This window comes from Mytilus edulis, chromosome 7 (genome assembly GCF_963676685.1).
Source record: "Mytilus edulis chromosome 7, xbMytEdul2.2, whole genome shotgun sequence".
NCBI lineage: Eukaryota > Metazoa > Mollusca > Bivalvia > Mytilida > Mytilidae > Mytilus > Mytilus edulis.
In genome coordinates this window covers 65,695,786-65,767,874 of record NC_092350.1, presented here as the reverse complement: position 1 = coordinate 65,767,874, position 72,089 = coordinate 65,695,786, and the positions used below count along the sequence as shown (strand labels likewise).

Here is a 72,089-nt window from a genome sequence, read left to right as displayed (position 1 = left end):
TTGAAGAGCATGGATGATCCAAAATTCCAAAAAGTTGTGCCAAATACGGCTAAGGAAATCTATGCCTGGAATAAGAAAATCCTTAGTTTTTCGATAAATTTAAACTTTTTTTTACAGGAAATTTATAAAAAGAAAATGACCACATTATTGATATTCATGTCAACACCGAAGTGTTGACTACTGGGCTGGTGATACCCTCGGGGACGAAACGTCCACCAGCAGTGGCATCGACCCAGTGGTGTAAATAGTTATCAAAGGTACCAGGATTATAATTTAGTACGCCAGACGCGTGTTTCGTCTACATAAGACTCATCAGTGACGCTCATATCAAAATATTTATAAAGCCAAACAATTACAAAGTTGAAGAGCATTGAGGATCCAAAATTCCAAAAAGTTGTGCCAAATACGGCTAAGGAAATCTATGCCTGGAATAAGAAAATCCTTAGTTTTTCGATAAATTTAAACTTTTGTTTACAGGAAATTTATAAAAAGAAAATGACCACATTATTGATATTCATGTCAACACCGAAGTGTTGACTACTGGGCTGGTAATACCCTCGGGGACGAAACGTCCACCAGCAGTGGCATCGACCAAGTGGTGTTAATAGTTATCAAAGGTACCAGGATTATAATTTAGTACGCCAGACGCGCGTTTCGTCTACATAAGACTCATCAGTGACGCTCATATCAAAATATTTATAAAGCCAAACAATTACAAAGTTGAAGAGCATGGAGGATCCGAAATTCCAAAAAGTTGTGCAAAATACGGCTATGGAAATCTATGCCTGGAATAAGAAAATCCTTAGTTTTTCGATAAATTTAAACTTTTGTTTACAGGAAATTTATAAAAAGAAAATGACCACATTATTGATATTCATGTCAACACCGAAGTGTTGACTACTGGGCTGGTGATACCCTCGGGGACGAAACGTCCACCAGCAGTGGCATCGACCCAGTGGTGTAAATAGTTATCAAAGGTACCAGGATTATAATTTAGTACGCCAGACGCGCGTTTCGTCTACATAAGACTCATCAGTGACGCTCATATCAAAATATTTATAAAGCCAAACAATTACAAAGTTGAAGAGCATTGAGGATCCAAAATTCAAAAAAGTTGTGCCAAATACGGCTAAGGAAATCTATGCCTGGAATAAGAAAATCCTTAGTTTTTCGATAAATTTAAACTTTTGTTTACAGGAAATTTATAAAAAGAAAATGACCACATTATTGATATTCATGTCAACACCGAAGTGTTGAATACTGGGCTGGTGATACCCTCGGGGACGAAACGTCCACCAGCAGTGGCATCGACCCAGTGGTGTAAATAGTTATCAAAGGTACCAGGATTATAATTTAGTACGCCAGACGCGCGTTTCGTCTACATAAGACTCATCAGTGACGCTCATATCAAAATATTTATAAAGCCAAACAATTACAAAGTTGAAGAGCATTGAGGATCCAAAATTCAAAAAAGTTGTGCCAAATACGGCTAAGGAAATCTATGCCTGGAATAAGAAAATCCTTAGTTTTTCGATAAAGTTAAACTTTTGTTTACAGGAAATTTATAAAAAGAAAATGACCTCATAAGTGATATTCATGTCAACACCGAAGTGTTGACTACTGGGCTGGTGATACCCTCGGGGACGAAACGTCCACCAGCAGTGGCATCGATCAAGTGGTGTTAATAGTTATCAAAGGTACCAGGATTATAATTTAGTACGCCAGACGCGCGTTTCGTTTACATAAGACTCATCAGTGACGCTCATATCAAAATATTTATAAAGCCAAACAATTACAAAGTTGAAGAGCATTGAGGATCCAAAATTCAAAAAAGTTGTGCCAAATACGGCTAAGGAAATCTATGCCTGGAATAAGAAAATCCTTAGTTTTTCGATAAAGTTAAACTTTTGTTTACAGGAAATTTATAAAAAGAAAATGACCACATTATTGATATTCATGTCAACACCGAAGTGTTGACTACTGGGCTGGTGATACCCTCGGGGACGAAACGTCCACCAGCAGTGGCATCGACCCAGTGGTGTAAATAGTTATCAAAGGTACCAGGATTATAATTTAGTACGCCAGACGCGCGTTTCGTCTACATAAGACTCATCAGTGACGCTCATATCAAAATATTTATAAAGCCAAACAATTACAAAGTTGAAAAGCATTGAGGATCCAAAATTCCAAAAAGTTGTGCCAAATACGGCTAAGGAAATCTATGCCTGGAATAAGAAAATCCTTAGTTTTTCGATAAATTTAAACTTTTGTTTACAGGAAATAGTGTTTATAATTCATCTACGTATCATTTATGTGTGTATCAAATAAAACTATTTTGTTTAAGTGGAGTTACCTATCTATATGACAATAATTGATACCTGCGTAAGAAAAATAATTATTGATAAAAGAAACCTAATTGAATGAATAAATCACCATGAATGTCAGGTCCTTTTTTTAAATCTTCAAAATCTTTAACTTTCATCCAATTTAGTTGAAGTTTGTTTCCTAATAAGCCATTGATATAATCTGGGAGCAATATCTTCTTAGCTTCAAAATGTTTTTCTTGTACCTGAAATGAATAAATGCATGAATTGGAATAATGAATATAATGCAGGTTATTCTGTTTGTTGTTTTTTTTTTTATTTCAAATCATAAAATTAAATTTCTTTTTAAGTTTTTAACATAAGATATGTATTTGAAATCAAGAATAAAGCAAACAAAATATACAGTTAATATTGGAAAAATTATTTGAAAGATAAATTGAAATGGAAATGCAACAGCATGCCTACATGTATGCAGGTATGGAAGGTATTATGTTTGTTTGCAGTTTGCACTGGAGACGAAATAAAGTTAAACTACTTCAAACATATTTATTTACATATACATTGCTTTTTATCTAATAAACTAGTAAAATAGGCTCTTACATAAGTCAGAATAAAGGAATAACATGTATTTCATGTTTCAGTAATATCAAATATTATCTCATTTCATCACATACACCATAGTGGGTCAGTCTTCACACATTTCTATGGATACTGTATTTTTGCAGATGTCCTTGTAACTGTCATATAATCTTTACAACAGCTTGCTCATAACTTCACCATACCTGAATTAAAAAAAGTAACATGCAAATGATACATTGTATAAGAAAAAAAACATGCTTTTACTCAGACTGTTACATGAACCTTACATGTCATGACACTATTCAAACAAGAAAACTATCAAAACGATTAATTGATGGCCAAAAAATACAAATTTTCAACTATTTGGTTTTCTGACACTGGCCAAAGCTTGAAATCCAACACCTTCTCACTCTATATCATTGTTCATACTAAAATAAGATTCTGTAGGGAATGGTTGGTCATCCAAATGACACACATTTGTCTAACATGTGTACTTGCACTAAAACTAGTAGAATACTAGCAACTACCATCCATATTTAAAACAAATGTATATGTAAATTTCATCATTTTGAAATGGAATACCATATCATCATGATCATTGATAAGATTTTATTTATCTAAACAATTAAAAAAATACAAACTACATGTACATGTATGTAGTCATTATTTAACTATGAGTTGCAATGGTTCTCTGCACCACAATGGCCATGCAGAAGTCGAGTGGTTTACTGCTAAAGTATTACGCTATCTTGTTGAGAGTTACACAGAAGTTTTTTGGTAGTAATCATGGTAATGCTGAAGTTTGATGACTACAATAGTAACATAAACTTTTTGTATATATTTTTTTCATTTTGACATAGAAATAGATTTCAAATTGTTTGTACATGTATATATCTTGATATTGTATGGTGACATGTCAGACTATCCTTTTTTTCTCAGTTTGTATACGTCACACGTGTAAAAATCAGAAAAGCGTCTTCAATGTTTAAGAGTATAACATCACCCTGTTAATGTAAAACATGCATGTCCATGATAAATAGTAATTGAATTTCCGTTTAGGCTGTATAAACAGGTACATGTATAATTCATATCAATAGGCTTATGCATGTATATATATATGTATAACCTATACGCTCATATCTATTATAAGGCATGAATGAATACAATATATATAGTATTGCCGATAGCCCAGCAAGCATAGTGGACAACGGAATTTATTAATTTATTTACATACATGTATCTTAATAAATATATATATATATATATAAACATCTGAAAACAACAATAACCACAAAGACTTCTAATAACAAAAACCTTGAAATATCCTGTTAGGTACAACTTAGCTAGAAAAAGTAAACCTTGTACCAACGAGAGCTAAAATATAGCCGACATGAATGTAAACATGTAACTAAATACATACATAAATAACTCGATCATTAACGACCTCGCCAGCCAGGAACAACCAAACAAAACCCATTAATGGGATAAACTGGAAACCTGGGTCCGATCTCATGCGACAAGTCGTCTCACGAGACATACTCAGACGAATATATTGTTTTGAAAAATATATGTAAATGCATGTATCAAATTATATACATAATTTTATTGGAACTTGAATGTTGCCCTGTCTGCGGCGGGCTAGAAAGTGATAATATCAGGGAAAAAATTTCCCGCTATAAAATAAGTCACGTGTCTTATACCTAGTGACTTAAACTTATAAAATTACTACGCTAGTACCGTATATACAATAATTTCTCCCTATACTACGAAACGTGAGAAATTATACGTATAACCTATACGCTCATATCTATTATAAGGCATGAATGAATACAATATATATAGTATTGCCGATAGCCCAGCAAGCATAGAAATACCAAAGAAAGGGTTGGAGTGTAGTAAAAATAATAAATATATATATATTTATATATCAAAGACCCAATTTTTGTGAGACTGAAATTCTCTTTTCTAAAGTATCTTCGATATAACCATCTTTGGAAAAATCTGTCTTCCACCTCCCATGTCGCTTTATGCATCTTTCATTTACATTAGACTTAGCAGCAGTTGCACCACCCGATCGTAAAGAATGAAGACCAAGATTTAGACTTGGGGCTACCAGCTTAAGTCTCTTTACAATGTTTTCTTTAGCTGCAGTGTAGCTAATAGGTTTATTCTAAAATATAAGTTTGGCTACGCCTTTGGATCTAAATATAGGTTTAAATATGAATTGTTCGGATTGTGCGTCTAAACCAGCTAAAGACAAATATCTTAAATACATGTCAACTGGACAAGCGATAGTAATACCTTTAGAAATAAGAATTTCATTCCCTTGTCTGTATTGATCCGTTTTGCTATGAGAAATAAAAGTTTTAAATGATCTTCGAAAATACTAACATCTTTGCATCTTAATTTACTAATCTCATCGAACCTAAGAAAACCCGAATAAGACAACAAAATCATAGTGAGATCCCTAACTATAAGTAAATCTGAACAATCTGTGTACATAGAACATAAATCAATCAACATGTCATTGTTAACTGGATCCTTTTTGTTTACAGGCCTTCCATTACGTCTTTTGGCGGATTCTAAAAGATATTTTACAAATGAATTTTCTGTCGGATCATTAAAACCGTTAATATCATGGGCCCATTTGATTGAATATACAGCTGAATTTACAACACTTGGAGAACATTGTTCATCTATCAATTTTGTAATGTAAAGTGCTATATGAACAGGCTCGGCAGGCAATTCATTTAAACTGTTTTCGATTGCGAATTTCTTCCATCTATTAAAACTTGAATAGTACTTTTTACAGGTATTCTCACTTCTCGAATCAACAAGGAATGTAGTCATCTTTCCAGCTAAGTTGTAAATGTTACAGTCGTCTGAAACGCCACTCTCTACTAAAGCAGCTTCAACGTTTCGTCTAAGGTTCACACCTGCAAATAACAATTGTATTATTAAAAATCTATTTTCAAAGCTAGCATTCTAAATTTCATTGGCAATTTTACGAATACTCCGTTTTTGCCTGCTCCTTTTACTATCACCCTTTTTCCAGACAAATATTCTATGTCTTGTATATAATGTGCTATACCTTTTGATGTGAAAATCAGCGGCCAAAAAGGGGCCGATTTCCATTCAGGAATAACTAAGGTACATGCAGCCTTGTCATGCTGAATTTTTTGTAAAACCATAGGAACAAGAGATGGTGGTGGAACTAACCAGTTTGTGTCTTTACCCCAATTTTGAGAGAATGCGTCTATGCCTTCTGAACCTGGACACCAATGCTTTGAGTTGAAACGTGTGCAGTGTGTATTATAATGAGTAGCGAACCTGTCAATGTTATATGGTCCCCATGTGCCATTGAAATAATTAAACAATTCGCCATGAATACCCCAATCATCGTTATCAGTGTTTCTGCTCAATTTGTCTGCATATTGATTGTCTGCCCTTGGTAGCCATTTAGAATTTAAAGTAATGTTCTTTTCTGAACAAATATTGTGAATATCTACTGCTATGTTTTGAAGTATGCTTTTCTTACTGCCGACCTTAAGTATATGTGGAACGTTTTTATTGTCCGAATTAATGCTAACCGACTTGTTATCTAAGCTAAATTTACTTTCATAAGTACATAATACTCGTCTTGCGCATTTTAATTCGCGCCACGTTGAACTTTCTAACTTTTCATCACTTGTCCAATTACCTGACATTTCACTGTTGTCAACACAAGTAACAACGCTAAACTGAGTGGATAAATAACCACCGAAGCCTACATCTGAGGCGTCACAAAAAATGTCAAAATCTGACACAAAATCATGATCAACTCTGCAAATGTCAACACCCTGCTCATTTAATTTTCTGAGCGAGCTTTCCCAGAATAAAATTTCTGTAAGAGCATCTGGGTTCATCTTTACAGGAGCAACCCAACTTGCTCGTCCCATGATACAATCATACAAGTATCTGGTGTGCAATCTCACCTTGTCACCAATAACGATCATCATGGAAATGATTTGACCCAAAATACTGGCTAAAAATCTAGCACTGAATAACAATCTACCGTTTGTAGCTTCTCTGCATAATTTGTGAATACTATTTTCGGCTTTCTCAATTCTTTCTTCCTTAATAAAAACTCTACCTATTTTGGTATCCCATGTGTAACCTAACCAATCCATACTCTGACTAGGTAACAAATGACATTTTTCATGAGCTATTAAAAATCCTAATCTTTCGAGTGTATTTTTAACTTCAAAACTACTATTCATACAATTTTCAAAATCATTGTCCCCTCCGAGACCGTCATCTAAAAACATCATGACACGTTTACCTTCTGCCCTCATGTGTTTGACAACTTCTCTTAGCACTTTGGTAAATATATACCCAGCTGTTGCAATACCAAATGGCAATACGTTAAACACAAAATAACGCATTATACCGTCAAAAACAAATGCAAAACCAAGAAAAGACCTGTGTATTTCTGTGATCTCAATATGGTGATATGCCGATTTCAAATCATAGCTAAATAGAAAATCACCCTTTTTAAAAAGGTCTCGTGCGTTTTCTGTATCTTCGTACTTAAATCTAAATTTAAATAGATGAGGGTTCAAATGCCGACAATCTAAAACCAGCCTAGGTTTGTTCTTATTGTAAGCAACTGTAAGAGGGTTTACAACAAAAGGTCTTTCTTTTACTTCTGAAATACATTTTTTCTCGATTAATTTTCTTATGTCATCTTTAACAAATTTTGGATTATCAAGTGAAGATCTCACTGCATGAAAAAATATCTTTTGAGATATCCAAAAGATGACTAAAAGGCCCAATTTTGACTACATTTTGATGACTTTTTAATACATTTTTAAAAAATCCAAAAGATCTAAAAGATCATCTTTTTGTATACCTTTTTTACTTCAAAAGATAGTCGAAATGGCCCACTTTTGTTTTCACAAAAGGTGTTTAAAAGTCGATCTTTAAATAGCTAAAATGTGTTTGAAAGGTGGATGACAAAATATAACCTTTTGTATGTAAAATATAATCTTTTTTTTTCAAAAGATAACAAAAGTTCATTTACCAGAAGAAAAAAAGATGACAAAAGGTTTGATACAGATGATATTTCATAGAATAAAAGGCCATAGTCATATGATATTTTGATCCGAAAAGGTCTTCTTTTGTGTAAATATATAGTGACAAAAGATATAGGACAGATTACTTGGTGTGATCCAAAATATTGTAAAAAAAAAGATACAACAAGTCCATTTTAGGAATGTAGAACATTATCAATAATGTTTAGATTGTGTGTATCTTATCTGCCAAACTGTACTTATGCATTTTGACTAACCAGAAGGCTTGTGAGGTTTTTGTAATTCATTCCATGTCAGTTTCGTTTTGTTTATATAGATTAGACCGTTGGTTTTCCCGTTTGAATGGTTTTACACTAATAATTTTGGGGCCCTTTATAGCTTGTTGTTTGGTGTGAGCTAAGTCTCCGTGTTGAAGGCCGTACTTTGACCTATAATGGTTTACTTTTTAAATTGTTATTTGGATGGAGAGTTGTCTCATTGGCACTCACACCACATCTTCCTATATCTAGTTATATATATATACGTTTTAGTAATAGTAATCATTTGCAGAGGTCATTGTCTCTTTTACTGTCATTTGCTCAACATTGCCGATATAATAACACCTGAATAGGAAACCAGGAATTATAGCGTAGATAATTTATTCTTCAACAATTCTGATTGTGGTTCTGTCTTGAAAGGTATCATATATCCGTTTTCGATAACATCCAAAATATGTGTATTGCTTGTAATTGATTTCCATTCAGGTAATTTAGATTTTAACTGACCAACAGGTGAGAAAATACCTGATGGCTGATCAACCGTGACATTTAACGGCGATTTAAAACTGACCTTATTATTGCAATAAACTGTCATGTGACCATCAGTTTTATTGAACTATGTTCAGTATCATTTAAATTTGAACAAATACTATTAGTCAAGATTGGCAAATTAAATAAAGTTTTAAAAGTACTTATCTTCTTCTTATCCGGACAATTGTCCGTCCAATGGCCTCTCAATCCACAGTTGAATCACCTGCCAGGTTTCCAAGAAGAGTTGGCATTCTCTGCCTTCTCTCTTGTGTATGGTGCTTTTCTTGTGACAATTTTTTAGATTTCTCTGCTTTCTGTTTTCTTTCTGCTCTGTTTTGTGCCCTGATTATTTTCTTCCCAGTTCCGAGGAATCTGCCATTTTAATCAGTTTCTGTCTTTCTCTCACTAATTCCATACCTTCTACAATCTTGGCTTTAGCTGTTTGTACGGAATCGACGCTCAAATCTGGCCCTTCTAAGTTCACGTCTGCTTCTTTCAGCTTGGAAAGTACCCTGGATTCATGTTTGAACTGGTTCTCATTGCCTTTTCTCTTGAATGAGAAATTGTCAGTAACGGTCTGCTCGATTTTGTAAATTTGAGACTGTGAAATGTCCTGTTGAGATTGTCTTATGTTGGATTGGAAAGACGATAATCTGGAATCCATGATAGTAGAAATGTTATTCAATATGTCTTGTTGAAGGTTAGAAACGGCATTCTTCACTTCAAGCGAAATGGCGTCTTTAATTGAACTAGATATTCCGGTGTCCATACTTGAATGTTGCCCTGTCTGCGGCGGGCTAGAAAGTGATAATATCAGGGAAAAAATTTTCCGCTATAAAATGAGTCACGTGTCTTATACCTAGTGACTTAAACTTATAAAATTACTACGCTAGTACCGTATATACAATAATTTCTCCCTATACTACGAAACGTGAGAAATTATACGTATACATGATATATACGAGTCTAAATTGAAAACTACATTCAAACCTATATATATGTTACAGGCATTTTCTAAATTTAGGCATTTTGTAAAATGACTGAATTTTCAGGCAATTTACAAAATGCCTAATCTTGACAGGCATTATACAAAATGACTAAAATTACCTAGTCATTTTGTAAAATGACTGAAATTTTAAAACAAAATTCAACAAATTGCCTGTCCAGTTTTAGGCAATTTGTAGAAAAAAGATATCATTGAGATGCAATAAAAAAAAGGACAAAAATACAACATCTCGGGAATAAAATGATAACTAATGATTCGAGAATTAATTCATTTTGCAAAAAACAGATTGGAAGGTTTGTATGTCATATGATATGTCCTTTTAGTGAAACTAAGTTAAGTATGTCCTCACTCTGTATTAAGTAACTGATGAGTCTTGTGTAGACGAAACGCGCGTCTGGCGTACTAAATTTAATTCTGGTACTTTTGATAACTATTTACTAGTAGTAAAAGAGGGACGAAAGATACCAAAGGGACAGTCAAACTCATAAAGTAAATTTATCATTATGTTGTCAAAACGACAGAAGGACAAATTGTTCTTTCAATAGAATAACATTTACAACGAATTTTTAGAACATCTAGATTTAAAATAGTGAATTGAAACATATGAAGCAGAGAAGACGTTTGATTATATTTGACTGATTGGTGTTTGTTTGTTTCAGTGGCAAATATTTCATGCATTTTTAAAGACGAGAACCGTTTGGTTATAATTCATCTTGGTTATTTCTGCAGTTGATTGACATGGGTAAAGAACATGAAATCTAACTGCCACTTGCTTTTGAAATAACGGTGTTTTGGATAGGGACAAAAAAATCCAATAGAAAAACGGTCATAGGGTTCTCAATGTGCTGCAATTTACTGAAATGCGGCAATATATTTAATGTTCCCTTTCAGAAAGAATGAGAATTTATACATCCACAACCAAACTTATTCACCTCTTTAGCATGGGTTTTGCCATTCAAGGTCCTTTTTTTTGGTTGTGATTCAAATATAAGTATATGAGTTTCAATAAAAAGAACATATTATTTGTCAGACTTACTGCCGCAAGGAAATTCGTGGGTCTTTGCAATCTGATAAATTAACAAAACAGTAGTTAACTGTGGTAAAAATCTTAAAATTCGCCAAAAAACCCCAGATTTTACGCCAAACAATGTATTTGCAAAAAATCAGGGCAAATATTGTGTAACAGTTCAGTTCTGTTATCCAAACATTTTTGAAATAACAAACACTGGCTCAGATGTTCTTATAAATATAATTATTTTCCGTGACTGCATCTTACATTGTAAGATCCTTTATTATAGATAATTTAGCTGATCTGTAAGAATAACATCTTCATGCCTTATATATCATGTACTGTAGTACGACGCTAGATTCAAACTGACGTGGAAAGGTAACACCCAGCCACTGAAAGCTTCATTTTTTATGAAGCCAAGGTGGTCGTGTGGTCTAGCGCACCGGTTACAGTGCAGGGGATTTGGTGTCACAATATCTCAGTAGCATGGGTTCGAAGCATAATGTACAAACAGAGAGATATAAGTACTCAAATAAAAATATTTTGAAACCTTTTCAACAGAATAAAGAATGCATTAAACAAGGAGGAAAACTCATTCCATATAGTCTTCTTTACAAGGTACAATAATGACAAAAAATAATACCCTTCCGACGCGTCTGATTTCACCCAGTCGATTTATCACAGAGATATGATAGGTATCATATGGTGCAGCATTTGTCTACCCTTCTGGAGAACCTGGTATCAACCAAGGGGTTTGGTTATTGTTCCTCGGTCTTTAGCTGTTTCTATGTTGTTTTTTTTGTGTACTGTTGAATGTCTTCTGGTCTTTTTATGTTTTATGTCATGGCATTGACAGTTTATTTTCGACTTGTTAGTTTGAATTACCCTTTGACATCCTTCTCTTTGTTTCATAGTATAACTATCAAGGAAAAACATAAAATGAGACAGCAACACTCGACAACAACTGATGTATTTATTACTGTGTGTGCTGACTGTTACGAAACATGGTGCGCTATAATTGATATCAATACGTTAGTAATTTCTTAAAAAAAATTTCGATACTTGTTATACATATATATATGTAAGTATATCTGGATACATTAGGACAAACAATTCTATTGTTGTAATTTGCAATTGTTAAAACTCTTTTTTGGTGGATGTTTGCGTAACATTTTGTCCTATCCCCCTTTATTCGAATCCAAACTTATTCACAAACATTTGGACATTTCTAGCGTAGATAATTTATTGTCAATATAATTTATTTCATAAATGAGGCCCCTCATGGGGGGGGGGGGGGGGGTCCTAGTAATCACATAATCACCATTTTTTTGCCAATATAATCACATAATCATTAAATATTTGCTTATCTTTAGTAATCAAATAATCATAAACTAAAAATACAGTCCTAGGTAATCAAATAATCATGAAATATTTGGCTTAATAATCAAATAATCATTAAAGAAACGGCCAAGTAATCACATAATCAAAAACCCCATGAGGGCCCTCATAAATCTATTAAATACTTATAAGATTGATGATTACGATCATTGACATTTTCTTGATGGGTTTTTGCTATCGTTCCTTAACAAATTTGTTTGTTAGGAAAAGAAGACTGTACAACTTCTATTGATTTTGATTTGATTTTGTAGTTTTATAATTAACGCGCTTCTGGCGTAATTAATTATAATCCTGATACCTTTGATAACTATATAGTTAAAACGATGTGGTTTGATTGCCAATGTTACAACCCTTTTACAGAGCAAAAATGACATAGAAGTTTGTTTGTTTACCTGTTTCTGTTTGTAAACGTCCTATTCGACAAAACTAATATATGTATATACATGAGTTTTTCAAAAAAAAATAACGTTCATGGTTTGTGGTATTGTTGGGGCATCTACATTTGTACCAGCAGTATTTAGCTTGGGAGTTTTGGCGCAGTTTTCGTAAGTATCATCCTATTATTTTGTTTTGGTTTTGTGTTTTTATGTGTGCGCGCACACTCATCAAAGTTCTTTTTTTCTTTTTTTATGAATTCGCTTTCTCGAGCGACGATGTATAATGTAAAGTATATTTTTCAAATGTCGGTATCTTTACTGAGTTGTTTTGGGAAAGTTTTGAAAATAAATATAACTAGAATTTTGATTATTTAATTAAGGTGAGATGGGGTATTGTGGAGTCATTTATTTTCGTGGTTACCGATTTGGTGGATTAAGGAAAACTAACATATTCGTGGATTTCTAATTTCGTGGTTTTGTCTAAGTTTGCATACAAGCCTAAGAAAATTTGTCATTCGTTAATCATTTAATTTCGAGATTAACCTGTACCAACAACATCCACGAATACAACGAATAATAAAAAATCAAGGGTATTTGCCAATGAGACAGTTACTGAACACACCAAATAGATAAATACGAGTCATTAATTGTAAACCTGTATCTTTTCGTTTTATTTGACTCTTAATAGCTGTCAAAGAAATAACCATAAATGTTTGCAAGATGTAAACATTACAATATCGTAATTATATCCAGACTAAACCTCGTATAAAGCAGTTAAGAAAACAAGAAAAATCAATAATGCATAACAACTGAAGTGCGCAATCATGAAAATATTAAGAACTTATTAAAACGTAAATTGCAAGATGAAAATGTAAGATAAAAAAGACGACTTTAAAGAGCAAATAGGGAAGCAAAAAAGGGGAACGAAATATACTAGAGGGACATTCAAACTCATAAATTGAAACTGAACTGACAACGCCATGACTTAAAAAAGAAAACGACAAACAAAAAAGCAAATTTGAAGACATTAAAGTACATCTATCTGATCAATAAAACGCAAAAGCTCGTCGAATATAGGAACAAACACACGCCTTATATCAAAGGTTTAAAGGGAGATAAAGAAGAAATGTTAATCAGATACCAATACAACGACACCAATAAGGTCATGAAGTATTGGAAAGTAAATACTTTGCTTACGACATTTCCATAAAATAACGTGGACAAAAAGGAGATACAAAACGACAATATCAAGCTAAGATTTTGTAAAAGTTTGACTCAATTCTAATGAGGCGTTTTTTCAACATGTATAAGGAGTCGTGGAAACGAAATTAGTAAAGAAAGATAAATCAATGGCTACTTGTCTCATTGACTAAGGAAAGCAAACAGATGACACAAATTGGCATTATATGATCAAGCTTTTTAGAAATCATGTATTTATTCATGTTGAAAGTAGAAGCGGATAAGAATGTATGATGTATCTGGACAGATCTGATGAATTGCATGTCATGTTAAAACAAAAGCCAGAAATAATTGTTATGGATAAATGAAACATGAGTTTACATTACGCAAAAGATTAAAATTGTTGAATTATTTGCAAAAAGGTCATGTTTTTTGTTTATGACGTCTTTCCACTAAATCCATTGGATGTTGGATTTGTACGGATTGATAGTTTAGTCTTAGAAAAAAAGTAAAATCACAAAAATACTGAACTTAGAAGAAGATCAATTGGGAAAGTCCATAATTACATGGCAAAATCAAATAACAAAACACATCAAAAACGAATGGACAAAAACTGTCATATTCCTGACTTGGTACAGGCATTTTCAAATGTAGAAAATGGTGGATTAAACCTGGTTCTATAGCGCTAACCCTCTCACTTTAATGACAGTCTCATCAATTTCCGATATTTTTACATTGATGCGTTAAATAAACAGACACAATAAATATAATAGTCAAAATATGGGTACATCAGTCATCATCGTTTAACAATTTTAAAAGGAACAATTTAACAAGAACACAAAAACATCTACTATCTACGAACACATTTATTGATTTGAGTGTCTGACGTCAGATGCATGATTTTTTAATAGTTGTTAGTGGCTTTGAACTAGCTGTAATATAACTGCGAGTACTCTCAGATCTGTTCATTGCGTCTTTTTGTGTCGGAATGTATAAGTACCCGGCCACGTCTACTTGTATTTTTGTCCATCTGATGAGTGAAGCCTTTTTCAACTGATTTTTATAGTTCGTTCTTATGTTGTACTGTTATACCACTGTCCCAGGTTAGGGGGAGAGTTGGGATCCTGCTAACATGTTTAACCCCGGCTTATTATTTATGTATGTGCCTGTCCCAAGTCAGGAGCCTGTTATTCAGTGGTTGTCGTTTGTTTATGTGTTACATATTTGATTTTCGTTAATTTTTTTACATAAATAAGCCCGTTAGTTTTCTCGTTTGAATTGTTTTACATTGTTTTATCGGGGCCTCAGTTGAGAGTTATTATTTTCTATAATAGTCCAGATATTTATAAAATAAATAATTCTGTAATTCTTTCTACAGCGAGCAGAATATAAAAGTGGTGCTGCGGTGTTGTCGTCTATCATTGCACTGTTGGGTTTTGTTGAAGTGGTCATAGCAATAGTTACATCGTCCTTCTGCTGTTCGTTTTGAATTCGCGATGTCTCGGTCGTGTTCTCTGTACGTTTTGTTTGATACATTAAATCATTTGGAAATATTTGCGGTCCGTTAATTTTCGAGTTTCAACTCTTACCGCGAAAGCAATTTGCCGCGGGAATTTCCCGGTTAAGAGTAACTCCTCATATGAGACCATCTCGGGCGGGATTTTCACACTGGGTTACAGTTTCATTGTTGGCTGTTGTATGTTTCTTTTTACTCTTTGCATTGAAGACCCATTGGTGGCCCTCTACTGTTGTCTGCTCTGTGGTTGGGTTGTTGTTTCTTTGACATATTCCCCATTTCCATCCTCAATGTTATCCTTGATTTTAATGAATTTATAGCCTGTGTTTTAGCAGGTGCTACCTTAAAATCATTACAATATTTTTTTATGGACATAAAGTAGAACAATTGAGTACTGTTTTATTTTCATCCCTCAGTTTAACTCAGTTTTCAAGGTATCAATACGGTACACTGTATCAGCTAAATATCCAAAAGAAAATGCTAAACCCAATGTATTGCTTTTTAAGATATAAGCAAAGTTTTTTCTTATATAAAGGCAGCAGTAGTATACCGCTGTTCGAAATTCGTAAATTGAATGAGAAAAAAAAAAAATCCGAGTTACAAACTAAATTTAAACTTAGGGAAACACATCAAATATAAGAGGATAACTACGACACAACAAAAACACAACATTAAAATGTAACACACACACAAACGAACTATTATATAACAATGGCCATTTTCCTGACTTGGTACAGGACATTTTTATTGAACACAATGGTGGGTTAAACTGGTTTTGTGGCATATAAAACCTCCCGCTTAATGGCAATATTAACTATAACATTTAGATGACAACATAACATGATAGGACTACAATACAAATAAATGGGAGAATATATATGACAATGAAACACACGAATAGTAGCTATTAACAGGTGCCAGGTTTAGAATTTAAAAAGATGCACGTTTTGTCCACACAAAACTAACCAGAGACGTTCTGATGAATAAAGTTCGAAAGCCCCAAAATGGTACAAAGTTGAAGAGCATTGGGGACCATAAGTTCCAAAAAGTTGTGCCTAGTGGGCTAGGATTTTCTGCCTAGGATAAGAACATGTTTATTTTTAAGAATAATTCATACTTTTGCAAACAGTAAATTTTTATAAAATGACTATATGATAGATACAAATGATAAAACCCGTAACTTACTACAATATGTGTCAATATAATGAAAATTGTTTATACTATAGTTAAACTGATGTCTGCTGTTTCTGTTTACAGAGAACATTAGTGTACATCACTGCCGGACCGCAAACAAATGTACTTGGAATGCCAAATATCCAAATTATTCAGACTGTACCCGGACAGAACGTGTCTGCAATGCATACATGTGTTTACCGACCAGGAACCTTGACGCAACAATATCCGGTTTCTACACCTCAGTTTGCAGCTGCTGCTCCAGGTCAACAGACTAACTTTCAATCGCCACTACCATACAAGATCTAAACGTATTGGATATTTATTCAGCGTTTTCTTTGTTGAACTCTCATCAATGTTTATGTTTTCCTTCTAGTTTGAGTTGACCAGAAAATGAATTGTGTACAATACTTTTTGAACTTTTAATTTATGAATTAAAACAACTTTACGCCATATGCTTTAAGTTCCTGTCCCAAGTCTTGAGCTTGTAATTCAGTGATTGTCATTTGTTGCTGTGTTGCAGATTTGTTTTCGTTCACCAAATGGTACATACATTGGGCCGTTAGTTTTCTCGTTTGAATTGTTTTCATGTGTCATTTCGGGGACTTTTATATCAGACTATATAGTATGGACTTTGCCCATTGTTGAAGTTCATACGAAGACCTATAGTTATTTATTTCTGTGTCATTTGGTCACTTGTGGAGAGTTGTCTCATTGGCAATCATACCAAATCTTCTTTTTTTCTTAAGTGAGAAAGAAAGCATACCAGTATACCCCCCATTATGTAAATAAGTTACACTATAGGAATGTGTTCCTCAGAGCTCGGTATTTTTGTTGTTTTACTTTTTGACATATTTTTTGTTGTTGATTGATTTCAGACATATTTTATATGACCTAATAATAGACCTATCCCGCCAACAATAACAAATGAATATTATTTCAAAACCCCTTCCGACAAAATGGTTCTCGCATGGCCAATGTTCCAATAACAACAAACACTTTCGATGTTTGAATGAGTGGAAACTGTTATACACCTTCGATGAATTTCTTATTAAAAGAAGATTCTAGCATCCTTAACTAATTTGAATGTTTGAACAATAGATTTGTAACCTTGTGTTACAAATTGCTAGAATGGTTTGTGAAAATATGACAACAACATTCAAATTTGAAATGGCAGCTGTAAAGTGTAAAATCTAATCTGTGGTCTTTGCAAGTGGATACTTCTCTTGGACTGGTCCCATCAAACGTCACTTTCGTCCACCATTTATAACATAACAATTGCTGAGCTCTAATTGGTATATGTATCGAAAAAAGTAAAATAAAAAAATACTCAACTCCGAAGTAAATATAAAACGGAAAGTCCCTAATCAAATGGCAAAATCAAAAACTCAAATACATCAAACGAGTTGATAACAAGTGTCATATCCCTGACTTAGTACAGACATTTTCTTATGTAGAAAAGGGTCGATTAAACCTGGCTAGCTAACCATCTCACTTGTATGACATTCGCATCAAATTTCATTGCATTGACAACGATATGTGAAGAAAACAAACAGACATAATAGGTAAAAATGTCAAAAATAGGGGTACAGCAGTCAACATTGTGTTATAATCTAAATCACTATAAAAACAAACAAATATGAAACAAAGAAGCACAAAAAAATACAAAAGCACAATCACACAATGATGGAATGTATAAGTACAGAGCCACGTATTAAGTGTCAAAGAAACACAAAAAGGCACACGGACAAAGTACACCATCAAAAATGAAAGACAAGAATACAAAAATAATCATAGAATAATAACACAATGACGGGATGTATAAGTGGGATGGAAAGATGACTTTCCGACAGCTTAGATGCCATACAGTATTCTCTCTTCATTCTTAAGACAGGTGTGTCAGCACATTTTGCAAGTACCGTTAAAAAAATGCAATTATAAATGCTCGTCAAAATCTAAAAAACAAAAAATAATAATTAACAAATTGCTTCCAAATAAAATCTGATGTTTAAAGACCTGCTGCGTAGCATTTCAGTCAATTCTATTCAACCACTCATTCATAAAATGTGACAAAGATTCCAAATTCTACATAAAACTCATCAAAACAACTCATATAAAAAATTGAGTATTAAGAGCGTTAACATTAGATAACGTTGTAAAAGTTGTGTCAAATACGGCTAAAGCAATCCATATCGGGATCTAGAAAAACCTAAGAGTTAATAATAAATAAACATGAAATTTTCAGTATATGATCAATGATATTTCATGTCAACATAAAAAAAAATGCTGATTATTTAGGTGCTGATAACCGCGGGGTTGAAACTTCAACAAGCAGTGAAATCACCCCAGTGGTCGTATCAAGAGTTTTACAGATATTGTCGGGTAAAGCTACTGTATTCTGGTTAAACCATATGGTATACACGTAATTCATATATCTAACAGGAGGCCTGAACCTTGATGTGAATAAAATGTGTCAATGTTTCTAGGTAATTTCTTTATCGTTCAGAATGCCATTTAACAAGAGGAAATAAAAAGTGCAATAATCTAAACTGTTTAGCAATGCGTCTATAGTCGATAAAATCAATATTATTATCAACAAGTGTGTTCTTTAACTTTAATATCTGTAATGTTATTTGGTACACTCACGTATTTGTTGATTAAGTAATTTTGTTATCATTTTTCAACAGGTAAAATGTTATACGTCTCTTAGATATAATTGCTTTTTATAAAAAAGGGGTGAAATTTGGGGAAATCTTTATTTTTTAATTAATAGCTTACAGTCAAACTTTGGAGAACTCTGCAATATGTTTGTTATGTTTTTCCAATATACCTATTATGTCTGTTTGTGTTGTCAACATAATGAAATTGTATGCGACTGTCATACAAGTGAGAGGTTTGGCTAGTTATATAACAATCATTTTGTACATAAGGACATGCCTGTAACAAGTCAGAAATATGACAGGTTTTTTTCTATTCGTTAAATGTGTTTAAGCTTTTGATTTTACCATCGGATAAGGAACTTTCAATTTTGTATTTTCCTTGGAGTTCGTTATTTTTATTATTTCACTTTTTTATATTGTAAACAAGGTAATTTTTTTTCATATTGTATTATACTTGTCGATCTAAATGTTCTTTCATATAACATAATTGTATTAATTGTTATTTATTCCTATATGTACTGCAACTGTGCTGTTTGAGCCGTCAAATTACATTGACCGTATATCAAAATGTGATATGCAGTCACTAACCGTATATTAAAATGTGATATACAGTCACTAACCGTATATTAAAATGTGATATACAGTCACTAACCGTATATTAAAATGTGATATACAGTCACTAACCGTATATTCAAATGTTATATACATATTCACAGTCATTAACACTATATCGTCTTGTTAAAGACGTTAAAAATGCGTTTCCGTAGAAATTTACTTATGACGTTACTAAAGAATACTGGTAAGCGGAATATTTACGTCGTCCGTTACAGATTCAAAAATGAAAGTTATTGTCCATATCATTTCATTTCCAAAGTTTTCTAAAATTAAGATGAATTAATTACAAAATACAATTTGTCGAACAGTCGAACGTCTGGTCAAATACCGATATTGTCTTAGTTGAAAGCGTATGTGTTACTTGTATTTCAAGTTTTCTGTTATTCTTATAATAATCATATTTAGTTTTCGGATTTTTGTTTCCCAAACTATAAACTTTGGTCTATTTTTTCTTAAATTAAAAGACCAACCGACAAAAATAATAAAAAATCCGTTTCATTTTGCTCAAATATTTAATGTATTTTGATAAAAATGTGTTTAGCAAACGAATAGTGATTTCAATGAATTTTGAGTATTACTACAAATTAAGTCATTTTGTTTATTCATGTCAATAGTACAGTCAATATGTTTTAATTGATTAAATGAGCCACGATAGAAATGCAACAGCTTAATTGTTCTCGTGTAATGTAAAGTTAAACCAACAAATACTAAAAATGTAAGGGTAAGAAGATGTGATTTGAATGCCAATGAAATACACATCCATGAGAGATACAACTGACGTTTATATAAGCAACTATAGGTCACAGTTTTGCCTTCACCATTACGCAAAATCCATACATCATAGCAAGCTATAAAAGGCCCCGATATGAAAAAAAATCATACGAGTCAACCATCGCATTGATTTATGTACAAAACAATTTTCGAAAAACATATATGATATACAGCAACATACAAAAACAACTAAATTACAGGCTCATTACTTAAAGGTGATCAACATGTTTGCGGTCGCCAATTCGTAACCCTCAACATAGGCCATTGTTTTACGGAGCTTTCTACAAATTCAAAATGTGTAACCACAAAACTGAAACTTACATTTTCAGTGGCAATGTCAAACATATTAAATTTTTATAGCAATTGATCTAGTTTTAAAATTGCCTTTTGTAAATTTGTGAATTCTGCTCCAATCGCCAGGCCATAGTTTGACTTACCGGAATATTCAGGACTGATAAAAAGCAAATGCATGCTTGAAAATACAAAAACGTAAAATCATCAAATTAAAAGGGACACAAGAGTATTTGAACAGATGTGTTGCGTTTCGTTTGGAACTTAGTATATAGTCAAACAACATTTATCCTAGATTTAGTGTTTCGTAAATAAAGTAATGTTGTGTTTTGCATTGATTTGCCGCTTTCAATGTGTACATTGATTTATGGTTGCAGGCTATTTCATCAACTTATACCTATATTTTCGATTATTCATATCAATACTTCATGTCTTTTCAACTGAGTGTAAATGTGGAATGCAAACATCAGGTATTTTAAACAAACGTTAAGTGGAAGAAACAAGACCAACAGTTTTCAAAACCGATCTGACAGTTTGTCCATAGTAGTGCTAGAACAGCATTACCTTATAATTATTCTACTATATAACTGTCTGAACCGGTTTTCGAGTAACATAATCTGTTCTAGGGTAGTACTGTCAAAAACGGTTACAAGATAAAACTGTCAAAACACTTTTAGGCTTCAACTGTTAAAATATGTTCTATGATAGAACTGTCAGAGTGTGTCATAGTAGACAAGTTCTAAATAACGTAACGTAAAGTAGCTCTCTGATCTTTTTTAAGACGGGTTCAGTTAGCCTAGATTTTCTGTGTTAGTAACATTTTATGTTGAAAAAGTAAGTAGTAACAATCTTCAAATAAAAGATTAAATACCATACTTTGTATTTTTATGAGACACTAACATGACTAATTTCTCAAATCACATTGTTAAATTTCCGATATCAAATATTTCAATCAGGACAAACGGCTTTCAAAAGATTACAACACTCTGTTCTATATAGTCAGTTTTGTTCTCATTACTATTACTTTAACACTAACATGTCTGTTTTGACATGTTTAAAGCTGTGCTACTTGTAAACATTGCCTGCCCAAAATGCAGAAAATAACAGTTCATCTGAGTACTTAAAACAACAGCTGAAATTAATATACCGTCAGAAAGAAATTCTTAGTCTCCCGTTCCAGAATATCAAATCGACGTTTAATAATGAAAACGTACTCAATTTACATGTCTCCCAATATTTTAATTGAACAAGGATGTAGAAATTTATCAAACAAATCCTTTGGATACATGCATTGCACTAGAAAAACCCGGTTACGTAGCGATGTGCACAAATGATATTTAAAAATGCAATCGATCAACCTTCCTCAGATAGTTAGAAAATCTGTCTTGTTCAGGTAAGACATGTTTTATATACTTTTATCCTGCCAAATTAAGTGATATTTCGATTGGAGTTAACATAATTCCGATTGATGTGTCATACCATATTAATCTATTTTAAACAGAGGCTCATCAACAAATGATCGCTACATAAATAGTGTAATTAAAGATTGCAGTTCTAAATGCGCTTCAAAATAAATATAAGTAACATACAAATCGCTTTCAAAATTCAATCTTATGATAAAAGACCTGCTCCGTAGTATTTCAGACAACATTGCAAAAACACTCCATGTGTATTTTTAAAGATTTATACAATGGTGTAGCTTAAAGGTTTATAACACATTAATATTTTATAAACATGAAATTTTCAGAAAATGAACATATCTATGATATGTCATTTCAGCACAAATAGTGATGACTACTGGTCATTTACTCGAGGATGAAACGGTTATAAAAAGAGCAACAATATATATTGTCAGATATAGGTACTTTTTTCTGGTCTTTCGTGTACCATACACATGTGTTGCTATATATAGTATACAAGTCACACGTGTACCTAGGAATATATTTTATTCGTTCTGTTTACAGTCCTGAACCTTAATGTGAAAAAAAAATGTCACAATATTTCTAAATAATAAGTTCAACATTCAGAATATTTTTCATAGGAGTAAATAAAACGTTCACTTATTTTAAATGCTTTATAACACGTATATTGTCAGTAAAACAAATATTATTAATAACTTGTGTGTTCTTCAATTTTTATCTCTTGTAATGATTTGGTACATTAACGTATTTGTTGATACAATTATTCTATTATAAGATTTTCAAAATGAGAAAACATTACGCCTTTTTTATCATTAGCTCTATATCAAAATGGTTTGAAATCAATAGTTTTATATCAAAATGGTTTGAAAAGACTTGAACATTTTCTTTTTTTACAAAATTTCATACAGTTTATTGTGGGGCACTTTGTAAATGCTGGAATTATTTTTGTGTGAATAGTATTCAAAGTAAATAAACGAGATATGTTTTTCATATTTTATGACATCTCTCAATCTTTAATTTCTTTCGTATTTAGAACTAATTATGTCTATGTTGCAACATCCTAGGAGCGCCTGCACATGGACAATATAATCCTCCTGTTGAAACGTGATTCCAGTGCTCGTATTTCCTAACATTCTTTACTTGAAAGAGGATTATGCTCACTTGGACGTTTTCATATTACCTCCGGTTTTCGGTTGAGTTACTCTTGTCCAGTCTTTAATGATATGTGCATTAACTTGTTGTTGTCGTTTTGTTGAAGTGTTGCCATGGTATTGTCTGGTGTTTGTTTTTTATGGGCTTATAATTTTTAATTATCCCATTTGTATCGATGCATCTTTTTCAAATATCACATATTCAATATAAAACAGCTAGGATGAAAAACGTGCTACAGATAACAACTCTAAACATGCTAAAGATTTACACGTTTCAACTGATCAATTTCATATACTTTTTCAACAGTTTTTCGTCATGTGGTTTGAGGGGGAAAACATTGAATACATTGTTATCAGCAAAAAAAATTGCATAAAAAAACAATAACAAATTACTAACGTTATTTAAACTAACATGTCCTTTTAAAAGAAAATGTATATAATGTTGGGCGTGTTCTCAGCAAAACGATGGTGATAATATTAACGTCACAAAACAATGTCCTGATAAATGATGAAGATAAAGAAGAATACAATTAAAACAGATTAATTATACACTATCACTTTCCTCTAAATTAAACAAAAGAAGAGACCAGCAGGTTTTGTTGAAAATTGATTTTAATTTTGGTATTCAAACTAATTATAAACGTATCAACATAATTGATTTTTAAACTTATGCTAGATAAGAGATGGGATCAAGCCTTTGTACTCGTGACTGATATCGATGGCGTCATGTCATAAGGATTAGCGGTTTAAAAAAGCCTTCACAACCATGAATGATATCGATTGTCATTGATTGTATTAATCATACAGTAAATGTTTGAACCTGTCCTAAGTCAGGAATCTGATGTACAGTAGTTGTCGTTTGTTTATGTAATTTATACGTGTTTCTCGTCTCTCTTTTGTTTATATAGATTAGACCGTTGGTTTTCCTGTTTGAATGGTTTTACACTAGTAATTTTGGGGCCCCTTATAGCTTGTTGTTCGGTGTGAGCAAAGACTCTGTGTTGAAGGCCGTACATTGATCTATTATGGTTTACTTTTATAAATTATTTTTTGGATGAAGAGTTGAATCATTGGCACTCACTGACTCACACCACATCTTCCTATATCTATTTTAAGTACATAATAGATAAAAATTATGTCACAGGAGTATACTAGTACTTACAGCACGATACCTGTTCCCCCATATAATAATTACCAAAAAAAGTATTCTCAATAGTTTTTATTACATTATTAGTCTTTACCCAACTTTGATAACACAATTGTATAAATATTAAACAATGTATCACGAATTCATGTTATAATAACATTATATACTATTCAGCTTTAACGCTCTCCTCAGATAACTCAGAATGTCTTTCACTATCTTTTGGTGAACATCCAATAACCACTCAAATCATACATAATATCACAGCAAAATATGTGTAAGTTTAGTTTCTAACAATATAGTTTATTCTTCAACAGGTTACAAACTATATTAATGCCAGACGAAGAATACCCGAATCTGCGATTTTGTACAGTTGGCACATTTTGAGTAATTATCAGTAAAGATGATATCGGTAATCGAAAGCAAAAGTATTTTCAAGCTAAGCTATGTATTGTCTTTCGTATAAAAATTAATTCATGTTCAGCGATGTCCTTCAGTGCAAAATATGTTAAAAACATGTAAAATTAGCAATTTTTGTAATAAAATGCCTTTAACAGTAACAAGTGGCCCTAATAACTTTTTGATTTTATGAAAACTTATAAAATTGTAAAACAGAATTTAATGATAGTGATTTTCTAACATACAGTTTCCAGTAGGTTCAGACAACTTTTCAAATTTGACCCATATACAAGGGGGAAAAAATCCCTACTCCTTTATAGTTTGCAAACATTTTAGCGCCAGTTCATTGTTGAAAGCTGTATGAATATATACTATAATAATTAATGAACCATCCTCCAATCAAACTCGTTTTGCTATTTGAGATAATCTTTAGTGCGCAAAAATTAAAAACAAATGTAATATTGGGACGAAGTCCCCAATTACGGTAGAAAAATCAATAAATAAAAAAAAAAAATCGGGAAAATTTCCTGAATTTTTCATTGTACTGATGAACTCAAAATCGTTCAATTTTTTTTTGTCGTGTTTTTTAATTTCCGGATCTGCGCAGAACACACAACTCTACTTCCTTCTTCCGGTCTTGTTGTCGTGAGACTTTGATTAGTCTAGTAAAATATAGGAACTCAAGGAACACAATACCAATATTTCATTTTTAATCATTCTTTGTCTTTGGTATGAATAAACGTTAGGCCTACCTGATGCGTTGCATTTCTTTGTTTACATTGGACATGACGTCATAACTTAAATAACGTCACAAGTAAAATTCCTAACAACAGAACCAAAATCGGAAACGTTACGGTATTTCCGTATTTTTTTTTAACAAATATTTAAAATACAAAAAAAATAATTTAAACAAACTTCGTAATGGTAATGCCTGCCTCATATTAGAATTTAGATCCCTGTTGTTAAAATCGACCCTGAACATTTTATCTCTCTACAATAAACTTTTCTTTATTTAAATGATATCTAAAATATGCCATTTTTGTATTGACCACTTTCCAAGGTTTTCAAGCATCTATCATTGTTTCAGTTGCATATCAATCATTTTTTTCTTTCTCTTGGTGTAATGGATTTTAAAATACGTACATACAATATTGAAATTAAGGAAGGAGGTCCCCTTCTCAGTTTCAAAATAACAACCTTTCAAGACACTAGTATATATTGATAGGGAATTATTAAAGAAACAAAAGGAGCAAACAAAAAATATAGGCCAATGTGCTTGTTTTCGAGATATTAGTCATTGACATATTGACGGGAAAATGTTCTCTCTTGATTTTTCATAGCTTTATCATTGACAAGTCAAAAACTATTAAAAAATAACAAGGATGTTATTAGAATTTTACAGATGGCTTATAATGATACATGTAAGAGATCCATAAAAAGAAAAATGGGGGTCAATGGGCAAAATTTTTGAAAGGATTCAAATGAATAAAACAAGAGGATACCGAAAATCTGGCAAAAATTCCAAAACATGACTAACGAACATACATAATATTGAATAAGGAATATTTTATGAAATTATTCTATCAAGAGGAAGTGCAAGTCTTTTTTCAGTACTACGGCGAACTATCCGAGTTTATTGTTTGCACGTCATTTTATTATTTGTATTTCAAGTTTCCAAAGTGAAGGACTCTGAATATTATTTCTATGCAATTCATTATAGACCGACACATGTTTCCTTTACACTGTATATTCAAACTTTCCCAGATTCAAATTGTTATATTGGCGAGGCAAATATATACTCTTTTAATATATACATATGTTTTATTCTAATCTAAACTATATACATTGTACATGTTTACTTGTCAAGTATAAAGCACGCAAGTGATGCTGATCTAGAAACAGTTCTCATATATAAAAGTGGTGAACAGTTAGGATCTGATACGAACTTACATATAGTAAACAGATGTTGTGACCCTGGTGTTTCTCAGACTATAGTATTACATATAGGTCATTGACTTAATATTACATCTCCCCTTTTCAGCTTTTTTCAGATGAGAAAGTATAGTGCTAATAAATGTTATCATGAAAGGAACAGCTGATCTTTGTTTACAAATCTAATTTATCTGGTGGTTTTGATATTCTCCCTGACCTTGTTACATAGAAATCAGATTTATCAGATTGATCTGTTTGGTTATCTTTCATCTCATTATTATAGATTGGTATTTCATCGGGGATTGTTTCAAAAGTATTTTGAGAAATTTTAGTATTAGGCTTTTCAGGCAAATTTGAAAAGTGTCGCCGATTTCTACGAATTTCGCCACTGTCAGTTTCAATTATATAAGATCGCGGTTCATTAGATTCCGCTTTAATAATTTCCTGTTTCTTTTGATCTTTAACCCAAACGCGATCGTTTGTTTCTACCTTAGAATATGGTCGCGCTCGGTGTCGTCTGTCATAGTATTGTTTTTGTTTAAATTTACATTCATCTTCCTTTTTCAGCAACTTAATAGTGATAGGTAATTTTGGAACAAGAGTTTTCGGAGCGACTGGAAGCAACGTTCGTAGTTTACGCCCCATCAATAGTTCTGCCGGGCTATAACCATTCGCAAGCGGTGTTGTTCTATATGACAGTAATAAATTATACTGGTCTTCTGATTTTTTTAGCATATTTTTAATGGTTTGAACGCTACGTTCAGCTAATCCATTTGACTGAGCAAATCGTGGACTACTCATTATGTGTCGAAACCCATACGACTGCGCAAATTGCTTGAACGTTAATGAGATGTATTGAGGTCCACCGTCCGAAATAAAAGTTTCCGGTATTCCGTGTCTCGCAAAAATTGACTTTAAATGATTCACGACGGACTGAGAACTTGTGCTAGACAATTTTGCTATCTCGATGTATCTCGAAAAATAATCAACAGCTAATCAAGTACGTTTGCCCTTTTAGTTCAAACAAGTCGGACGCTAGTTTCTGCCATGGTCGTTTAGGAAACTCCGGCTGCAATAGCGGTTCTGCATGATCATTAGCATTTTCGATACATTTTTGACATCTTTTAACCATGTTTTCTATCATTGTACTTAAACCAAGCGATCTCACCGAGGACTTGGCACGCTCTCGACATTTAACTATGCATTGGTGATCATCATACAGTCCTTCTAGTATTTCGTCTTGTAACGACCGCGGAATAACTAACCTATCGGCTTTTAATAACATATTTCCGATGATAGTGAACTCTCCCTGTAGACTCCAATACGGTTTCAAGCTGTCGCTTAAGCCACCCTTCTTTGCAATATAAGCTTAGGGTTTTGCATATTTCATCTTTTACGCACTCGTCCTTAATGTTTTGAAGTCTCATATCTGATGCCGGGAAATTCTTAACGATACTGTCCAAGTACGCTTTTGTCTCGGTCTCGAATTCATTGGACTCGGACAAGTCCACCGGCGCTCTTGATAATGCATCTGCGTGCTCAATCGTGAAATCAAACCTTAAAAGGCGCATTCGGATTCTTTGAATACGCGGCGGAAGTTCTGCAATACCTTTACTACTGAGTAACGGTACGAACGGCTTGTGGTCAGTTTCGAGATTGAACATCTTACCTATTAAATAATTGCTGAACTTCTCACACGCCCAGGTCAAAGCTAACGCTTCTTTTTCTATTTGCGCGTAGCGCTGCTCTGTATCTGTCATAGAGCGCGAAGCATACGCAACAGGCTTCAATATTTCTCCATGCTTTTGCCTAATGACTTCGCCTAAACCAAACGACGACGCGTCAGCTGACACTACAGTGTCCTTATTTGGATCATAATGTCCAAGCGTTCCGGACGAAGCTAGCTCATTCTTTATCTCGATAAACGCAGTTTCTTGAGCTATACCCCAATGCCAAGCATTGTGAGTCTTTAATAGTTCACGTAATGGCTTCGTTAGCTTTGTCACCTTGCATGAAAATTTATTTAGTTGATTCACCATTTCCAAAAAACGTCTTACTCTTGATATATCAGTTGGCTTGGTCATTTCGGCAATAGCCTTAACTTTGTGTGGGTCTACCCTACAACCCGACGCGTCAACGATTTGACCCAGAAATTTAACTGACGGTTTTGAATATTCACACTTTTCATTCAATGTGAGACCGGCTTTTCCGATCGCTTCTAAAATTTTCTCTAGGCGCTCGTCGTGCTCCTCCTGTGATGAACCGAACACAAGAACATCGTCCATATGACACAATACGACTGGTTAACCTTCCACTTTCTCGTTTTTGAAAGAAGTCACTGGCAGAGTTTATTCCGAAAGGTAATCGATTACAACAATACCTACCGAAAGGAGTAATAAACGTTGTTAGCGGACGTGACTCTTCAGCTAGGTTCGTTTGCCAAAACGAAGAATTTGCATCTAATTTTGTAAACATTCTTGCATGTGCAAGCTTTGCAAGCGATTCTTCTACTGCTGGAAGCGGATAATTTTCATGCTTTACCGATTCGTTCAATTTTGTAAAATCGATACAATTGCGCACGTCACCGTTAGATTTCGGCACAACAACAATGCCAGTGCACCACTCGGTCAGTTCATCGACTTTTGAAATGACCCCTAATTTTTCCATTCTTGTCAACTCAGCCAAACCTTATCCGTTAAAGATAACGGTACCCTGCGCGGTGTTGATTATGTAAACGGTTTCGCGTCTTGACCTAGCGCGATTGTATATGTCCATTTCATTTTTCCTAGACCGTTAAATATTTTAGGATATTTACCACGATAGTAGTTATTCGCTTCGCTACTCGCGTTGACAGACGAAACGTTAACCTTCTCAATAATACCTAAAGCCTGAATAGCTGGCCAACTAATAATGGTTTGCTTAATCCCTTAACAACATTTATATCCTGAACACTGAATTTGTCTTTTGTTTCAAGCATGCATTGAAATTTTCCTACAACATTTAAGTTTGTGTTTCCTGGTCCACTGACTCTTTTGTTCGCTTTAATAAGTTCAATATTATTTATTCCTTTTAAATCACTGTCAGAAATTACTGTAACATCAGCACCAGTGTCGATTTTGAAATCTATATCCTTTTTGCGAATGAAAAGTTTTGTAGTCCAAGGGCGATCACCGACATTGTTTATTGTTCCAAGAAATCCTTCAGAGTCCGAATTAACATTCACCGATTTGACTGTTTTCCCGGTTCTGCAAGATTTTGCGAAGTGTCCGATATTTGAGCACTTGTAACATTTTGCTCCTTTAGCTGGGCATTTGTCTCTAGGATGAAATTGTCGATTTCCACATCTTTGGCATCCGGCCTTTTGTTGTGAATGAAAAGGCTTTTTCTGTTTTTTCACAAATTTTGTTTTGTTGAATTTCGATTTAACTGCATCAACATTAGAGTTCGGATTGTCACATCTCATTATAGCCTGCTGTTTCTTCACACTCTCCGATTGGCGGGCCATGTCGGTTGCTTTCTTAAGAGTAAGCTCCGGATCAAGCTGCATTTTCAATGATAAGTTGGAATCCTTGATACCGACAACTATTCTGTCTCTTATCATTTCTTGTCTTAGATCGTTGTATCCATGTTCAGTTAATGTGTATAAAGATGTAACAAAATTTTCTACGCCTGCATCGTCGTCTTGTTTTCTCTTATTGAACTTTGCACGTTCAAAAATAACATTCCATCTAACTATGAAGTACTTGTCAAATTGCTCTTTCACTTTCGCATATTTCTTTTTGTTCTCCTCAGAAATATCAAATGATGCAAAAATATCATCTGTTTCCGGACCCATCGTGTATATTAAGGAGTTAACCTGTGTAGCTCCTGCTCTTTCCTTCAGCCCGAATCTGATCTGAATCTATCAAATCGTTGGATCCATTTGGTCCACGTTTCTGGCTTGCAAAAGTCATTTTTTTCTGGAGCTGCGACTTGAAATGTTGCCATAATTTTAGTCAATGTATTGCACTACAGTAACTACAGGATTAATCAAAGAATTGTCCGGTTAACTAAAATGTTTTAAACCGCTGCCACCATGTTATATTGGCGAGGCAAATATATACTCTTTTAATATATACATATATTTTTTCTAATCTAAACTATATACATTGTACATGTTTACTTGTCAAGTATAAAGCACGCAAGTGATGCTGATATAGAAACAGTTCTCATATATAAAAGTGATGAACAGTTAGGATCTGATAAGAACTTACATATAGTAAACATATGTTGTGACCCTGGTGTTTCCCAGACTATAGTATTACATATAGGTCATTGACTTAATATTACACAAATGATGTAAAAAGATCACGTAAGGGTCAGCAGGACACATTGACAAATAAGTAATTTAAACAATGTTATTCTATTTTAATAAACAGTTGAAATAGTTCTTATTTTATTTTGATAAAACATCGATCGAGAAATATTAATATAATGCATATACGATTATGGTTGTGTTTTGTTGTTAATTTTGTCTATAACAATAAACAAATCTATGAATACTGTTATTCTAATAATTGTGTGTTGTTTATCTTTTGCAATAACTCTAAAAAAATAATTAAATTTTCATTTAAGTGTTGTAACATGTAGCAATGACGTAGTATATGTAACTAAAAATCGACAAATTTCAATCCATATTTGAAGCAAGAAGATCAAATGAATTTGTTTTTAAGTTATACATCACAACAAACGTCTATCTTTCATCTTGTTTTATGGTAGAAACACCTCAGGTATTTTATCAGTGAAAGTTTAAAAAGAAAAACTCCTCTTCCAAAGAATGACATTCCATTATTATAAGATAACTGCAAGAAGTTCAAAATTTGTTTTAAAATCGTTATATCATTTTAAAAAAGACACATTAGGGATTGTGGTGATATCAGTACCTTAGTTAATCATCGAGAAAAAAATTGAAAATGAAATATTTAAATTTATTTTCCATATAACTTCTTAATAACGATTTTATCCATGTACGATATCTGAATTAACGCATGAGCAATACTTCTGATTATTGATGATGATATCAAGAAAAGAGTTTGTAAGCAGGTGAGAGCAGTCACGAGTGCAAATGAAAATGTTCCTAATTCGAAAAGAAGCATTTAAGAAAAAAACCGTGTAGAATGTAAAATTAAAATGAAAAAAAAAAAAAAATGATGAATTAAACTTGGTTTATAGCTAGTTAACCAATGACAGACTTCCTTAACAAACAATTGGTAAACTTACATTGTTTGATATAAAAAAAAAAGTGGTATGATTGCCAATGAGACAACCGTCCACAAGAGCTCAAAATGACACAGACATTAACAACTATAGGTCACCGTACGGCCTTCAACAATGAGCATAGCCAATACCGCATAGTCAGCTATAAAAGGCCCCGACATGACAATGTAAATAATAGTTTGTTATTGCTTTATTTTGGGTCTATTTTTGTTTTTTTGTTGTTCATGTTTTGTTTAACTTTTTGTGTTCACGTTTTTCATGTTTTTTTAAGGGTTATTTTTGTTGTAGTTTGGGATGGGAGTATGGGTTAAAGATGGTTTAGTACTATATAAATATATGAATATTGGTTTATTTGTTTATATACACATATATGTATATATATATATGTATATATGGAGGTATGTTATGATTGCCAATGAGACAACTATAAATCAAGGAACAAAGGATAAGGCGGTAAACAACTGCAGTTTATTTGGGAATGAACAAAAGTAAACCGGATAGTTAGCAAAAAAGGATTGTAAGATGATATTCGACAGATAAAGCAATAAAAGAAAAACAGTTTTAACAAGCAGTAACCGACTACAGCAATCTCGTGGGGTTGACGAAGCAAAATTTCGTGGTTTTGACGAAGCAAATATATAGAGTGTTATGCATATAAAGACATAGCGGAGTTAAACATGCTTGTGATCACTCAGACTCCACCCCATTTGTTTTGTTTTGTTTTGTTTTGTTTTTTTATGTTGTTTTTTTTTTCTCAGGTTTTTTTTTGCTTGTTTTGATAACTGATAACTTGAAGTTTGTTGTTGTTTTTTTAATCGTTTTACAGGTACATATAACTTAATTTCAGTAACTAAAACATAAATGAACTGATAATGACTGTACAGAATACAGAAAACGAAGCCTACAGAGAATATCGAGTGAATAGATTGAGGGTTTTTGGTGGAATACACATAGGCATTGGTGTATTATCTGCAATACTTGGTATTACTGCAATAATCATTGACATTATAACTATGAATAAAGATTGCTACATTTATGAAAATGGCACTGAGTATTACGACAAAATATGTAATTATTATTCGTTGGAGACACACTCATTCATATTTGTTGACATCTTGTGTTTCCTGTTTTCTGGATGGGTAAGAAGAACTTACATCCATTTTTCAAGTTAAATTTTGTTATAGCAATATCAAATAAATCCTATACAATTAGAAATATTCTTCAATGATAGAATTCAAATGAAATATAGTCAAGCAACAGAATTCACCTACCTCAAATCTCTAATAAACATCTCTAACCAAAAACATCAACACACAAAGAATTAAAAACAACATTCAAAGTTCTATTTGTAGAGAAATATTAAAACACTTCAACTGTAAACTCAGAAAAGCGTATATATATACCTCCTCAATTTTGCCAGTGAAATTAAAGAAACATGTGACCGGGTCCCGCTGTACAGTCTCCCAAATAAACAAAACAATTAAAAAAAAATACAGCTCCGTTCCCACAATTTGTATTTATATATGTTGAAAACTGTATGTTGGCATTTTTATGTCTTTGTGTTGTTTGTGCCGTTGGGTGATCTCTTTAAAGTAGACTGGCTCACAATCACACAAGAATATTTTGAAAGATTTGAGAATATATTCATATAGTATCGTTAAACAAATATATCGCTCATACGATATCTAATAGTCAGTATTTCTGTTGTGACAAACATTATCATTTAATATATGGTCATAATTATGAATTAACTTTGAATTTTTCGAAATAATAAGGATTGTCTACCTTAGTTGTATGTGAAAACACTTTTCAAACTTTTGGGTCCTCAACCTTTCAACTTCGTATTTGTTTTGGTCTTTTTAACCTCTTTTATTCCTCCAACCTCATTGATATATGTTTTGTGGACGAAACTCCCGTCAGGCGTATACAATTTTGATCCTGGTATCCATGATAAGTTTAATTAGTACTAATGACTTTACGATACGATATTGGTATTTCTTATTACAACATATACATTTAAATACTATTCAGTAACTTCAAATGAATTTACTGGCCATGGCTATACAGAATAACGGGACCTCGTTGGCCGTGTTGTCTAAGTAGTCCAACTAGCCTGTCACCCTTGAGGTTGTGAGTTCGAACCTGCACGTGGCAGGTGCATTTGACTTTAATCTTAATTGACCAGGATTGTCAGTTTTCCTACCGAAGTTCGGTGATTTTCTATTGGCTCTCAGGCTTCTTCAGCCATTAAAATCTGACCGCAGCGAAATATCTTATAGTGTCGAAATTTGCGTTAAACACCTACACATCAATGTCCAAAATAAAGATACAGGACCAATGAAAAATATTGAATTGGGACACTGAGGGCGTTTGGCGGAGTACATTTAGTGTATTATATGTTATTCTAATTATTGTCGGAATTCCACAGAGCGACACGATGAACCGACCTTTTTAAGTTGTTTATTTACTGGGAAACACCTCGTAGAACCTTATCTGAGCAAAATTTTGTGACACTGAACCGACTGTTATTCTCTTCTAGATGCCACGTGCTTAGTAGAAAACCAGCAAATACCAATTTTCGACAAAACCCACGCCAACTCGCGATTAAAACTAGCACGTTGCTACGTAATTATTGGTCAAGTTTGATATACAGCGTATTAATGACTCGGAGACAAATTAATCTGGTTAATATGTCTTTCTTCGAAAAGCTTGTGATCTAAAAAAAAAACTCAATTTGGTGTGTCAGTCTAGTACAACACAGGATTTATAATATAATATATGCAATTAAGCGTTTGAACATGTGTTTAACATTTGCCAATGGACGCTACAAGTTATACACACGAGTGTCGTTTGATTTTAAATAATTAAAAAATTACACGATTAATTAACCAATAAATCGATCAAACAGATATTGATATGTTTAAATTGTTTTTTTTTTTTTTAATCGTGATATTTACTTTTCTCTCTTTCGTTAACAGTTTATATTGACTGGATGCTTTCCATTTTGCATGACCCAAAGAAATCAAAGTACTTGGAGGTGTTTGGTAAGCAATATTATATATCATTACATAAAATTCCACCAAATTGTTGATTAAAAAAAAAAAAAAAAGATGTGGTATGATTGCCAATGAGACAACTCTCCAACAAAACTGAATGACGTAGCAGTAACACTATTTATTCCGGATTTTGTACTTCGCTTGACCATCTATTGATTTCATTCAAAACTTCTCGTCATTTTTCTATGGTCAAAGAACTTTTAATGATTTCACTACTTATTTGTTTTATTTGTTACTGTTTGTTTATATCTCATTTATTTTCCACCCCACCCCTAAAATAAAATAATGAAAAAGACATTTCAATTTACTCACATTCAAATCGTTTGACATTTGAGAATATATCCATTCTGACAAATTACGTTTTTCTTTTTCAAATGTCAGATTGACTTTAAAGAATCGTTTCAAAACAAAAGATCCTTAGTATCAAATGTTAACGGAATAGTTCACTTTTCGAATTGGTCATTTCTTTTTATTCTTTTTATATGCTATATTAGTTTTCTACATAATCATAGCAACATACATAAAGTTAACTTTTTCATTTCAGAAAATAAAGTTTATGGTGTTTAGTATTGTCGGAGCATCTACATTTGTACCAACCGTATTTAGTTTTGGAGTGATGGGAGCTTCAGTAAGTTTCTTGATGTTAAGTGTCTCGTTATCAGCTACCAAACTAAATGGAACTCAGTATTGAGGGGTACTCAACTCAATAACTAAAATATATTTGGTTCTTTAATTAATTTTCATAAAATTTTGACAAAAAACTTACCTTGACATATTGACCAACATATACAAAGTTCAAGTAAGTTGAATCACACAATTTACAGGAATAACTTCATTGTATATATAAGCAGTTTGACAAACATTAATTTTCAATATTGAGAATCCCAATTTGTCTTTACTAATACATGTAATAGTAAGTGAAAAAAACGTTCAGCTGTCTTTAATAATTATCAAGGAAATGATAACATTTAATAAACACAGGGCTTCCTAATTTAATAGGCAAACTATTTGTACTTTGTCTTGCTTTTTGAAGGAAGTTCATCTTTTTTTTTATCTTTTTTTTATCTTTTTTTTTATTTATCTCTCAAATATGCAATATGGTTATTCATACACTCGAATAAAGAAATCACCATTTTAATAAATGTGTTAATTTTGAGTTTACTTTAGCGTCAGGCCAACTTTAAGAAATACATAAAACTTTTTGGTGAAAACTAACCAGACTGTCCGTAACTTTATTTTCAGATGAGGGTAACTTTTGTCTTAAACATTTTAAGATTATTTATTTCAATAATTAAAGGTCAATAAACACTATCAAACACCTTATTTATTAACCAGTTTTATTCAAAATCGATAAGCGTCAAAATAACCAAGAGAAAAGAGAGCATTGCTATAAAAGATCAGACCTGAGTTTTACAGATTTACCGTTAATTGTTTTTAAATTATTCCCGATTTTTTTTATACTATAATGGATAAATCAAGCTTACCTGGTTTAGCATCACCCAAAGTATACTTTGCAGAGTTTTTCCATAAAACGGGATCTAATGGTACGGTACAATATATCTTACATACTTCTAGATTTATATATTGTTTACTGTTATGCCTTTGTACCCCATGAAAAATATTGATACCCTTTCCTTTTGATAATTTCTGAACTTTTAGCGAAAAATTAAGGTCTCTTTACTATACCCAGTGTGATGTATTGTGGAATATGAAACAAAATATTGCCAACATCTTAGAGTAAATGGAAGGCTAGATTGCTGAACAGTTGTCTGTTTATCAGAGCAACTAAGGTAGATTTGAAATGTTTTAAACGTTTCATTGACCTCAAGGAATCAATAACATCTTGTATCAAAGCTTAAATATTTTCTTCAGGAATCCAGACAGCTTCGTCTACATGGTCTATGTATTCCCGCTGAGGATTGACATCTGAACTTGTTCTTTTAAAGGGATTTGCATATGTTCACTGTTAAACTATGGCTTAAATTTGTAATATCAACAGTAAGAAGTGGGGAGATTTAAAAGCTGCATGTCCTGATGTTTCGTCAAAAACTCGTTTTTTATGCTAAATTTAGTTCCATAGTGTTGGCTGATTACGTGATAAAGTACTAATATGGTATTTATGTCACTAGGTGTAGAATAGCAAGGAGAATACAATTAAACATGTTATCTGAAAAAAGCGTCGAGTTTATGTTCACCCTATACGGACTTTATATACAGGAGTGTGCTCATTACGCAGAAACTTCTTCAACAGAGTTATGCGGAGGACATATTAAAAATGACACTCCGTAAATGTAATGGACACCATCACGTATTGGTTGATCTATACGATCTGTCTGTGTCTAAACTAACTTACGACATTTTTATCACGTCTTAGATTGTGGTGTGTCATTTAAGTCGTCTGATCTGCTAAGTACCAACATTGATCTATTCTCGAATATGATTGTTATGCCGAGTGCAAATTCGCATCACTCTACGACGTGTCTCGGTTTTTATATATCCAACATTCATGTAATTTGTTGTGATGTTTCTTTTGTAAATCCGGTTGGATATTATTTGTGTCTTATGTTCGCTTTTGGAGAAGACGTTTTTTGTTACTTTCTTATACATGTGGGTCCGGAGGGTCATTTTGTGCTCAGTTGTTGTCTGTTTATTTCGTTTGTGGTTTGAATTCTGTATTTTCGAAATTTTTACTCGTGGTTCGTCTTCGTTGTTTTTGTTTTATGTTTTATGTTTTTATGTGTGTTTACTGTTTTGGTCTTACATGATTTTGTATTATATTACAGTTATTTTAACTTTTTTGTCTATATGTATATAAAGGTAAAGTTAAAAAATCAGCTATGTCATTTATATGATTTAAAGTTTAAAGCAACAATATGAACAGGAAATTATTTTTTTACACAGTTTTGATTTACAAGAAAAACCGACATTGTAAGAACATACAATTGATAACACCTTACCAAACACAAATCCGTTTTAATATGCTTGTTATGGTTAGAAAATACATAAAATAACACCACTACAAACTCAATTCCAATTTAATGTTCTTGTACGTGCCTATAAATAAAAGAAATATATTTTATTTTTTAGAAGTTTTTCTGTTATGATATGAACTTCATAAAATACGACACTTTTTGTGACGTTCATCCGTTCTTGTGACGCGCAGTTAATATTTCGTTTACGGTGTCTTGGTGTGCTGTCGTTAATTCATTGAAGGTGTCCATTGTTATTCTGCGGTCTACATGTTGTAATGTACTATTATTTTATTTCTTTATTTATTTCTCTGTGCTAAGTGTTCTTGCGTTTGTGTGAACTGTATTCCTGTCACGTAGTGTTGTCATTTTAGCGGTATTATGTAAATTGCCATTTACGCAGGAAGTTTGGCTAGCCATAAAAACTAGGTTCAACCCACCACCTTTTCTTATTATGTCCTGTACCAAGTCAGGAATATGACAGTTGTTATCAAACAGTTCGTTTCTATGTATGTTGTCGTTTGCTTTTGTTGCAGTTCAGTGTTTCCTGTCGTTCAGTTGTTCCTCTTAAAGTTTATGTGTTTCCCTCGGTTTTAGTTTGTTACTCGGATACATATTAGCTTCATCGAGTTATGCCTATTTAACAGCGGTATACTACTTCACAAATGGTATTCACTAAAGAATTATATCAGACTAGAAATCTGCTTTATTTCTGATAACATATTTGATGCAATCTCTATAGTATGTTTAAACATTACATCCACGAATATCGATTCTTTGAAAGTTACAGCTGGGACTTTTTAACTATCAAACATTATTTTCCGAGGTAACGGACATCATGTTAAAGTTATGGACTTCGATCTTTTGATTTCACGAAAAAAGTTATGGACAAGTTGTTTTCAAGTAACTGATATCATAGGTGTTTTATCAAATCGTGCTGTGATCGTTTATTTTGTAGTATTTAATCATCGTTTAGGTTTGGGAATTTCCCTAAAAGATTGATAGACATTTTAAATTATATCCCAGCTCCTTTGTTCTAACAGGGGTGATCTGAGCCGGATCACCCACAGTTTGAGTTTCTTTGTTATGCATGCTTTCCATGGTTCTGTAACATTTTGGCGGGAATGCCAAATCCACTATAAAACTTATAATTAATTATACGGAAAAGACTATCTATCAAAATTCACGTAGAAAAATCCAGTGTATATGCTGGGATTCGAACTCAAGACCTTTAGCATAACAAGCCAAGAGACATTACACTACACCAGGACGACTGGATACGAACTATTAGTAATTTAACTTACTTAAAGGAAGCAAGATATTTTTATAAGTGGGGCGAGTTAGCAGACCTGTATTCAGTGGGGTTTAAACTCTTTTCGTTAATAAGTGAGTTGTCAGACTGATTGCTGAATTTGATTTTACACTTTTTATAAATTGGGGCGAGTCGGTAAACAAGAGTGTTGCATTTTTTGTATGAAGTGGCGATATAGTGTGGGCCGATTGGCCAGTGGGGCGAGTTGACATTATTTGATATCTTCTCATCATGTTCGGGGCTCATTAAGGGTATACTTCATATAGTAATATATAAAGTATATTATAATGGTTGTGTGGCGTTCTAAACTAGATTTTATGAATTGTAAATGATTTTTCGTCTAATCTTAAACAGCTGGGATGTAAAATAGTTATCCCATTCGGACTTGGTGTGTCAGTGTTTGATCATCCTCTGGCCTCCGGCCAGAGGGGTGATCTTACATTGACACACCGCGTCCTCATGGGATAACTATTGAATACTGAACATTTGTGTTGTATTCATGGTATCGTTATTATATAGGAGAGGAGTTTTTTTTACCGATGACAGGCAGCTCCTTACCAACAGCCGTTTGAGCAAAGTGAATATTCAGTGCAGTAGTAAATAGATAGGCTTGACAAAAAGATTTTGATCCGCGCCTGACTTTGATAAAATAAAGGATCTGACGGTTGCCTCGATTTATTTATAGGTTGTCAAATAACTCAAATAATTATGATACTTATACTCCTTAAGTATCTTTTGCTTCTTTTTATACTGGTTTCTCACGTTAATTTCGAATTTTAGGTTATCATTTAAACTGAAATTTCTTTTAAACAAAATGAATCATCCTACTTACAGGTATGTACGTATCATTTATCGTTGAATTGCTGTGTCATCTCATACATCGCAAACATAAAATAACTACAATCCGGTGCCCTCTACCCCGAATGTGACCCTACCGAATAAGACTTATCACGCGGTTTGTACTTAAATAAGCAACACGATCGGTATCACTAGTGGGACAGGATCGTTATCACTAGTGGGACAGGATCGATATCACTAGTGGGACAGGATCGATATCACTAGTGGGACAGGATCGGTATCACTAGTGGGACAGGATCGGTATCACTAGTGGGACAGGATCGGTATCACTAGTGGGACAGGATCTGCTTATACTTCCGGAGCACCCTAAATTAATCCCTATTTCTTGGTGGAGTTCGCTCAGTCTTTTGGTTTCTTTGTGGTGTTTTGTGTACTCCTCTATGTCAGTTTGTCTTTTCAATTTTTTAGCCATGGCGTTGTTAGTTTATAATCGACTTATAAGTTTGAATCTCTCTTTTGTATCCTTTGCCTCTGTTTTCATACTATGGAATAGCATATAATTGCTGAATTGTAAATGTGTCTTTCCTTGGTTCCTTGAATACAATGTATATGATGAGTTTTAGAGTTCCTTCAAACTACTATACCACATTTCAATGTATAATGGGCTTCTGATGACTGTGTCTTATTTGTACTGTTGATATTTTATTTCGTTGTACTAGACATATATATTTGTCTTTTCAAATAATGATAAATAACAAATAAAGATATTTCAGAAGATGCGTACTTTTCTGGTTCATTGATTATCTTCGGATTTCGCGAGGGATTTCGCTATGTACGAGTTTATTTGTTTGTGTTTAAATCTTTTTTTTTGAGTTGTATATGTTCGTTTTCCTTTTTATCAATTAACTGATTGGTGCGATTTTTATCAAAATTACTTATACATTTGTATATTCTACCCGTGCCTGAGTTAGCTGTACTTGATACACCCTTAATCTGTAAAAAATCCTGAATATTTACTTTTTATTTCGAATAATCGTGGTTCGACATTATAGGACATGCAATGCATTTAGTATATTTGGCCAAGTTAATGTCAAAATGATTGTACAGTAAATGAGCACATCAATAGAATATTCCCACATAAAGATAATGAATTTATACAAATTTTCACTGTTACATTGGTTATTTAAATATTCAGTGAGGTATGTGTTAAAAATAGGTTATATATTAAAATTGTTTAAGATTGGGGTTTCTTTATTTTTGGACAGTTTTAATGACTGTTGCGTGATAATTTTGACCTATTTACTCGGATTTCCAGTATTTTTATGAAAACCTGTTGGTGCAAAGGTCGTTTTCATCATGTATTCTCTATAATATATGCATAATAAAATTGAGAATGGAAATGGTGAATGTGCCAAAGAGACAGCAACCCGACCATAGCAAAAAACAACAGCAGAAGGTAACCAACAGGTCTTCAATGTAGCGAGAAATTCCCGCACCCGGAGGCGTCCTTCAGCTGGCTCCTAAACAAATATATACTAGTTCAGTGATAATGAACGCCATACTTATTTACAAATTGTACACAAGAAACTAAAATTAGAATAATACAAGACTAACAAAGGCCAGAGGCTCCTGACTTAGGACAGGCGCAAAAATGCAGCGGGGTTAAACATGTTTGTGAGATCTCAATCCTCCCCCTATACCTCTAGCCAATGTTTAATGTTTTTGTTTCCAAATCTTATAAAAAGTATAAACTTTATGTATTCGCATGTGTAAAACTTAAACATTACATCCATCAATTTGTTCAATCAAATGGCGGATCTCGCTTGACAGTCTCTCGAATGACAAAAAAAAAATAATAGATTCGTACAGTTCCATTCCAACACTGTGAAACAGGTGTTTATTAAATATGCCAAGGTATAAACCCCCGTTGATTAATAGAAGAAAGACGGGGATTTCGTTTTAAAATTTGGACTGAGAAATAAATGAAAACTGCAAAGCAAACAAATAAATCAAACAAGCAAAGAATTACAGGGCGGGATTATGTATATGGTTGACAATGAAACAACTATTCACTAGAGGCCAAATGAGGTAGATATGTAGAAAGCCATATCATGATGTTTAACTCCAAAAACAAAAGAAAAAAGTTGAACATATACACCCCGGAAAGCACACACCATAACCAATCGTATCAAGGAAGACAAATGAAAAACCCTTTATTTTTGTATATAAATAAGAGGAGGTATCGAATATCCGTCAATCAGACAGAAAAATAACGACTGGAATAAATAGACACCAAGAGGTCAAAATTCATTTCGGTCATAGCATATAATTCCTTCAACTGTTGATAATTTAAATGATAGTAGCAATATAAAATACATTTATTTTTATCCTTTAGAGAGCAAACCTTGAAGAACAAATAACTGGTGCTATAGCCTTGTCGTTCTGCATTGCAGTGTTGGGTTTTATTGAATTTGTAATCGCAATAGCTGCAGCATCCTTCTGTTGTTGTTGTACACCATGGGAAAATTATGATGTAGGTTTACTTACTAGTACCTTAAACTGGAAGATGATAACCCTTTGATTTTCTTCAAATGTTGGTAGACAGGAGGATTTGCTAACATGAATATTCTGAAGTCCTCAACAATACAAACACTATTGGGTATACAATTTGAAAAAAATGTTTGTGTGGTAAGACAGGACTTGCCAAAAAATAAACTATCATCCAAGCTCCTTTTTGAGAACATCAAATTATCGTTCCTGATTTCCAGTTACATATGTGATAAAGATATGAAATTTAAAATTAGAAGCGGTACATGTAAACAGTATATCTTGAACTTATTGCATATCTTGCCTTACATGTATATAATAACATCATGCATTTTTACTGTTATTTACCTTAACTGTTGACGAATTTAAGACACATAAGGTAAGATTTTTTTTAAATTCTACTTAAAATGCGCAATTCGGTTTGGACCTTATTGAACGTGTATTAAGATCTGTGCTTTATTTTGTTATGTTTGTTTCAAGAACAGCAAAATTTTAGCGCTGCTGCTTTATCAAGTTCATGTAGAAATTTGGAAAAAGTGTTGCAAAATTGCTCAGCCCAGGGGCGTAGCTAGAACGAAACGATGTGCAAGCATATACCGCCGAGGCGAAGCGAGGCGAAGCGAGGCGAAAAATTTTGGGACTCTTTTATGCAGAAAATGGTTTGTTTTTCGGGTTTTGGCCATAGGACGGTTAATTGAGAAGTTACATGTACATAGGACTTATTCATAATTCATGAATGCAAAACTATTCAAAAATCTTCTAATAGAATATCTAAATAGAATAAAGCATGGTTAATTGAATACATAAACAACACATTTTTGTGTTATGGAATTTACTAAAAATTGTCAAAAATCTGCCCTTCGGGTCTTAGCAGAAACGATCTTCTTTATTACTTTGTCAATATTCACACAAAATTCCCGATGAATATGCAGCAATGCTAGCGATGCTAAACCGTCGTTGTTCGTTGTTAATCGTACATATGTTTTCAACAGATCTCTCTGCGGTAGCACCCGCGAGATGTAATCCAGCGTGTTCGCCATCGAGCGACCTCCCGATTGAATTTGTCAAAATTACATGACAAGTCAGTTTCGTATGTTTCAAACAATGCTGCGATTTGTTCGTTTGTTGTATTTCCTACAACACCAGGAAGCAGATATGCGCAAAGCAGTGATTTTTCTGAATTCTCAATTAACCGTCCAATGGCCAAAATCCGAAAAACAAACCATTTTCCGGTACCACGATTTCCCGAGAAATTCAAGAAAAACATTATACCCCAAAACAAACTGATATATCCCGAGAGAAAGACTTTTTATTTTACTTCTAATGGCCGATTGGTACATCGCATTCCAAACAGATAAACCGTACTCTGTAAAATGTTCTCCGAAACTACAAGAGTATAACAAATTATAATCTTGTAATAAATTTAAGTTACTGTCCGTCTTTGTCATCTGCAATAAAACTTTAATTTTAAAACCAAATGCCGCTATTTAATGACATTACATCATTTGAAAAAGCGACAGCATATACTCATATGTGTATCCTTCAAATTTTTAATTTATAAATTTTTATTTTACATTTTTTTTTTTGCATGCCGAATTGATGTGCACGCAACTGCGTGTTGGCGTATAGAGAGCTACGCGTCTGTGACAGCAGTACAAACGATCAACTGTAAATTAAAGAATTGATTGTGTGATTATTTGATCATTGAATATTGGTTGCTTATGACTTCCTGTAGCAAATGTCACATTTTCGCATGTTAAGAACGAGAACAAATTAACAATAAATATAATACTAGGTAATAAAGGAAGAAATTTGGTATGTCACTTGAACATGGACAGGGTCAGAAATTCGACTTACAACAGACCAACTAAGTAGCCCCAAAGAATTGTTGCAAGGGTTCTTAACGTGCACAGAAAAGGGCTCTTTCTCTACTCAATGCATCAGATTTAACATTCCCATTCTAACCGGACGTGGTTACAAATTAATATATCCCGCACAACCAAACGGACATCCCACTTTGGCAAAGGTTTTACTGTTGGTGAGAAGATGCTTAAAAGTGACTATATATCGATTCTATATATTTGCTTGGCATCACTTGATAACAGTTAACGTCTTTTCTCTGTAAACTTTTAAAGACCTTATCTTCTTTTGATGAAATTTCAACCAAACTAAGTGAGAAAGATTTGCAGGATATACAGATTAAATGTGAATTGTATCCATGTAGACCAAACAGTATGCCTGTTGTTGTCATACCAATAGAAAACAGGGTCAATACATTTTTTCAAAATTACAAATAGGAAAACCCAAACCTTACTCGTAAAACGAAAACAAACAATGATCTATAGTTAGTTCTATTGACCAAATGTCGTCAATGAATCCATTTCTTATGGCAGATTTTACCTTTAAATTACTATAAGTATCCATTTTTGTCATTTGTGACTATTATCTTGAAAATATAATAGATACAGAGAAAATTCTAACATCCATGGCTTGTGGACTCCGGTTGATATTTGTCTCATTGGTAATTATACCACATCTCCTTATTTTTACAGACAAAACACATCTAAATACAAATATAAGATCTACATATAAGTCAACATGTCCGAAATCTGCATATATGGGTTACTGACCTTAAGTTACAATTTTTGGCAATTATCTTTGAAAAGAAGAATAGAAAGAGGAACCCATTAACAGCGAAAATGATCAACAAAAGAAAACATTTAAATTTGTCAGATATAAAAAAAAATCATCAATCGACTCATTAAAGAATCATTTCCATGTTGATGACTATTAAGGTGTTTTGTTTATAATCTTCAAAACTACACAAGATAAAGAAAGACAGTAATATGATTGACAGAATAGATAATGGATACGAGGATTGTGTCAAAGACTAATAGCAAATTATGACATGCCAGCCTCAGATCTCAATTAAACTGATCGAAAGATAATGTCTACATCATATGAAAATAAACCACAATCTCTCCCGTTAGTTTAGTATCATGCCATCATAAATTAATCGAGAGCAGAATGACCCGTACTTTGCAAAAAAACGTTTTATTTTTTAAATAAATAGGTATATTTCCGATGCAAAGATCCTATGAGTCAATCTTTAGTAATTCCAAAATTGCTATATTCAATGACTGGCCTATAGTTTTTTTAACTGCAAATATGCAACTTATCTTCATACGCGTTTTCAATAAAGCCTGATAAAAGGACCTGTACCACTAGGATCAACTTTCTTTTTCTCCAATCTTGCTACAGAAATGTTGATCAACGGAATCCACAATATCCTAAATAACGCGCCTGGTTCAATATACCTTGCAGTACATAAAAAAAACCAATATACATGTATGTCCAAGGTAAAATGTAAACTTCCGTATAAATTCAAAAACTAAATTTATATTTAGTAAATGTCTTCAAATCAATAACAGGGGTGTTTGGTGTATGTCAAAATAATTGTATTTTTCATTTTCATATACATGTATATTATTTTTCTGTTTACAGAGGTCATTAGTATATATAACTTCTGGACAAGATACAAATATAACAGGAATGCCAAATACACGAATTAATCAATCAGGACATGGACAGGATGGATCAGCAATGCGTAATGGAATTTACCCTGCGAGAGACATGACGAAACAATATTAAGTTTCCAAACCTCACTTTGCAGGGGTTGAACCGGTTCAACAGTTCAACAGGCAATAACTACCACTATCACGGCTGGTAATCTACACACGCAGAACATTTGGTTCTGCAATGAAAACCGTGAGAGGATTTTCCGGTTGTGCTTGAGTGGAGTAATTGTCACCGCTTCAAAAGGTATGTTCATTTCTAAATCTCAATTTTCTTATTCAACTGATCAAAATATTAAAAATCGGAGAATGCTATGCTGTGGTGAATACTTTATGGAAGAGATACATGTATCATTTAAGGGGGTAGACCTTGGTTCAGGGAGATAACTATTTAAATCAGTTAGGTGTTTGTAAAAGTCAAGTTCATCAATGTTTTTTAAGCATTTACCTGAAACAGATTAAAAATAATCTATGTAACCTAGAAGCTTAGAATATGTTTTTGAAAATGGTTGACAAAAACGTACTGATGATTTTAAGAGTTATTTCCCTTAACCTAGGTCTACCTCCTTAATATTGTACGTAGACTTGAACTTCTACAAAATCAGTTGTCCCACGTGAAAATGCCTAAAAAAATGACATTTCAATTTTGAAATGGTTTTATTTACAAACCTACAAGTTCAAATTTAGTTTTTGTTCGGGCAATGGGTATGAATGTTGTTTTTGGCGGCGTGTACGCTGTCTTGTGTTGATAGACGTCTAAATAATTCCATAAACTACATTTTTTTCATTAAGTCATGCGTGAGGGGGTTGGTTCTGATTGAGGACATCGTGAATGCGTGAGGGGAAGTGCACACATTTTTTTTTAAATCTTTGGCTTTATGACTTTTGTTGACTCAATAAATGTGATCCATGCTGATTAAAAAGTACAGATTTATCCATATACTTTAATAGATGTAAACTGATCACTGATTCAATGAAATCAAACTATTGAACTGTTTGTTCAATTTCATAAAATGCCATTATTCAAAGGAAAAGGAGGAGAGGACTGAAATTGGCTCTTTACAAAAAGCCGTGGAGATAAAAGTTATCCCCGCCCTCGAAACGAACTAAACCCTCTGGAAGTAGTCCTGTCGTCAAATATACGTCACAGAGATTTTTCTAATTATTGCTATCAAAATGAACTCCATTTCTTTATAAACCCAAAATCAAAAAATATATCGTCAGTGTACAATATCTTTTATCAATTAAGAATGGAAACGTAAATTGATTTTAAAAATGTGTAAACAGGAAATGTTATTCACGTCAAACATTGAAAAACGACTAAAATGAAATTGATAGTACAACTTACCAGTACGAAAGTTTTCCTCAATCTAAAGACATATTGACCAGATGAGGTTTAAATAAGTCTGGACATTAAGTCTCAAGCACGAGAAAAACCGATCCCCGCGAAAAAGTGACCGGACGAACAAGTTATAAATAATATATTAAACTAGTAAAAGGCGAATTAACGATGACCCATAACGTTACAGTACAACATAAGAACGAACTATCAAACCCAGTTGAAGAAGGCTTAATGAAGATTCATGTTACACATTTACGAAAGGAGTTATCTCCCCTTAAATAGTTTATTTAAAAAAAAAAAGAAGATGATTTTAAAAACACAAAATTTGATATTTGTTTAAATATTTTGATTTATACAACAAATCACCAATTATTCGTCATATAATAATAAATAAAGTCTAGCTATTGAATTGAAATCTGTCTCAAAATTTGCAGAATTGGACCAATAATCGGTCTTGTTTTTACGTGTAGCAAAAAAACAAAACTGTTGACAACATTTTTGTTTCTATTCTTCGTGAAACATATTATTAAACCTAGGTTCACACAATTTATTTCAAATTTCTATCCCATATTTTTTTGTAAGCACACATTTGTGTTTTTTTCATGAACAATGTAGCCAAATTTAGGGAAGTTTCAACGACTCATAGCTTGAATATAAAGATATGATTTGTACTTCCCCTCACGCATTCACGAGGTCCTCAATCAGAACCGATCCCCTCACGCATGACTTAATAAAAAAATGTAGTTTTTGGAATTATTTAGACGTCTATCAACACAAGACAAGCGTACACGCCGCCAAAAACAACATTCATACCTATTGCCCGAGGAAAAAAACTAAATTTGAACTTGTAAATCTGTAAATAGAACCATTTCAAAATTGAAATGTCATTTTTTTAGGCAATTTCTCGTGGGACAACTGACTTTGTAGGAGTTTAGCTCTACATACAACATTTAAATGATACATGTATCTCTTCCTTTAAGTATTCTCCGATTTTTAATATTTTGATCAGTTGAATAAGAAAATTGAGATTGAGAAATGAACATACGTTTTGAAGCGGTGACACTTACTCCACTCAAGCACAACCGGAAAATCCTCTCACGGTTTTCATTGCAGAACCAAATGTTCTGCGTGTGTAGATTACCAGCCGTGACTATACACGATCTGAAAATTATAATCGTTTACTTAGCTTTTGCTTTTTATGTATCATGTATATCTTATATGGTCTTCTATAATCCAATCTTTCTATTTTTGATAAATGTTTTTGGGAAATGAAGTTTACGTCGATATTTTACAAAAGACGATAGTTTTCGCTTTCGTTATCTGTTGGATAATTTATATATCATTGATAATTTATAAAATAGCAACACTCCACATACACTTAACCAAGGCGTGGATCAGTTTGAAAATAAACGGATGCAGTTACTAAATTACATTATATAATTCTTTAGAATGTACAACTAATTAGAAGTCCCTGATAATTTTTTTTTGTAATCATAGCGGAAATGTTTATTAAAGCTCTAAAAGCATATAATTTAACATTTAAAGGGAAATTCCGCGAATTTTTACTTATCATCTAATTATGTTCATCTTAACACGAAAAACACATTTGCAAAGTTTTCAATTTATATTCCTTCTAATAACGGAGAAAATCAAGTATTTGTAACTTTTTTGGTTGACCTTCTTGAGTGGTTTGTGACGTTTTAGCCCGATGTGTTGAATTCTGGGAAAAAATAAAATCTGTTTAACTCTTATAGCTTATCGACAATATACGTAATTAAAAGCGCACAGCTGACGAATGGTCGTAGTTATTAACCACAATATAAGAATGAGCGAAAATGAATAGGCGTATACCGTTTTGTATTGATTGAATTAAACTTTTTATATAAAATTATCTCTCGTAAATCTTTTCGAATAAATTTCATTAATTTTTGTTGAAATTTTTTCATAAAATATCTATTGAACATTTTTACTGATATTGAACTGAAAATATTTCTGTTCTATTTACCATTATTATTTTGATAATCATTTCAATGCAACTTATATGTGAGCAGAGTGTGTATATTATTTTGTAAAGGTCACTGTATATTTCTCGGCTTGAGCAGAGTGTGTATATTATTTTGTAAAGGTCACTGTATATTTCTAGGCTTGAGGTCAATTCGTTTACCTTGTAGTAATTTAGCCGCAGGTGTGAATTCAAACGTACACAGGTATGAATGTTGTTATTTGGAAAGGATAAACAGAAAGGATCAGAAAGAGTATGCCGTATTTAATACACTAAGATTAAATACACGATGAGATCACAGATACAATAATGAAATTGTGTAAATTAATTGAAAATAAAATTCAGATTAGTAATTCCGAAAGTGTATAAAATTAAAATGAAACAATGTTTGATTACTTTCTTAGCGGACATTAACGTAAAGATTCAAATATGAAGTAAAAAATAGTACTTTAAATCTTTAATAAAAACTATATGTAATATTTCCCAATTTGATAAGGATATACCATTGCACATCTGTTTGATATACTTTGCCGGAATTTCTTAACTTGTATTCAAATCTGGCTGTGTTTAAATGCTTACAATCGAAAACTATAGCAATTTTAAAGTGTTTAAGTGAAAATAAATACAACATACAACATGCATGATTTTTTTAAGTTTCTTTTTAACATTTCATTCTACATAATTGAATTCATTGGACAATCATTTGCAGGAACTATTTGTGAAAAAAATACCAATTATCGTTTATTTCATTAATGGATGTACATACATGTACAATATAATAAATCTAAGCTATAATGCATTATTTTGTTTGAGGATTTTTTAACCTTTTTTTTTAAATTCTATGATAATATTTGTGCAATGTTGAACCTGATAGTCGTCATTAATCTAAATAAGTAATACAGTAGCTTAGCATAAAAGTGACACCTAACATCCACGTATTCCAACATCAATCCGAATTGCGATAGTAAACAATCTTATTCGGGAGACTCCGTATACATACTATAAGTATTTTATTGAAATTATATTACAAAAAAATGATCACATGATGCTAGTATTACTAGACTTGCAATTGCTTTTCATCAATCCGACATTAATTTAATGTTTCGACGGTTTTTGTATTATATGCTAATGATAAATGTATAACATTTATGAAAGGGTTTAAGCATTTGAGGCCCGCCATCATCAGAGATTTACCTATATCAATTTATTTTAATTTTGTCGTTGTCAATAGATCTGCAATATGTTTATGCTTTTTATAAGCTATTATTGGTTTGCGTGAAAATATTTCGTTGCAAACTGCATCCTGTTTTAGTAGATCCCAATGTTTACTAATGCATTGTTTTAATTCATGAATGCATGGATTAAATTTCGTTGCCAATACTAAACGAATTCCCTTTGTGTTTTGTTTGGCCTTTTTTCTGATTAAATCCGATCTATTACAAGATAATGCCTCATTTATGTACTTTTCGATTTCAAGCTCCTTGTATACTCTCTTTATTAAGTTCGATCTGTACTGTAATCAAATGTTTTGTAAATCAAAATAATTATTTGTTGTTCTAATGTACTTGATTACTGCGCCCTTGATAAACCCTGCAAACACATGTCTACTGTGACAGCTTTTATGATTTAGATAAAGGAAGGCATTTGTCGGTTTAAAGTGTGTCTTCACATCCAGAATATTTTCATTAGAAAATCTAGTTCCTTTGAAAATATTAACATCAAGAAATATTATTTCTTTAGATGAGAATTCTAGTGTGAATTTCAGGAAATGATGATGATTATTTGCCAACTCTAGCAAATCTTTTATTTCCTCCAAATCGCCGTGATATATTAATATAATATCATCACGATACCTTCCATAGAAAAATATATGTTGGAATACGTGAATGTTAGGTGTCACTTTTATACTGAGTTTGTGAACTACAAAAAACATGGGACCAAAAACAGGAAACAGTTAGAGAGACCCTATTGACTGAAAGTGTTGAGTTCTTTGACTCTAAACTTCAAGTTATCAATGATGAGTTGAAGTCAACTCTGGATACTGCAAAATAAGTCATTGGTCTAGCCAGTAAAAGCGCAGGAGACGCCCGTAAAGAACTAGTGAGGAGATTTATAGACATGAAGGACAAACAACAGAAACGACTTCTAGAATTTAAAACAGACATACGTAGTAGAATACCATCGGATTTGAAATTACAGAAAACTGGGAAAAACAAAAGGGACAGGAGAAATAAACCATATTAATCTAAAGAAACTGTTGCATTTTCTCATATCGGAATTAGAAATAAAAAATAAATATTTTATTGTGTCATTTTGGAATAACTAGACTCGGCATGTATATACTGCTGAAAAAACAATAATATCTTTTGTTTTTTATTACTATGTAATTTGGAATTTAAAATATCCATTAAATTGGTATGTATTGAAGTATTTGTTTTGTTTTAATATAATTGGAGAAGAAACTTAGCCAACGAATTTAGTTAAGGCAAATACACCACGCCTCCTACATTATTGTTTTTGTTAATATTGCATTGAAAATAGTTTTTTCAGCCAGTACTAGTCTCTGTGATCACAGAAATTGCTAGACATTATAATAAATATGCTAAAAGAAAAAAAAATAATCAGAGGCTGAAAAACAAAGCTTCAATGCAGCAAAGTAAGCGAATGATTATGCTATCACAAGCTAGAAAACAGGTTGTTAATCTTTCGCATAAAAAATTAACTGATGACGAGTATTTGGTTTTATCCAGAGGTTTGAAATTCATTTCATCATCGTCAGTCAAAAGGGCAAAGCAGGACTTATTACATGATTTTGATGAATTAGCCAGAAAAATGAGATGTTGTTACTTATATCATAGTAACTTGGATGAAATTCATCCCTTCCGAGTTAAATCTGGACACACGCCACCTTTAACCTGCAACACCCTTGAAAATTATCTGTGTAATACAAAGCATGAACTATCTTCAATGCAAGTTAAAAAATTTCGAAACAATCTAAGTCTTTCACAGAGGTCCGGCATTTTTTCTCTGTTAAATGATGAATCATTAATCATTAAGAAAGCCGATAAAAGTAAAAATGTTGTTATCTTAGATAAGGTCAATTACCTTCTTGAAGGCGATCGCCAATTAAATACACAACATTACACCAAACTGGAAAACTTTGACCTAAATGCCCTTAGATGTAATACCAATACATATGTCAAAGGCATGTACACCAAAGGTGTTATAGATTACTCCACATTTAATTACCTTAATAATGGTAATCAAATTGATTATGGGCCTGGGTATATGCATATCTTGCCTAAAATACTCCGATTAAATTAATCGGAATTAGTAAAAATCAATAAATATGGGTTTAACATTGATAACATAATGCCGCCATGTCGGCCAACAATATCTCATATTGGTACTGTCACAGAATTTATTGGACGCTATATCGATTATTTTTTAGTACAAAAACAACACACGTATATAAAGGATACGTCAGAACTTATATACAAGTTGGAAAGAATTAAGCCTAATGCAGATTGCTGGCAGTGCAGTTTTGATGTAGTATCAATGTACACTAATTGCCCGATTAATGAATTATTATCGGCAGTTAGAATTTCGTATGATCAGTTTGATAAATCTGATTACAAAATCAAATGCCTACCGACGGATGATTTAATCTATCTCCTCAGATCAATTTTAGAGAACAACATTTTTGATTTTAATGGACAGCTATATAAGCAAACAATAGGAGCCGCGATAGGAGCAGTGTCAAGCCCGGAAATATGTGATACACTCATGTATAAAATTATGAAAGAAATTCTTTCTAAGTTTGAACATAGAAAAAATATATTTTTCTATGGCAGGTATCGTCATGATATTATATTAATATATCACGGCGATTTGGAGGAAATAAAGGATTTGATAGAGTTAGCAAATAATCATCATCCGTTCCTGAAATTCACACTAGAATTCTCATCTAAAGAAATAATATTTCTTGATGTTTATATTTTCAAAGGAACTAGATTTTCTAATGAAAATATTTTGGATGTGAAGACACACTTTAAACGGACAAATGCCTTTCTTTATTTAGATCGTAAAATCTGTCACAGTAGACATGTGTTTGCAGGGTTTATCAGGGGCGCAGTAATCAAGTACATTAGAACAACAAATAATGATGTTTATTTACAAAATATTTGATTACAGTTCAGATCGAACTTAATAAAGAGAGAATACAAGGGGCTTGAAATCGAAAAGTACATAAATGAGGCATTATCTTGTAGATCGGATTTAATCAGAAAAAAGGCCAAACAAAACACAAAGGGAATTCCTTAAGTATTGGCAACGAAAATTAATCCATGCATTCATAAATTGAAACAATGCATAAGTTAACATTGAGATCTACTAAAACAGGATGCTGTTTGCAACGAAATAATTTCACGCAAACCAATAATAGCTTATAAAAAGTATAAAAATATTGCAGATCTATTGACAACGACAAAATTATAATACATTGATATAGGTTAATACCTGATGATGGCGGGCATCAAATGCTTAAACCCTTTCATAAATGTTATACATTTATCATTAGCATATAATACAAAAACCGTCGAAACATTAAGTTAATGTCGGATTGATGTAATGCAATTGCAAGTCTAGTAATACTAGCATCATGTGATCAATATTTTGTAATATAATTACAATAAAATTCTTATAGAATGTATACGGAGTCTCCCGAATAAGATTGTTTGCCATCGTAATTCGGATTGATGTTGGAATACGTGGATGTTAGGTGTCACTTTTATACTAAGTTAAAACTTATATTTTAGTCAAGCATATCTGATATTGATGAATTTAGAATAGTTCGTCCCTATACATCGTTGTTCTTGAAACAATATTTATTAGTATACATGTAAGTTTCCTGACGTAAACACGTCATTGAGGATGTGCTCCAGAGAAAGCAGACTAGTAGCGTTTCGTTAGTTTGTTTGTTGGGAAAGGAGAGGACATGCAACCATTTGTACAGATAAACGACAGAATTACCATACAAGCATTTATAGTCAACACAATCAGAAAGAGTCCCCATCGTCGGACGGGGAATATGAAGGCTTCCTAGAATGAACAAATGGCATATCTGACTTTGAACAGTTAGTAAATAGACTATCGAAATCGATCACTTGTTCTTGATATTTGAAATTGCATATATATACTTTTACGTTTATGATAATGATGAGTTCTTGCGTCTGACGAAAACTAAATTCCTGCATGGTTATATCTTGCCATACGGTTATATTGGTTTGGTAGGTGATCACTCAAAATCTGTATTTAAAAATCCTGTTTGTGAGATGTAGATTCACTTCAATACCGAAATTTCGTCTATATATTTCACAAGTGTATAACACGGAGAAGCTCTGAAGGTACATTACTCCCATTTTGTTTGGGTGTGAACCATCGATGTTTACAGCAATATCAAAGAATAAGATGATGATGGTAGAAAGAACTAAGGGCGTCATGTGGCAAATATTACATGCATATCGAGCCATGAGTTGTCAATCTGTATGAAAATATTTCCAATACAACCATATTGAGAAGGAATGTTTACATGTTATACTCTCGTTCTAGTATTACAGGGTTCTTGTGGCGTTCACCACAGACATACATCTTTTTAACGATTATTAAACAAAAGACAGAACCAATTTAATGTCATATTTCCCTGTTTTTTAATATAACTATAAGTCTTTTATCTGGCAAGAATACCCCTACTAAGCGGACAAGCAGTTTATTCTTTTTTCTGTTAATAAATTCTAAGGAAGAAAAAAAATCCCGAAATTAATTTGAAACTTTGATGCTCAATAGTTTTCAAGCAAGATATTCACATCCGTTGGGGATAATTAGTGTACGTCCAGCGACATATATATAACATGCATGTCGGAACAGGAAATTTGGCATAAAGCACTTTCAGAACTATGTTCACATTATTATACATTATACCCAACAATTGTAATGACGAATTCCTTCCTTTGTTCGAGTTAAATCTTATTGAAATAGAAATTTGTGATTTTACTATGTCCATAACTTCGATGAATCAAAGCAAGTTAAATATCGACCTGTATTTAATTCAAATTGGATCTCTTCTTCCTCTTTGAGTATACAATAGTCCATCGACATTCATTGATAACATACTGTTGTCATACGAGGACTAGTCTATTTACAAAACGTTTAACCCAAATTAAACAAAATGTATGTTTCTTTCTTATGTTCAATGTAAAAATGTATATAATTTTAAATTGCAACTATCTATAGTTCCGTAACTTAATATCCAGGCGTATAAGCGAATGGTCGACAAGTGCGTATATTTTTTGTTAAAACTGTTTATTTTAGGTATTATACATGTATCTTGTACTCCTAAATAATCATATATTAACTTGTCTTCCAATAAGCGGCCACCTTCAACTGGTTGACTAGCCTACCACATTATATTTTTATGTCTATAAAATGTTGACTGCGCTTGCGTGTACACAAAATTGTATTAATGTAGCAACTGCAATTTTCCTTGAAAAGTGTCAGTTGAAGACATGTCTATATCTTTCGAGCTAAAAAGATAAAACCAGTGAACTAAAAACATAATTTCGCATTGGATAATGACCTTATCAATACCTTCGTTTCACCTCAATGATGTGTGATTATCCGTCCTTAAATAAGTCAATTGTGTTTAGCGTACGCGTATATTTTTAAATGTTGGTTCTGGTAAAGAATATCCGTCATGTAAAGTTTTTGAAGACACTCACAATTGCCGAACACAGTCCATATTTCAGTTTTTTGCAATCATAAGCCTTTTATGATTTGATGATATGTTCAGATAATCACAAAATATTAATAGAACTTAAAAGAACACTTATGAACCTGTGTTTTTATCAATCTTAGTAAAGATTGAAAGACGTTTTCTTTAAAATATCACTGGTATGAATTGAATTCATGGATAATTGGCCTTATCTCTTTGTAGAAGATCTGATAAATGCTCAATATAGACGTCATCTATACATGCTATAATTCATGAAATATTTGTGCTTGTCCTCCTCCCGAAGAAAATGGTCCCATATTTCAGATTGTTCTGAATATCTAACTAATCTAAGATTTTTATGAGTTGAAAATATTAAAACAAAACTATACAAATGGCATGCGACCGAAAAGCTTTTCTGGATTTACCTCCACCAGCAACGATCAAAGCCGACTATTTGAAAGCCAACGATCTATATATAAAAACAATGAAAACGGTCGATGATCTATATGACTAAAAAGGACTTAAAAGGACTAAATATAACAGTCAAATCCATCTGACATCTCTAAGATCAACTGTGTCTGAGGGAGTTGAAACGTACATTTCTTAATAATTTCTAAAATTAACACCTTTGAACAAATTTGAAAATCGATTAAATATGAAGGCGCTGTCCCTATGACAAGAGCTAACAATGGATATTCTCTGATAATTCCTTCTCTCCTAAAAGAGTTATCCCAATTTTAAGATATAACGAATTAATGGAACGGATTGATTGACGACTGGCCAACAAATGTATGGAAGCACATACAACAAAGCAACGCTGGCCAGTTGGAATGGTCCAAATTGGCGTGGGGGAGGGGGTCGTCAACATAGGATTTAAGCTACAGACGTGCAGTTGGGGTTTCTATAACACCACCATTAATATATTGAGGTCTTGTTGAAATTTGGGCCTCTGTGTCCGAATGGTCTAAGCAGTCACATGACTGTATACTTAGCCTGTTCACACTGAGGTTGTGTGTCCCATCCAGCACATGGAAGGTCGGTTCAACTCTAATGGTAATTGACTATGATTTTCAGTTTTCTTACCGGAGGTCGGTTGTTCTCTCCATGTATTCCGGCTTCTTTAACCAATAAAAGCTGAATGCCATGAAAACCCGCTGCATTTTTATGACCTGTTCAAAGTAATAAGCCTGTTGTTAATTGGTTGTCGTGTGTTGGTGTGGTTCATAGATGTTTCTCGTTTCTTGTTTTTTTTATATAGATTATACAGTTGGTTTTCCTGTTTGCATTGTTTTATACTAGTCATTTTGTGGGCCTTACACTAATAGCTTACTGTACGGTGTGAGCCAAGACTTCGTGTTGAAGACCGTACGTACTTTGACCAATAATTGTTTACTTTTTATACATTGTGTCTTGTATGGAGAGTTGTCTCATTGGCAACCATACCACATCTTCTTATTTATAATAGTGGTGAAAGTTGCGTCAAACACCAATCAATTAGCCAATCAATCAATCAGCCTGTGAAAATCTGACCATGAAACAAAATTCATAGCAAAATCATCATCCATTCTTTTATTTCTCAGCTAGCACATACAATAATCTGGAAATCTTTGATTTTGAAAGATAAAACATCATACATACAGATATGTAATTAAAGGGTGAAAATAAATTACCCCTTGACTTTTTAAATTGGTGAAATTGCAACCCATTGATTATTTGACATATCAAAAAAGAACCCATTACAACAGCACGTCTTTGTATTCCTTCATATATGTGACCAGCCACGACATATCCAGGCTTATGGAGGTAGAACGTCATTGTGAGAAAAACGCCGTTAACTATATGTGACAACCAACTTCCAGGCTTAGGAGGGTATATTGTCTAAAATTTACTTTTTGTATATTTACCTAGAATATTCCGAAACAAAACTCTCTGTTATGGTATTATGACAGCAATGAAACGAGTCATTTCGAATACCAGTATGAAAATGAGACTGTTCTATGACGACTTTTATTTATTGAAGGCACTAATTTATAAAACACCAATTTATTGAATCTATTGGCTCTTAGTGATGGTCAATAGCGTATTTGAATAAAATTTCAAAGACTTAAATTTAGTACAATACAAACAATTCTTAGCTCTATTTTAGAACATGTAATTTAAACTTTTTGAAATGAAGTTTGTTCAAAATTTGTCAACGTAAGCTTCAAGAATTCCTTTTTTTAATTTAGATGTATTATTCATGTCTCTAAACACAGTATGCGACGCGTAACAGTTTATAAGTAGGTGTTCTCATATATACACTTGATAAGGTGCATTTATTATGGATATATTTCAGACTTCATTTATGAAAGAAAATCTTTAAAGCCGAGCATTTTTGTTTGTCTGTAGCTCTTTTTAAGAACATGTAATTTAAACATGTTGAAATGAAGTTAGTTAAAAAGTCTAAGTAATCTTTAAGAAGGATTCCTTTTTTTTAATTTAGATTTATTATGCATGTCTCTATACATAGTATACTACGCGTAACAGTTTATAAGTAGGTGTTCTCTGATATGCATTTGATACAGTGCATTTATTATGGATATATTTCAGAATTCATTTATGAAAAGAAATCTATAGAGCAGAAATTTAATTTTTTTTTGTATCAATTTAAAATGTAGATTCAATTTCACTTCAACCGATAAAGTAAAACGTCTTCAAAACTTATATATGATGTATAGTTCGGCGTTCGCAAAAAAGAAACCAAGGAAAGTGTTCATCTCTTCTTCACAAATACGTAATTCATTGAATCTCGAAATTTATCATGTTTATAATTTTTCTAACAATGACGTTCTACCTCTATAAGCCTGCAAATGCCATGGCGGGTCACATATGAAGGAAGCGCTTCATAATGAAAATGTGGTCACGATCAATGTTGTTACAGCCCTATTGGATTATTAAAAGAAGCATTACATTCTTATAATTACATGTTCATGCTACAACCATTAAATCAACTAATCTACGCCCAAGTTAAGTTAAGTTTTAACACGCTTTTCGTTTGCTTTTCAGTGCATTATTTTTGCAGTGTCACGGATAGCATTTGCAGTCCTGGCTGCTGTATTTCATACGGAAATAAAACTTGATACGGGTGTGCCTAGCGATTGTTGTCAGCCAATCAGAATTACTGTGAATGAAGAATTTCAGTTACTGCAAGTACTCTCAGATCTGTACTTCGTGTCTATTGTGTTGTTAGTGAACGTGTATAAATTCCCTGCCACGTCTGGTCAGTGTTTTTGTTAAATGTTTTTTCTTCGTATCGATCACAGGTTAGGGGAGAATTGAGCGCTCACAAACATTTTAAACCCTGCTAATTTTATGTATGTGTCTGTCCTAAATAAGGAGCATCTGGTTCAGTATACGTAATTGTCATTGGTTCATGTCTGTCATATTTGTTTTTCGTAAATTGTTTTGTTACAGATTAAGCCGTTAGATTTTTCCATGAATTGTTTCATATTTTGCATTTCTCGGCCTTCATTTGCCTTTTATACCCGACTATGCGATTTGAGTTTCTCTCATTTTTTTCAGGCCGTACGGTTGCCTATAATTGCTTACATCCAATTTATTAGAACTTTGGGTATTATTTGGCTCGTTGGCAATTATATCACATTTTTAAGCTGACACACATCTATAACATAATTGTTTGAATTGTATATTGATTTAAAGGAATCTGCGTTTAAACTGGTCCACTTCGTTTTCAAATTGGTTTCAGTAATTTTGGTCAGACTTATTCTTGGTCCGAATTGTCAGGTTTTTATCAGTTTCTTACAAACATAGCATATATAAAGAGCCCAAGGCTCAACTGATCTCTTGGGTGGTTTTTATTATAAAATAATTGGTTTCATAGTAAGTGCAACCCATGACTTCCTTTTTTGCACATCATTTATGCATATTCTTTGTGTTTGAGAATCAATATGGCACACAAATTTGAGTAGCAACTAAATGTCATTCCACAGCCAATGTCTCTTTTAACATCCAATAAAACTTCATAGATCAGGTCAGGAAATGTAATAGGTATTGTAAGTACCTAACATTGAGATTGGAAATGGGGAATGTGTCAAAGAGACAACAACCCGACCACAGAACAGACAACAACAGAAGGTCACTAATAGGTCTTCAATGCAGCGAGAAATTCCCGCACCCGGAGGCGTCCTTCAGCTGGCCCCTTCACAAATATATATACTAGTTCAGTGATAATGGACGTCATACTAAACTCAAAATTATACACAAGAAACAAAAAATAAAAATAATACAAGACTAACAAGTGCCAGAGAATCCTGACTTGGGACAGGCGCAATTATGCGGCGAGGTTAAACATGTTTATGCGTTCTCAACCCTCTCCCTATACACAACTGCTATATCTCTAGCCAATGTAGAAAAGTAAACGCATAACAGTACGCACATTCAAAGTCAGTTCAAGAGAAGTCCGAGTCCGATGTCAGGAGATGTAACAAAAGAAAATAAACAAAATGACAATAATACATAAATAACAACAGACTACTAGCAGTTAACTGACTTGGCAGCTCCAGACCTCAATTAAACTGATTGAAAGATTATGTCTTCATCATATGAATATCAGGCACAATCCCTCCCGTTAGGGTTTAGTACCATACTATCATAAAATGTATGGGAAGAGCATAACCCGTGTCATGCCAGCAACTGGTTTTTAAATAAATGTGTTTAGTTCCGATGAAGAGTCAATGAAATAATTTAACAGTGTTTGACATGTTTGTGTATACTCAACACTAACGTCATCTGTTTTACGGTGACCGTGGTGAAACAACCGAAATCATCTTCAAGGTAGATTGTGGAGTCGCGGTCCAGTCATTTTATCATAACCACATTGCATATAAAGGAGCCGAAGTGGAAGGATTACACATTTTTATTTTAATTTGCTTTTTGTTTTGATTCAGTGAGAATCATTTCAAACACGAGAATGACAAGCAGTACACAAAAAATACTTAATTGTCCACTTTTTGGCTAATCAATAAACAACACAAAATTACGTAATATTTCAATTAAGAAGAATCATCAATATTGTTATCAGAGGTCAACGTATTAAACCCTCTCGACATAATGTTTTATCAGCGGGCTGTAATTGGGAATAGGTTTCAAAAAGAAACACAATAAAAAGTCAATGAAAACAATATATATTTTTTTAATTTTTTGAAAATTAAATGTGTACTGTTTTTGCAAATACAGTAAAGATATGTTGTTGTCATCTTGAATTTCTTGCATAACGTTTTATTGTCATGTTTTTGTTGGAGACAACAAACTATGATGGATAGAAAACAATAAATGTGCCTATTTTGATATATAAACGAGTGAGTCTATAGTTTTTATTAAGCTGCAACAGTTTATATAACATGTATTATTAATCATTGTCTTTGCCACTGCAACTTAGACTAGCCATGAACGATTTAGATACAAGAAGCCTAGCACTGCTGATCTGTTCGTTTACAGTTTCGATATGTACAGTAATAGTTTAAGCAATGTGTGTGTATAGGAGATATCATATCTGGAAGTCAAAAGGTATGTTTTTTATTGCATCTTTCATAACATTTATTATGTTGTTTTTGCATTAAAGCTGCAACTAGAAAAATACACATTTTTAGGTGCATACGTATTAAAAGACACACAATAAACACATGTGTACATGACTTCCTATTCTTTATTGCGTTTGTCAATGTACAACCATGTATTAATGTACCTGTTTTAGCATATGATATTGACAACTGAGGTTTGCTTTTTGTACCATAGATATATAGTTCAAGATTACAAAACAATTATATAAAGTAAATAAATAAATAAAGCTGAAACTTTCATCGTTTTTAAGATAAGATTCGTCATGATGAACATCAAAATAAAACCATAAAACTGTATAACAACAAATAGATAACGAGTTTACTCCAATTATCAGACAATACACGACAAAGATAAAAAAAAAAAAAGGGGAGATGCGATATGGTTGCCAATGAGACAAAATTCCACAAGAGACCAAATGACACATAAATTACAAACTATTGGTCACCGTACGGCCAAGCCCATACCGCATAGTCAGCTACAAAAATCCCCAAATGACAATGTAAAACAATTCAAACGAGAAAACTAACGGCCTTATTTAAAAGTAATTCATAAGAACATGCGCTGATCGATAATTTGAAAAAGAAGGCACCAAAGCAAAGTGTGGAGTTGAACTTTCAAAAAGCAAATGCACCTTATACATAGCTTCATAAGGCGAAAAGGAAACAACCCCCTTTATTTGCTTTATAGAGTGTCTAGCCAAAGTCATCAAGGTACCGAAAAGAAACCACCACAAACAAAATCTTTAAAACCAGAAAAAAAACTGTTTCATAGCTCTAGCAACCATACAACGAAAGCAAAACACGTATATTTAAAGTGTCAAATTGTTAACCAGTAGTATGTGTTTGTAAATTGATTTGTATGCATAGCTAAGTTATGGCAATTATGAAGCAATTTAAAATGTTGCATAACCGTGGTATACATGTATTGGTGTGAATATATGGCAAAAATGTTTCCCCGATGTTCGTAACTTAACTACATGTATTATTGATCCCTAAAAGACGACAAAACATTTATAGAAAATAGTTTTAGATAATAAGCCGCAACGAAAGGGAATTACTACTAAATTTCACCAGTAACGGCATTGATTATAAACTATTGTCTATAAAATATTGTCGATGACCAGGAATCAAATGTATGATCAAACAGAAATTGATACTGCAGATACGTTTAACAAACTGATCTTCGACGAAAAAAAAGTATAAAAAGTAAAACCATGTGATGATTGTATTATTTGATTACTCAAGTACTCATTTATTATAGATGAAGGAGGAAAGAATTTACCAAATGAAGCAATATACCGGAACAGAATGACGGATGAAAGCTCCGAATCCAGTCTGCACTCAAAAGCTATATCGCAACAACTCCCAGGAAGAACAACATGTGTAAGTGAAAGAAAAAAATATAATACGAACCTTTATATTTGTTTTTGTTCATTAAAAGCTGGACAATACTAACTGGCATGTTTCTATGATAACTATGGATAATTAGAGGAAATAATACATTTGTTAACTTTATGCTGTAAATGTTTGTTATCTCAATGGTTTATAATTGTCTGTGCATATGTAATGTCCTTATCTGTATTAAATGGACCAATTGACACATTTACAATAATTGAACGCAAGGCATACACAACTTATTTGGTTAAGCGAGTTATTTTACATAATTTGTAGTAGTTGACTATTTTAAATATTTGTGAATTGATTATCACTAAAAACTGTACATGTAAATATGGAAGTACCCATTCCTAAATTGTCATATCGAAAGGAGGCCAAATGATCAGAATATCTTTTTGATACACAAATCTCACACCGCAATCAACATGCTTCATGGCTTTATAAACTATGACGACACATTGATTCTTCTTCAGATTAACTTCGGGTATAACTTAAATGTGTTTTTCATAATATGGAATAATAATCTGATAATATGGTGTATTCAAGAGAACGTCAATCTAAAGTAGAAAGTGTACACCGAAACTGGATATCACGTAACAGAGAAGGTAATATTTATTATACTTTTTAAACTGTAGATAAAGTGTATTTAGAGACTCGAATCAGTAGTATGTGTTTTATAAATTGATTTGTATGCGTAGCTACGTTATGGCAAATTTGAATTAAGCAAGTGTATGTGTTGTATAACAGTGGTATAAATGTATTGTAATAAGTACATGTATATGGCCAGATTGTTTCAACGATTTTTTTTTCTCTTAATTTCACTGTTCAATTATTGATTTCCAAAAGACGCCAAACCAGTCATAGAAATGGGTTTCAAATAATAAGCCGCAAAAAAAGGTATAACTAGCTAGTTATTTAAAAAAAATTTAACCAGTAGTGGCATTGATTATAAACTATTGTCGAAAAATATGTTCGATGGAAAGGAATCATATGCATTGGTCAAACATAATTTGATACTACAGATCCGTTTCACAAACTGGTCACTGACGAAAACAAAAATAGAAAAAGGCATCTGATGATTGTATAATTTAATTACTCAAGTACTCAGTAATTACAGAAAGCTCAGAATCCAGTCAGCACTCAGAAGCTGTATCGCAACAACCCCCAGGAAGAACAAAACGGTATAATACGAACCTTCATAACTTGTTTGGCTCATTTAAAGCTGGACAATACTAACTGGCATGTTTCTATGATAAATATGGATAATTAGAGGAAATATTACATTTGTTAACTTTATGCTGTAAATGTTTGTTTTCTCAATGGTTTATAACTGTCTATGCATATTTAATGTCCTTATCTGTATTAAATGTGCCAATTCATTTACAATAATTAAACGCAAGGCATACATGACTTATTTGGTTAAGCGAGTTATTTTACATAATTTGTAGTAATTGACCATTTTAAATATTGGTGTATTGATAATCACTAAAAATCCTACATGTAAATATGGAAGTACCCATTCATAAATTGTCATATCAAAAGAAGGCCAAATGTTCAGAATATATTTTTGTTACACAAATGTAATCAACATGCTTCAGAGGTTTAAACTGTAGATAAGCAAGAATTGTGCTTTTCATCGTTCACAAGACAAAAAGAAGAAAATAAGAAAATCATCAAAATAGTTAGAAAGAACCAATCAACTTCCACCCTCTTTCTACCTAGGATACTCACAGGTCTCTACATGATTTTAATAGATACAAACGAGTTAGTGCTACATGTATTTGATAATTAAATGATGGGGAATAACTTTCTTACAAATTCGGTTCTATGTTTAACTTTACATGCATTCGGAAACTATTTTAATGTATGACTATAACAATAATATTTTTTTAAATGACATTATACAAGTTATTTAACACATTTAACAAAGCTATAAATTGGAACACAATTCAAGAAATATATACGCTGACGCAAAAAATACACATGAAACTTAGCAATATCCTAAGGGTGATCGAAACTAATAACGATTGAAATACGTGTTTGTTACAGTGGAACACTAATTTTGTACGCTCTTGAAAATTGGAATTAACACTCTAAATAAATAATCATTCAATAGGAATAAGCAACTGTAACAAAACTTCAAATAAATACCATCAGACATTGCAACAGTATTAACATAAGAAAATGAGGTATGATCGCCAATGAGACACTATCATCTTACCTTAAAATTTTTAAAAAGAGTATGTAAGCACAGGATATCGTAGGGTCTTTAACAATAAGACAAATTATAAGTTTCTTCTTAATAATCGAAGTCAGTCATTGTCTAACTTTTTTTTTGGAATTCTATGAACAGTAATTATTACAAAATAGATGTAAGAATATGCACAAAAAAGCATAACACGGATTTTAAGATATTTTACATTTGAACAGAACTAAGCACAGTCTTTTCAACTAAGCAATATTGAAATATTTAGTTGGGAGGTAAAACTTAAATCTGTTTTTGTTATAAACTGAACTGCAACAAGGAATAAAGTGTTGAAACTATGTTATATTGGGTTCCTTAGATATTCATATAATTGAAGATGCAGATCGAACCGATTCTTTAAGAGACAATAAATCCAAAGAAAGACATAGAAGAAATCTAGAGCTTTTAACGCTAGAAGTTAATAGTTATTATCAGTTTCACGATTTTTTTTCAAATTTGATTTACTGTCACTGATACAATTCTAACATACCCATAATAAGACAATGATGTAGATACTATTATTTTATTCGCATTGACAATAGTTTTTCTAGGATTGCCGGATTTTTGCAATGTAAATGATTTTGAAAAAAGACCTCTTTATAATCCCCGTTTAAAATACAGGTTTGTATTTAATTTGTAACTGATCTGCAGCAGACTAACATCTGATTATTTTTCAGTAAAAAGCCACAATAAAAAACCAAATGCAACAGTGAGTTTTTGTTGCAAAAGGTTTAATACAAGTGCGTTTGATATAAAAAAAAAAACGTACGTCTGCCATCATCCATGAGTGTTTACACACATTACTAAAACTTTTTTTGTGCGCCTGTCGCAAGTCAGGAGCCTCTGGCCTTTGTTAGTCTTGTATTATTTTAATTATAGTTTCTTGTGTACAATTTGGAAATTAGTATGGCGTTCATTATCACTGAACTAGTATATATTTGTTTAGGGGCCAGCTGAAGGACGCCTCCGGGTGCGGGAATTTCTCGCTACATTGAAGACCTGTTGGTGACCTTCTGCTGTTGTTTTTTTATTTGGTCGGGTTGTTGTCTCTTTGACACATTCCCCATTTCCATTCTCAATTTTATTTGTCAGCAGATACTAATGGTAAAACAAAGGACTATAATTTGTTGATGCAGAAGTTAAATATTTGAACAGCCTTATATAAGCACAAGTTGTCTTCACCGAACGGATACCAAATGGCAAAAGAACCCCTTAGCAACCATCTTTTGTATAAGATCACCACGTGCGAAGCTACATTTCCTAGTTCGGTAACTATGTTCATGATTTGTTATTCAAGGGAATATAACTTTTTGTGCTGGTGTAGAAATCAATACTCCTTGCAGTCGTATATCGCCAGCTATTCTTCGTCCATGATTTTATACAGCAATGGACGTAATATATTGAAAAAATTACTGAGGATAGTCTATAATAAGAAGACGGAAGACAGACAGCATTTTTCATGAAAAAATATTTGAACATAGAAATAATAAATACAATTTAGTAAAATATAACGATTGAACAGCACTACATATTGTCTGTAAACTAAACAATCTTGAACCAGATGTTCAGTGGTTGTTGTTTGTTGATGTGGTTCATAAATATTTCTCGTTTTTCGCTTTTTATATAGATTAGATCGTTGGTTTTTTTTTGTTTGAAAGGTTTTCCACTAGTCATTTATTCCTTGTTTAAAAACATACTTTGACCTCTAATGGTTTACTTTTACAAACTATGACATGGATAGAGAGTTCTCTCATTGGCACTCATACCAAATTTCTCAATTTTTATTGCAATATTTAGTCGAGCAGAAATCGAAAACTACTGTTCTTTGTTACAAATTTAACTTCAATTTTTAAGGTGTTTAAGTTTTAAAACCATGTAGTTCTTAAAACATTGTGTTTCTTAGAAGTTTATTTGGTAACATGTAGATCCAAAAGATTTATAAAATAAAATTGCGGCCGTAACTAGAGCGTGCTAGGGCAATACAGATCAAGATGTTTAAAATCAAAAGCGTTTAAAAGCCAAGGATATATAAGAACCGAAACGATTAAAAGACTATATAACAAGGACCGTTAAATATCAAAATCTAACAGGTCAACTTTGCCTATATCATTTCAAACTTTATAAAAGGACAATTTATGGGTATTGACTTCTGAGCTGAATATAACCTCAATAATACAATACTAGGAATGAGTAAACTTAGCCACCAGAAATGATACAACATTTCAATTTTTGCTTTCCCTTGACAAAAATATAAAAGTAATGCAGAAGACTATTCGTTTATTATATGTGCTGTTTAAATTATATCTATGCTACTAAAAAAATGTACTATGTGTCAACTAACTTCAAAAATAAAAAAAAACAATAAGGTCTTTCCTCGCCTAAATGAAAGACCTTAATGAATATGTCAAACATGATTTGAACAGTTCTAAGAAGTGATAAAAGATCAGCCAAAGCAAGTACTATAAATTAGAAATTAAAACGATGTCCCTGCAATTTTTTTTTACAAAGTTAACCTTCAATAAAAACTGGTTTCGCATTAATATAACAAGTTAGATTAGCAAGAAATATCAACAAATATTTTTTTAGAAATTGAAACAATATTTATATGAAAAATATGAGTAAATGTTTATTAATTAATCATATATGGAAACCAAAACATATACAAAGATTGCTAGAAATACATCTTTTGCAATAGAAATCTGGAAAAAACATAGAAGTTTGAAAAAAATCACAAATAGGACAAACCGAATGTCATGTTGACTGGAGACAAGTGCATTTTTAAATGACATAGTGACGTTTTAGACTGAGAGGGTCAATTTAAGACTAATGTGCCATATTTTGTAAATGTATTTATATCACAGATGAGTAAATGCAGACCCAACACGATTTACTTTGCTTTCACCGTCATCGTCATCTACAGGTAAGAGTACTTAAAGTTTTTAAAATTAACAAATAGTGGGTGTGCGTTATTAACACACACATCAGTAGTTACATTTTTGTGATTGTTCTTGTGGAGAAAATTTATTGCAAATATAAGAACGTTACATTATACATTATACAATGGCAAACAATCGATATGTTCATTTCACAGTTTAACACTAACTAAATTCAATGTCAAGAACACACACTGTGTAATTGAAAGCAGTTTAATATATGTTTTGTTGAATAACGATAGAAGCACAGTGAAGGAAACATGACAAACTAAATATTCTGATATGACGTAATTCAAACATTTTGTTGATACACCCGTTGTAAAATATCAATTGATTGATAAGTCAGATACTAGCTGCAACATCATGAATTGTCAGGGCTATTCTAATCTTACTATCACATCGTTTGACTTTGATGAATGAGTTATCTGAGATGATACATTGTAAATGAAGTCATAAAACTAGTCATTCACATATAAGCATTCTACTAAACAGTCATACAAAAATACAGAAAACACAAATTTGAAACTAAATGTCTTCAAAACATAAAACATAAACAAACGATAATAAAAATTGTTGAAATCCCATTTTCTGAAATAAAAGTAAAATAAACAATTAATTTCACTTAACCTGTCTTTATATGTTATTGAGATATGTTTAAACATGTAACAATTTCTCGATTGTTATTGACGTCAATATTATTTGTGTTTACAATAACTGTAACAGCAAAAACAATTCCTACACAATACATAGCTGAGGGGGACACGTCGCCTCGGTTGACGATATTTATAGGTGTAATAATCTGCTCTATCGACCTAAAATTTATGTATTGTTTCATGATGACAATTCATTTCAAAACGTTGTCATTGTTTTATGAACTAGTCATGTAAATGTATAGAGTCTCTGTACTTTTTATGAACACGAGGAAACGTTGGCACACTTTATAGTTCAGAAACAAATGTGTAGTCATTGTGTACCAATATTGCTTTCATTGATATTGTTTATAAAAACATGTTATTTGTTACAACGTTTATGTGTGGCGCTAGAATACTTGACAGAGTACACATTATTACGTTGTTCATAAAGACACCTAATATATAATAACGTTTTTGTTAATGTCGGGTGATTTTGGCGCTATGATACTTTACAGAGTACACATTATCACGTTGTTCATAAAGACACGTTATATATATAATAACGTGTTTGTTAATGTCGTACACATTATTACGTTGTTCATAAAAAAATTACATAAATTATGTAATACTAGTAACGTATATCAATTATGGTGCTATAGCACTATGAAGAGTACACAATATAGTTTACATTTAAAGACACGTTATATGTTATAACGTTTATGTTTATTATGTGATTATGGCGCTTTAATACTGGGCAGAGTACAAGATGATTGTGGCGCTAAATTTCTTGACAGAGTACACAATATAACGTTGTTCATAAAGACATGTGACTATGACGCTTTAATACTTGGCAAAGCACAAAATCAATACAATGTTGTTCACGTAATATGGAATAATGTTTATGTTTATTCAAAGTGATAAGTTGACAGAAGTCACAATATAACGTTGTTCGTTATGACATGTTATATGTAATAACATTTATGCTTATTACAGAAAGTTATCTTGATTTAGGCGCAAGACCACTTGCTGATGATTTCAATGATGTTGCTGATGACAAGCCAGTAGCGTGGACACCACCTCCACCGCCTCCACCACCGGATCCACCAAATCCTCACTCATGTTATTTTGCATAACTGATTAGAACTTATTAGCAAACAAATCCTCAATTACAGTATCTTTTTTTGCCAATCGAAAAATGTTGATAAATTATGTACGTAATATCAAGGGTAATCTGATTTTTTTTTTAAATATTTTAATCAACTGACATGACGTTAGATTACCAAAGTATCTTTCAAAAAAGAAAGACACAGCGTATTTTCATCTGTTTGAACATTTTGAAATAATATCTTTACCTCAGATTTGATGTAAAATGTATAACATTATGTCTTTTTAAACAAATAGTGTATACGATTATATTTCTTCTTAACCTCGTTTTCAGGAATTGATTACATTTTCTAAAAGGTGCTACGTTTACAAAAGGTAACATTAATGTTATTGCCGGTGTCACGGACCAAGAATACATTATTCTGCATTGGCATTAATTTTTTTTTTCATATTGTTATATATGCCTGTGTCAAGTCTGGAATATGGCAGTTGTTATCCATTCGTTTGATGTGTTTGAGCTTTTGATTTTGCCATTTGATTACGGACTTTTCCTTTTGAATTTTCCTCGGAGTTTAGAATTTTTGTGATTTTACTTTTCATTTGCGATTAATTGTGTAACAGCATTAAATCGACTATTGTTATTGTTTGAAAAATATTTCTGAAGATAATAAGAGGCTTTTACATTACCTTTTGTAGAGAAAACATAAAACTTCTACAATTTGAGCTCTTTTTAAAATTTGCATTAAACATAAACCCATAGTGAGAAACCATTACAAAAATCACGAAATTCATAAGATGACGACATATCGGTGTTTATAAAGCCTAAAAAATAACCGTGCAATAACACTTTTGTATCCGCCGTTTTCAATTGACATTTGAAAATATAATTTTGATTATTCCTGGACGAATTAAATTAATCAAAATGTAAATATTATTGATAAATATATCAATATTGTTTTATCAAAACCAGTACGCTCGGTAGGGTTTTCCGAGGTAAAACCCCAAATTTTATCAATGAGATAAAAGATTTGATATTATAAAATAAAATAAGCGTCAGTATTTATCACAATAAAGGGGAAGTAGTGTATCTACAAGTAAACTTCAGGTAAGAGTTGTTTCAAATTTATTATGACAAATTTAGATTAGTTTTCTTCAATCGGACTACATGCTATAAATATTCTCTATTTCTTTCGCGAAGTATACCTATGGACTGAACGATAAAACATGTCTAAGACTGATTTAAAATATACCTTTCGAATTAGCTATTCGAAAATTATTTACGGTTTTTGTTCTCGTATTAACATAGAGTACATGTACAAGTATATCGTTACATGTGTAACACGATTACCGCTATATCCTTTAATCCTTTTGTTTGTTATCTATGTTTTTATAAATTTTTCGAATTTTTTTTTTCGTGTTGATTTCTTTTAATAACAAGCGCGGGTTATCTGAATTTTAAAGTGAAAAAATTCAGAGAAAATGTATCATTTTCACTTTCATTTTACAAGAGACAATTAAGCTTTCTTGTATTAATTATCTTTGATAATTTATCTTCTGTCGGTTCATCAGTTAGGGTTGTTTATAAGATATAGAAGTGTGTACTTTAATTTTTATCTCTTTAGTGTCACTGTGTACTCAAAATCAATGTTGATAATGTTATACACAGTACATCCACACATTTGTTTACAAATATTATCTATATTCTAATAGAAGATGACGTTTATCATGTTT

At 32.5% G+C, this 72,089-nt stretch overlaps 3 protein-coding genes across 3 annotated transcripts; 1 reads left to right on the top strand and 2 right to left on the bottom strand.

The window, feature by feature from the left end:
- Window positions 1-4,830: 4,830 nt before the first annotated feature.
- LOC139483339 (uncharacterized) lies at window positions 4,831-7,327 on the bottom strand. Its single transcript, XM_071267364.1, has 3 exons — window positions 6,058-7,327; window positions 5,577-5,839; window positions 4,831-5,073 (listed from the first exon to the last, which is right to left on the bottom strand). Exons 1-3 carry the CDS (start codon window positions 7,325-7,327, stop codon window positions 4,831-4,833), a joined length of 1,776 nt encoding a protein of 591 aa, XP_071123465.1.
- Window positions 7,328-29,686: 22,359 nt separating this feature from the next.
- Window positions 29,687-30,640, bottom strand: LOC139483338 (uncharacterized). The gene has a single exon (XM_071267363.1). The coding sequence runs from the start codon at window positions 30,638-30,640 to the stop codon at window positions 29,687-29,689; it is 954 nt and encodes a 317-aa protein (XP_071123464.1).
- Window positions 30,641-32,856: 2,216 nt separating this feature from the next.
- On the top strand, window positions 32,857-46,559 carry LOC139483589 (uncharacterized). Its single transcript, XM_071267591.1, has 5 exons — window positions 32,857-33,200; window positions 35,040-35,105; window positions 35,662-35,745; window positions 42,592-42,729; window positions 46,248-46,559. The coding sequence occupies exons 1-5, from the start codon at window positions 32,934-32,936 to the stop codon at window positions 46,392-46,394; spliced, it is 702 nt and encodes a 233-aa protein (XP_071123692.1). The 5' UTR covers window positions 32,857-32,933; the 3' UTR covers window positions 46,395-46,559.
- The last annotated feature ends 25,530 nt before the right edge of the window (window positions 46,560-72,089 follow it).

Bases quoted from the DNA above. Each gene is read 5' to 3' on its own strand.
- LOC139483339 (XM_071267364.1), bottom strand. From the start codon at position 7,327: ATGCGTTATTTTGTGTTTAACGTATTGCCATTTGGTATTGCAACAGCT. The intron at 5,840-6,057 runs GTACCTTAGTTA...TGTTATTTGCAG, and splicing joins TCAGCATGACAAGGCTGCAT to GTGTGAACCTTAGACGAAAC. The intron at 5,074-5,576 runs GTAAATTCAGCT...CTTATATTTTAG, and splicing joins AACAATGTTCTCCAAGTGTT to AATAAACCTATTAGCTACAC.
- LOC139483338 (XM_071267363.1), bottom strand. From the start codon at position 30,640: ATGGGTCCGGAAACAGATGATATTTTTGCATCATTTGATATTTCTGAG.
- LOC139483589 (XM_071267591.1), top strand. From the start codon at position 32,934: ATGACTGTACAGAATACAGAAAACGAAGCCTACAGAGAATATCGAGTG. The intron at 35,106-35,661 runs GTAAGCAATATT...TTTTCATTTCAG, and splicing joins AAAGTACTTGGAGGTGTTTG to AAAATAAAGTTTATGGTGTT. The intron at 42,730-46,247 runs GTAGGTTTACTT...TTCTGTTTACAG, and splicing joins CACCATGGGAAAATTATGAT to AGGTCATTAGTATATATAAC.